Genomic DNA, 72,089 nt, shown 5'->3' with positions numbered 1-72,089 from the left:
CAGATAGGTCAAATTAGCAGTCAAACGTCAAAAATAGGAGATTCTTAAAAATTAGGGTTTTACTATTTAACCACTTAATTTTCTTAATAAAAAGACAGATTTGAATTACAATTTGAAATAGAAATCAGATCTGAAACAAGCAACCAAAATGCTATACTTCATAGGCTTAATTTCTTCAAAACAAAAAATAAGGGTTTTTATGGAATTAACCTCTACATTTCACAAAAAGATCAAACTTGAAAATGAAATTTTAAAATTCAAATTGCAATTATTCAGATCTAACAAATAAGAAATTAGAATTAAGATGTAGGACATCGGGTTGACCAAAATGTAAACTAGAAAATTGAACCCTAGTGATTCCACACCTAGGAGAGAAAGGAAATCAGTAGGATGATTTTCACTTGGAAGATAATTTATATTCAAAAGAGTAGTTTTATCCACTAGATCCAAAACCAAGAGAAATAAGGATGTGAATTCCAAGTGGATTGCAAGAGTTGGAATGTAATTTACCCTCTTTTATAAATAGAAGAGTTGATTTGTTGACTATGTAGAAAAGGGAGACAAAATGGATGAAATAAGGAGCTACCAGTTTAGGATCGTGCTGTAACTTTGGATCTAAGATATTTAGACTAATATGGATTTGCCCTATAAATTTAGAGAAAAATCACCTAGACTGGGTTGAAATTGTACTTGGTCCTTCGAAAAACTCGCGAATCGAAAAGGGTTTTTCCATCTCTGCAAATGAAGCCTAAATATGCAATTACAACTGGGCACCTACAACCTACATATAGGAAACAAGGAAAGAAGGGTTGTGGGTAGGTGTTTACCTTAGTCAAACCCAAGTTGAGGAATCAATCTTGAAAGAAGTAATTGCAAATGCTTAAATGTAAATAATGAAAATGTATACCTTATAGATCTGCAATTTGTTGATGGTGGTTGCTTTTCTCCTTGAATGTAATCACGAGTGTTGCATGAATTGACATGTAACATGAAAAAATCCTAACACACACATATTATTGCAAATGAATGTTTTAATGTTACTCCAATGGATGAATGAAGAAGACACATGAAGAAGGAGATGTTTGAAGACTTGAAGACTTGAATACTTGATGACAATAATGGAGACCTTCCGCTTGAATTTCGTTTCTTCTCCTTATTCTTGTATATTTTCATTTATGCAAATTAAATAGCTAGATCCCCTTTTATACTAGCGTAGGAGAATTATTTTTTATCTAACCGAAGACTGACATAGGAGGATTTAAGTTCCTAAGAAGAAAAATGGGTTCCAGGGTCGAATGAACCCATCTTAGGGCCACCCTAAGAGGGAGGACAGGGGTGCCACACCCCTCTCCAAGGGGAAAAAGGGTGCCACACCCCTATCCTAGGGTGACAGGGGCACCACACCCCTATTGTAGGGGGGACAGGGGCACAACATGCCTATCCTCCCTAATTTGGGGCCTAGAAGGTGTCTCAAGGTGATGGAGGGGCCGAAACAAGAGAATATTTGAAATGATGATGCAGAGAGGGGTCCCAATTAAGTAGGGGAATGCATTCGCAAAGGTGAAATCCTTAAATATGCTCAAAATTGTAAGGGTTGTAATTTTATGATGCTATATATATATGTGTGTATATATATATGTGTGTGTGTATATATATATATATATATATGTATACACACACACACACACACACACACACACACACACACACACACACATATCCCTCTCTATCTCCATCTCCCTCCTTACCCCCATCTCTCACTTCATTCCCTAGTCACTCTTATTCTCTCCCTCAATTTTCTATTTCCTCACCATTCCCTCCTACACTATCTAGGTGTCTTTCTCCCATGCTCCCTTCTTCTCCATCCTTGTCTCATTACCCACATCTCTTTATCCCCATCTATCTATGTCTTTGGGTTTACAATATATGGTTGAGTGTATAGGGTTTAGGGTATTGGTATAGGGTTATGAAAATGCACTCACATATTGCTAGCAATGTATTTTCTTTATATTGGATTTATTTTCTTTTTCTCTCTCTATCTCTCATTTATTAAGGGTTAGGTTTTAGGGTTTATTGTTAATGATCAATAGTTGAGGTTTTAGCTTTCATTACCCCCTTCCTCTTTTCCTGTCCACTGATATTGTCCTTTCTCCCCAATTCTCTCTCTTATCTCTCCCCCCTTTGTAGGTCCTTCCCACCCTCTCTCCCTCTCTAACTCACCTTTCCTCCTTACCCTCATCTCTATCAATATGTCCTACCTCTTCTTTTCTCTCCCTCTCTTATTTCTTCTCTACCCTATATGTCCATTTTATTCATCACTACCTCCCCCCAACCCTCTCTCTATTTTCCTTTTTTAGGTTTCTACCTCCATTTCTATTTACCTCTCTACCACTCCATCCTTATCTCATTACCTACCTCTCTATCCCCTATATCTCTCTCACATTTATACCTCACCCTCTAGGACTCTCATCTCTATATCTCTCCCCTCTCTAGTTAGTTTCCACTATTTCTTCTCTCCCTAACTCCTTAACCCCCTCTCTCTATGTGAAATTATCTCTCATTTCCTTCTCTCTCTCCCTCACCTCTATACCTATCCCCTATCTAGGTTTCTCACTTTATCCCTATCTACCTCTCCCTCCCTCCTTCCTTAGTCCTCTCTCTCTCTCATTCTCTCCCCTTTAGTTCTTTTGACTCTCTATTTGTCCCCTCTCTAGTTGTCTCTTGTAGTGTTGCTTCCTAATTTATCTTCCCTTTTTGTGCATCGATAGACCATATTGATATAGCTTAAACTACTTTGTCATTCTTTTGATATATGTTTGTAGATTTATTTATTATTTGGATGCATTATTATTGATGATAGACATATCATATTTTCAGTTGACATTCTGGTTTCATGCAGATGATGATATTTCTAGATTATCATGATTATGGGCTCTTACTTGGTGATCCATATGAACTCATTTTATATGCATGGTTTATGTTTATTTATGGTGACTTGATGGTATCTTATGATGCACTAACCCTATTTCATGATTATATTGGATACGATGATGATTATGATAGTGCTTGGTTGTAGTGATTGTCTTGTATTGAATTTGAGATAGGGACAATGTCATACCACTCATTTATCAGAACGATATGAAATTGTGATTCCCCTTCACTTGTCTGCCTATTTCATGATATATATTGTATATGTATTGGTGGTTATAGGTTTTCATGTACGAAACATAAACTCCACCTAGCCTCATAGGTCCGAGCATGTCTTTATCCCAATAGCAAGTTGATTGGAGATGGAATGAGTTCCTTCTACACACTCTAGGATTAAGTTATCAGCCTTGTCAGTTTATGTGTCTTGGCTTGAGCCAATGACTGGAGTCTTGTGTGGCGATGCTAACTCTATGTAGGATTACCTTGTGGTGTTGTGAGTATTTGGTTATTTAATTAATTGATAATTGTTTCATATAGTTTAAATAAATTAAATTAACTTAGTATAATTTGATATTTGATAAATTATTGGGTGATCTATTAATATTTACTATTTACTATTTTATTAATTGAGTCTTTTTGAATTATTATCCATTTATATAGTTGAGGCTAATATTAATTTGGAGCATTTATTTATATTAACCTTGGTTATTTTATTATTGGGATTTTATATTTAATTGTTCCCATGGTTTAATTTACTATTGGTTGTTTATATTATTATTTCCCTTTTATCTATTGGGTTAATTAAATATTATATTCCTTACCTACCCTATTTTACCATTGGTTGTATATATTGGGGGTAAGTTAATTAAATAATATTTTATATTATTACCTTGGTAATCGAGAGGGTTGGTATGGAATATATTTTTATGGAATTTTATGATTGGTTGACATATTTCTATAGTTTTTGAATAATTTTCTATTTATTGAGCTTCCTAAGATTTGATGGGGGTTGACCTTCTCGAGAATTTTCTATGATTTGGAGTTTCCTTGCTTGGAGCTTAGATTTGGCTTGACTGGTCTATGATTTGGATTTCTCTTCTTCAAATATTATTTTGCAAATCTTCGTTATTCCAGGTTGGAGATTTTGCCCATCTTCGCATTTAGTTTTTGGAAAGATTATCTGAGAAATATTTTTTCTGAGAGTGGGAAGATTTGATACTGTTGTTAAATTACTATATAGTTTTATAATCATTATGATATTGGAGGAAAATATTTTATTTCTATGGTTTTAATTTATTGGATATTGATGTGAATGGTCATGTATTGTTCTTTGTGTTTGTTGTAAATGTTCATGGATTCCTTGGTTGATTATATTGGGAGTGTTGTGGTTTGAATTTGATATTATTTGAAAACATTCCCTTATCATACCTATGTCTGTGAAGTTTTATATCAAATGGATTTTCATTAAAATTTGCTAGGAGTCCTCTCTATAGCTTTTCTAAGAAATGATCTTATGTTTTGGATTTACTTAATAATATTTTGATAAGCCTCTTGGGTTGCAATTGCCTTTGCATCTTTATTTGATTGATTTCAGGGCTGTTTAGTAACCTTAGTAATTTTCAAGACAATAGCAATCCTTTACTCCCATTTTTTTGAGTTTTTAGTCTTTATTTTGAATGTGCCACCATTTAGGTCATAAGTTCTATAATATGTGTTTAAATCACCAGTTATTAGGTTAAATTCGCCACTATATATGTTGCAAGAGCCATAGTCTATGACATATGCACTAGAATAGTTATTAAATGTGTCATTATGGGTATTAAAGGTGATAGAGAGAACTCATCGAATGCACCACATAATTTGTCAGATGCACCATTCTATTATGTTTTCATGTTTGTGGCAGTTTTAGCTTTTTGAGTCAGATTTTTGGATTTTGAGTTTGTCGAGAGGCTGGTTTTTGTTGTTATTTGAATCTTGAAGTTGTTTCGAGATTGATTTGGTGACTGTATTATTGAATAATATTTGGTGCTCATTGGGTTGGTGCTCCTTGGGTTGGTGCCATAAACTTTGTAATCAATATGTTTATTGTGAGGCTAGATTGGAGCAGTAGTCTCCAACAATATTTCTCATCAAGGTTTTCCTCGTATATCCCGTGTTATGTGTTGAGTATCTTTGTGTGTTTGCATTTGATCAATTTCTTTAGCTCATCGGTATATCCTCCTTGTGTTTGTTTTTATAACCGGTACCAAGAGTTAGGTTTAAAAGGATTTGAATATTGGGTACCACTGATTCACCCCCCTCTCAGTGGTACATTGTGTTCAACAGTAAGTTGCTATAAAATTTGGTGACAATTGATTCATCCCCCTCTGAGTTTTCTTCCCTATTATCATCAATTGGTATCAGAGAAGGTTCCTCTAGAGAAGTTTAACAACTTGAGTTGATCTAGGATGACAACTTATAAGAAGGAGAGTCTGAAATTCAACAGAACAAATTATTCTATTTGGAGGAACCAAATGGAGTGTTACTTGAGATGCATTAGATAAGATTAGAAGAAAGTTACTAAAGACAAATATATTGTTCCCACAAATGGTCCATCAACTCCAGATGAGATTAAGGAAGTTGAACACAATTGTTATTAGTTATCAAGTTGCCATTAGTTTTTATATTCAAAGTCATACTATATATTCTAGTCGGTTAGCACTATTGAACCATGCAGTCGGTATAAACAGAGAAGTCGGTATGCATAGTCTAGTCGGTTACAGAAAAAAGTAGTTATAGAGCACAATATACATCGAGACATCTACCAAGTATCTTTTTGAGTCTACCGAGCAGTAAAGATGATACACCGAGTTGATATTCACCAAGTGAAACGTGTTACTAGATACATTGAACTTGGACATGCATATGAAAATGTGTTACAAGATCGAGGCACATCTAACTGTTATTACATTGGAAATTGCACTAGAAGATTGTGTATGATTGCGAGGTGAATCTAACCACTGAAATATTTTGTTTAGTTATTCATTCGAGGAATCTTGTTTGTAAGATCGAAGCAATGAATTGGATCACCGTTTTAAGAGATCTATTTATATAGCATGAGTTAAGAGCAATGCGTGTGCATATATGTATGAAGGAAGACAATTACAGAGACACAGAGGTCACCGAGAAGGTTTTTAGAGAATAGTCAAAGAACAGAGTAAACAGAAGGGTTTACCGAGTTACCATATGGGTTACCGAGGTATGCTATAAGCAAGGTAATCTTATTCTGAGCACACTGAATTTTCTATAACATTTAAGATGTAAAGTTGCAGATATTTGTAATGATTTTATTGTAATATTGTGAAGTTGAAAGAGAAACCTTTAATAGGGTAAAAGACTCTAACCAAGTCTATAAATTGTAAAGCCTCTAACCAAGTGCAGCATTCAGAATAAATGTTGTGAAATCCTTTAGCAAGGTAGATCTAACAGATCTTGTTACTCCTAATAGGGTAAGCTATCAGAAATAGCTAAACATGTAGCTCTAACCGAGCATCTTTATTATTGCAGTAGTGAAGTTGTGGGTGCCATCCCCATCGTATTTTTTCTCTCTAACCAAGAGTTTCTACGTAACCAAAATATATGTGTTATGGAGTGAATCATGTATGATTGTTATTTGTTTGTTTTAACTTTATTTTATGTTACTGCACTATTCTGTTTATGCATAATAGTAAGGTTATTATTAAAGAAAAGTTTTGGAGTACTGATTCACCCCTCCCCTCTCAGTACATTAGCTTTCCATATTGGGCCTAACAATTGGTATCAGAGCTTGAATTCTTGAAAAGGGTTTAACTACCTAAAGAGAAAGATCTTATCAATGGAAGGCTATAAACAATCTCAAAGGATTGTGTATCTGCAAGAAGAGATGGATCATGCAAATCAAATGATTGTAGACATGCAAAGGCAAATGCAAAAATCTCTAAAAGTAAGAAGAAGATTATCTGATGACTTGCATGATTCTCAAGAGTTAGTGGAACAAATTGAGACATCATCTGAGAATAGTATATTTGAAGAGAATGAAGAAATGACTGGAGTATTGAAAGAAAAGAACAAAGCATTGGCTAATCAACTAAAAGCAATGAAAAGAGAACATGACCATTTCAGTACACAGATGACTGAAAATCTAGATGCATTGAGGACAACAGAGGATAAAGAAAGAGATATACAAAGAGAGAAACAACAACTTGAAGTCTTAGTATCTGATAAGATTAATGAAATCATAAGGTTAACTAGGATTCAACAAAATATGATAGATCAAATAGGTTATACACATCATGAAGAAATTCTAAAGAATGATGAAAATCAAGCATTAAAACTTGAAGTATCAAGGTTGACTGATGAACTTGAAACAGAGAAGAAATCCAAAGAAACATTGAAGAAGAGTTATGATGCATCAAAGATGTTGGATGAGCAGTTGAATACAAGAAGACCCAACAAAGATGTAGGACTCGGTTACAAAGGAAAAGACTCTACCGAGAAAGGAATTCATACTACCGAGAGAGGAGAATCATCAAAGCAAGCTGGAAATAGGAATAAAATAAAAAAGAAGCCTATTTGCTACTACTGTAGAAATCAAGGTCATACTGCCAAAATATGCCAGATTAGAAAAGGTAAGCAACCAAATATCACCAAGTCCAATGGATATTGTTACAATTGCAATAAATATGGTCACACATCTAATCAATGTAGGACAAAGTCTGCTAACAACTATCAGAAGGCAAAATTCAAAGGGTCCTATAGAAACTGCAATAGATATGGACATAGTACCAAGAAATGTTGGTTTAAGCAAAAGAATCACATGTGGTTTGCACACCAAGCAAACACTAGTGGTTACTGAACTCACACAAATCCTTACCGACAATATGCAATAGTACCATGGGATTACAATACAAGGATATGGTGCGAATGTTGTGGAAGATATGGACATATTAGTGCCAACTATTTTATAAGGTTTGGAATGAACAACCAAAGATCATGGAGAAATCCTGGTATGGCATGTTTTCATTGTCACAAAGCTAGAAATTTAGCTGGAGATTGCAAAGATCAACCTAGAAGAGACACTGAAGAGATAAAAGAAAAATTTAAGATGATTTGGAAAAAGAAGGAAATCATGTCAGATGAAGAAAGCACCTTACCTAGGAGTTAGGTGCACCTATTCCAAATTAAACAACAAAGGTATAAAGGGACTGCATTCTCTAAAGGTTAAATCATAACAGTTCCCATTTTATTACGTACAAAATTCAAAATCTGCATAGTTAAGATGCATTAGTAAGTTTGAAATTCTATCAAAAGTACTTTATAGGAAACCTGTCAAGACAGTGTATACAAAAAGCCTGTCAAGTTGGTAAATGAAGGAAATTTGGTTACTAAGTGCATTTAATGTTTTGACCTAACCAGCACGGAGCCTGATAAGGTATTTTTGTGGTCACTCTCATTCACCAAGTTTTCAAGAGAGTAGAGCAAAGAAAATCAAGGTGATCAAACTTCATTCAGAGCGAATTTCAAGGTATTTACGTCAAATCTCATCACACTATTAAGCTGGTTTCCGATCTTGTCAAATTGCTATTATCTACCAAGTGTGAAGCGTCAGTCATTTGTAAACCGTCAAACCCTAAGGATAGTTTGTTAAGTTTTTACCTAAAATATACAATGGCACCCAAGATCCAAGATCCCGTAGTTGGCAAGAATGTGGAGAAGCCCTCGCTAAAGTACTCTTTGACTCCTAAAGTCACCTCTGAACTAGATGACAAAACTGCATTTTCACTCATCCCTGATCGAGTCTTGTTAGTCGAAGATGTTAGATTCTTCACCAAGTGTCATGTTGAAGAATTCAGTCATGTTGAGATTAGTGACACATATGATGAACTTTATATCGATGGCAAAATGGATAGCAAGTACGAGCATATCAAAATCAAGGGATTAATTGAAGCCCTAGCCTATCCCCATGTGTTCAAACCCTAGTGGGTTAAGTTTGTTTTAAGTAGAGTTCATGATGATTTTATGTGGCTAGAGGAGTAACCATTCAAAATCACCAAGGAAATCATTCATGTGATCACCGAGTATCCTATCTATGATCATGCACAAGCATAGAAAATGATATCATAGAAGGAGTTAATCAGTCTAACTGTAGTAGAATCTGATTACTGAGGATTGAAATTGAACAATGTCACTGATGTAGAACTTAAGTTTGCAATTAGAGTAATTGGTTACTGTTTCTTCCAATCAGCAAGGGAAAATAGTGTACCATGTGCAGTAGTTGACTTAGCCTACAAAATAGTGAAAAAGGGAATGAAAGTAGACTTATGTGAAGTGCTACTGAAGAACTTGTTTGAGAACTTGAACACAATAAGGAAGCCGAAGAAGAACAACTCGGTAAACACACTGAAGTTTGGTTCACTTCTTGTATGCATGTTTTTCTACTTTGAGAATTTCTTTCCCTTAGTCAGTAAAGTAGTTTGGGAGCTACACCGACCTATCACCCATCAAATCAATGATTTTATCAAGAAATTGGGAGATAATTTTAATAATATCATGGATGACTATTTCAGAAAATTTCAAGAGAAGATGCACAACAGGTACCTGATTCCACCATAGCTGGTAGAGAAATATAAGGATGATATATGTTTTGAGGTAGACACCGATTACTATTATATGAATGCTATTGAACCAAGGACTCAATCTTTGCCACCAATGGGTTATGAGATTGACTATGATATTACACAATTGCAAATTGATGCCTATCTTTCATTACCAAGGCATGCTACCGAACTAAGATATGGAGCTTATGAAGAAGTGAAAGAAAAAGTAAAAATGAGCATTGTAGTACCCAAGGCTACAAGAAAGGCTACAGAGATGATAAAGGTTTTATCTGAGAAATTCGGAGAAGAATCCTCCTCTACACCTGTCAAAGGCACTCTTGCCATTACCAAAGAGGAATCAGAAGCTGAAGAGGCAGCAATAACATTAAGTACCGAGTTGCCTAAGGGTAAAGTTTTGAAAAGAAAGAAACGGGACATTACAAAGGCCCTACTGACTCCACCAACAAAGAGACCCAACACTAGAGCATCAGCTGCATCACCGAGTAAGAAACAAAAGAGTGTTACTGTTCCCAAGGTAAGCAAGACCTACAAGAAATCTACTTAGAGACTCATTTTGGCAAAAGAGTCTAGTGATACAGAATCCGATGATGCAAACAAATTTCAGATTGTAAAAAGCAAGAAGGTAAATATTCATAGTGTTGAAAACTTTTGTGCCAATCTTAAAGAATATGGTGGATTTCCAAGATTTAGATATGTCAAGTATGAGACTAGGAATAATGATGAGAAGTGACAAATTGAAGAAGCTATCATTTGCACACTTCTAAAGTTTCGGCTAGCTCCATTAGAACTAGTAAATTCACTTCCGAGTGAATTATACTTACATATTGATAAAAGATGGAAATATGCAATGGACTCAGAGAAATAAATAAGAGAAAGAAGTCTAGTCCATCTATTTCCTGATATGTCTGTAGCAGAAATTAAAGAACATTTGACAACATACAATTCTAAATTTCTTGTCAAATAGAGAGCCTTAAAATTGATGAATGGGCTATACATTGATGTAGAAAATGAGACAAAAGCCAAATGGCAGGAAATCTTCAAATGAAAGGATGTCGGTGAAAAATCTCAAGTTGAAATTGTTGATGTCATCGAGCATGATCCTGATGTCACCGAGCAAGGTCCTGATGCTACCAAGCAAGACCCGACTGACACTATTCAAATTGATGAAGATGTGATGGATGCAGAAGCACCAAAGTAGGAAATGATAGAATGCACTACCTATGCAAAACTTGTATCTAGTGAATCTATCTTAGAACAAGTTCAGCCTTATCTGCCGGTCAAGCCACCTGTCTCTACCAAAGCTCCTAAGGATACAGAACAAGGCACCGAAGGGCACAAGTCTGAAGCAACATAAGATACAACTAAAGATTAGACGTCTCAAGCACCATCAAGCACTGAAAATGTTACAGCTAAGACCCCTAGTACCGAGACACTCAAGGACACCACAACGGCTACAAGAACCGGCCAAAGTGTTGCATCTACCAAGCAACCTACCGAGGGTCAGCAAGCCTCACAAGCACTTGTCTTAGTACAACCGATCAAAGGTAAAGAGAAGAAGGTGAGAAAGCATAGTTTCAAAGTTAATTTAACTAAACCGATAGTTTTGCCCAATGTGGATATCTCAAAATTAAAAGGGCAAGCACTTATTGATTTCGGTGAACTATGCAAAGCAAAGGCCGAACAAGAAAAAAAATTGGCCATTCAAAAGAAGAATAAAGTACTACAGAAGGTGAAGACACTGCTAACAGATATGCTACCTTCAGCAATAGTGTCAACCGATGCAGCCATCCACATTCAACTGGATGAACTCCCTACTCAAATAGAAACATTTGGAGTTGATGCATCTAAGTACTTGAGCAAGCTAAAAGATAAAGAGCTTACTGCAAAGATGATAGAAGAGGTACAAAAAGCTCTCGCTATAGGAAAAGTAAAGCTTGTCAAATTAATTGCTAAGTTGTCCCCTCAACTCAAGCATATTCTTTATTTATTTTAGAAACTTTGTACATTTTCCTTATTCATTAAAGATATCAAGAATAAAACTGATGCAATTGAGAAAGAGATCACCGATCTCTCAACTAAGTTGACCACCGAGCCTGATTCAGTTCAAAAATTTTATACCAAGCTTCAACAGCTCATGGCTCAATAGTTAGAACTCAGAAATGAAGAGCATAAGATCAAGATGGATATAATGACCCTCCAGACATTATTCCTTCCTCATCTCTCATTTGTTCAAGAGCAGATTAACCAAGCTACATGCCTATCTACTACACAAGAGGGAAGCACTCTTGATGGCTTAATATCACTATTGGCTGATATTCAAGCACAAAATTCTTTAATGGAAAGTGTAAAGGATGCACTCTCAGTTGCACTCACCGACGCTCGGACCAAGTATAAATCTATTTTTGATCAGTTACTGCTCCTGGATGGAAATTAAGTTTTTGATGTTTGTCAAAAAAAGGGGAGTAATATACTATACTTGGAGAGATATAGTTCTGGTAATACAGTTTTGAGTATTATATACAGGGGAGTATACCGAGCAAAGCATGCAAAGCTAGCAGAGCACACAAGCATAGAACAGAACCGAGCATGCAAAATCTAAGTAATATGCAATATAATGATAAGGGGAGTATATCTGCATATACTATTTCATTGACTATTGTATATATTGTCAAGTGTAGTCATTTTACAAAATATATAGATTTTTGAGTTATGACTTTGAAAGTAGTTTTTGTCAAACATCTCAACTAATGTCAAAAGGGGAGATTGTTACTACTTATCAGCTCGCCATTAGTTTTTATATTCAAATTCATACTATATATTATAGTCAGTTAGCACTACCGAACCATGCAGTCAGTATAAATAGAGAAGTCAGTATGCACAGTCTAGTCAGTTACAGAAGAAAACAGTTACAGAACATAGTATACATCAAGCCATCTACCGAGTATCTTTTCGAGTCTATCGAGCAGTAAAGATGACACACCAAGTTGATATTCATCGAGTGAAACGTGTTACCAGATACACTGAGCCTGGACATACATATGAAAATGTGTTACAAGATCGAGGCACATCTAACCATTATTACATTGGAAATTGCACTAGAAGATTGTGTATGATTGTGAGGTCAATCCAACCAATGAAATATTTTGTTTAGTTATTCATTTGAGGAATCTTGTTTGTAAGATCATAGCAATGAATTGGATCACCATTTTAAGATATCTATTTATACAACATGAGTTAAGAGCAATGTGTGTGCATATATGTATGAAGGAAGACTGTTACAGAGACACAGAGGTCACCGAGAAGGTTTTCAAAGAACAGTTGAAGAACAGAGTAAACATAAGGGTTTACCGAGTTACTATATGGGTTACCGAGGTATGCTATAAGCAAGGTAATCTTATTCTGAGCACATAGAATCTGCTATAACATTTAAGATGTAAAGTTGCAGATATTTGTAATGATTTTATTATAATATTGTGAAGCTGAAAGAGAAACCTTTAACAAGGTAAAAGACTCTAACCAAGTCTATAAATTTTAAAGCCTCTAACTAGGTGCAGCATTCAGAATAAATGTTGTGAAATCCTTTAGCAAGGTAGATCTAACAGATCTTGTTACTCCTAACAGGGTAAGCTATTAGAAATAACTAAACATGTAGCTCTAACCGAGCATCTTTATTATTGCAGTAGTGAAGTTGTGGGTGCCATCCCCACCACAGGTTTTCTCTCTAACCAAGAGTTTCTGCGTAACCAAAATATATGTGTTATGGAGTGAATAATGTATGATTGTTATCTATTTGTTTTAACTTTATTTTATGTTATTGCACTATTTTGTTTATGCATAACAGTAAGGTTATTATTAAAGAAAAGTTTTGGAGTACTGATTCACTCCTCCCCTCTTAGTACATTGGCTTTCCATATTGGGCCTAACACACAATATCAAGGCTAAGGAAGTATTGTTGAGTGCTCTGACGGATTCAGAAATGAAAAATATTATGGAATTGTAGACTACTCATGAGATCTAGAAGAAGTTGGAAACCTATATGAAGGTGACATCTATGTGAAGATTGCTAAGTTGCAAAGCATAAAAGGAAAGTGCGAGATATTGAAGATGGATGAACATGAGAACATTTCTTCTTTAATGCAAAAGGTGAATGAACTTGTGTGCAACATCAGATGTGCCAGTGGAAAGTTGGAAGAATCAAAGATTGTTGGTAAAGTTCTTAGATCCTTTCCTGCATCCTACAAACATAAAGTTGCTACTATTGAGGAGATCCTGGCCATGATTGATGTGACTAGAGACCTGTTGATTGGTAAGCTATCAACTTTTGAATTAAGTGAATTTGGTGATTCTCTTCCTAAGGTAGAATCTACATTCAAATCCATTGTTTCTAGAAAGGACAAGCAAAGATTTGATTCGAGTGAAAGTTCTTCAAGGAGGATATCTAGATATGAGAAAGAAATGAGAGAAATTAAAGAAGAAGAGTGATATCTTGAGGATCTTGAAGCACTGATTTCCAAGATATTACCTAAAGGAGCCAGTAAGTATGAAGGAAAGTTGCCTCTTAAATCTTTTTCATGCAATAAGATAGGACATTTTGCTTTAAGGTGTTCAGAAATAGTTCCTAAGAAAACCTACTAGCCTAAATTTCAGAAAAGATGTTATTATGCAGCTGATGAAGGTGTGATAGATGATGAATTTGATAAATGAAATTCAAGTGATAATTAATGGGTGTTTATACATATCAAGGAAGATGATCCAATAACTACTAATTCTACTAGTTGCATTAATGAGGAAAGATCTTTGGTTGCACAAGCTAAAGAAAAATATGAATGAGTGATTCACAATGGATGCTCTCATTATATGAGAGGTGATAAGAAAAGTTTTGTGACCTTGAAAAGTATGATGGTGGCATTGTTAGGTTTGGTGATGACAAAGCAGGTATAATCCATGGTAGAGGTTCTATTTATCTTGATGGTAAGAACAATAATGATGATGTCTTGTACGTAGAAGGGTATAATAATGGAGATGTGTCACACTTTGGGCCAACTGAGGGTAGTCTGGCTAGACTACTCCCAGGCAGCATGGTGCCTACCTAGCCCTAAAATGGCTCTGGGAGTTTGACCGGTTTTAGCTCGGTCGGATTCCCTTAGTTTAAATGAGTCCATTAAAATTAAATTCAAATCTTTTTTTATAGTTTGAAATAAGGGTATTTCGACCAAACTGAGTTTGACCGAGCTAGCCTATGTGTCATGTGATGTGGCACAAAAAAGGTGAAAAACTGTATTTTTGAAACTTTTCACTTTTGCTCATTTTTTCTTCAAGCAGAATATTTTTTACAAAAATAAAAAAATACCCTTTTGTAGAGCTCGAAGTCACAAATCTAGACAAAGAATTTTTTTAGTATTTTGATTAATTTTAATATTTTTTATTAATTAAATGTTGTATTTTTTAACGTTAAAAAAGAGGCTGATTAGAAATTAAAAAAAAATATTAAATGATATTTTAAAAAAAAAAAAATTTCAGTAGATGAGAGAATTTTCTCTATTTTGGTTAATGATAAATTTAGTAGTCAAAAGGTTATGTCAAATGAAAACTATCAAATTTAGCTATGTTGGACTTCAAAATATTACAATGAGAAAAATATACTTCAAAATTAATTTTTTTTTAAACACTGCATATATATGTTCTCTATTTGGAAAAAAAAAACAGAAAAAAATAAGTCCGTTTTCTTTTCTTTTGGTGACATCGACTAGAACCCCTAACTTTTAGCATTTTTTAGCAATGATAAATCTATCTTTGAATTTATAAAATAAATATCAAAATTTTCCTATTTTTAAAAAAAATAACAGACATAAATTTCATTCATATTTCTACATTTGATCAGTTTACATCATTTCAAAATTCAATTTAGAAACGCCACTTTTATGCGATCGAAGTTAAATAGTTTTAGTTGTGTTGGCAGGTTCCATTATAAAAGTGTGACACAACATTACAGTGCTTTTAACTAGAAGACCTAAACCATAATTCTCAGAGTGTTGGATAGATGGTTGAGAAGGGATATGATCCTGAATTGAAGATTGGGAAGTGTAGAATCTTGAGTAGTTCCAAAAATGAGATTGCATCAGGTACAAAGACAAAAGGTTATATCTTTCACTTGAATGCTACTGGCAAAAGTTGTTTGATTGCTCAAATTGATGAAAGTTGGTTGTGGTATAGAAGGATGTGTCATGTAAATTTTGATAGCATGATTAAGATAAGTTCCACTCAGGTAGTAAGAGATCTTCCTAAATTCATGAACCCTACTAACTCTATATTCAAAGAATGTCAATATGGGAAGCAAACCAGAGTTTCTTTCAAAAGCAAAAAAACATTTTTCTAATGGATTGTTGGGTCTTATGCAAATTGATTTATGTGATCCCTCTAGATTTAGAAGTTTGCAAAGAGATAGATATTTCATGATGCTGATTTATGACTATTCAAGGATGATGTGGGTTACTTTCTTAAGGGAAAAGTCTAAAGCTTTAGAGAAATTCAAGATTTTCAAAGCTATGGTTGAGACAAAGACAAGATTGAAGCTAGAGTGTCTGAGATCTGACAGAGGTGGTGAATTTATCTCCAATGAGTTCAATACATTATATGAAGAGCATGGAATTAAGAGACAATTGTCTTCTCTGAGAACCCCTTAGAAAAATGGAGTTGTGGAAAGGAAGAACAAAACCATTTAGGAAGCTGCTAGGACAATGATGATTGAAGGGAATGTTCTGCATATCTATTAGAGAGAATCTATGAGTACTGATGTTTACATTGTTAACCAGGTGCATATCAAAGGTGATACCATTAAGACTCCTTATGAATTAGAGTTTGGTCATACTTCTACTATTAGATATTTCAGAATTTTTGGAAGTAAATGCTATATTAAAAGGGATGAATATTTAGGGAAGTTTGATGCTAGATGTGATGAAATAATATTTCTTGGTTATTCTACTAAAAGCAATGCCTACCGGTGCTATAATAAAAGATTGCGGAAGATAATTGAGAGTGCTAATGTCAAAGTTGATTAAGATACTGAGTATCATCCCAGATGCTTTGGATATGATTCCGATGATCAAAATGATAGTTTTGATAAAGGAAAGTAAGTTCAGATCCTGAACCAAGTTCAAATTACTCTGGTGAATCCAGTAACTCAAGGAGAAGGTAATAGTGCAAGTGCAGAAGAAAGAACACAAGAGTATGAAATTCAAGAAAATCCTAAGACTTCTAGATATATAAGATTGAATTATTCAGAAAATTAGATTATAGGAGATAAAAATAAAGGCGTTTAGACTAGGAGAAGAATTGCAGAAGATCAATTTGAGTTTTGTTTAATTTATAAGATTAAACCTATGGATATGAGTGAAGCATGTAAAGTTGAGCATTGTATAAAAGTGATGGCAAAAGAATTGAATTAGACTAAAAATAATAATTGATGGATTTTGGTACCTAGACTGAAAGACATAAATGCAATTGGAACTAAATGGGTTTTATGAAATAAATTGAATGAGGAAGGTGAATTTGTTAGGAATAAAGAAGACTTTTTTGTAAAGGATATTCACAGATTAAAGGAATTGATTTTGAGGACACTTTTTCTCTTGTGGCAAGAATTGAAGTTGTAAGATTATTTCTTTCTTATGTTGCTCACAGGTATTTCAATGTATATTAGATGGATATCAAGTCAACATTTCGAAATGGTGAGTTGGAAGATGAACTATACATTGAGAAACTTGATGGATTTTAGTTAACTAATGAAAAATATATGGTTTGTCAATTGAAGAAAGAATTGTATGGATTGAAGCAAGCCCCCATAGCTTGGTATGCCAGATTGGATAAGTATTTGCTGAAGCTTGGGTTCAATAGAGAATATTGTTGATAGTAATTTATATTTCAAGATTAATAATGTTAACATTTTGATTGTTGAAGTTTTTGTTGATGCCATTATTTTTGGAGGGAATAATATTCTATGCCACAAGTTTGTTGATGAAATGCATAATGAATTTGAGATGTCTATGATTGGTGAGATGAAATTCTTTTTGGGATTAAAAATTACTCAATCTAAATAAAGGTATCTTCATATCTTAATCAAAGCGTGTGGAGGAATTTTTGAAGAAGTTTGGATTAGATGATCCAAAGCCATTTGGTACCCCTATGGTGACTAGATATAAGTTGACTAAGGAAGATGATTCCCCTAAAATAAATCAGACCAAGTACATATCGATGATTGGTGGATTGTTATATTTGACTAAAACTAGACTAGATATCATGAATGATGTTTGTCTTGTTGATAGATTTAATTCTAATCCTAAGGAAACAAATGTTGTTGTTGTTAAAAGAGTCTTTAGATATCTAAAAGGAGCTATTGATTTTGGTTTATTGTATCCTAAAGATAATTATTTTACTTTGAGTGCCTTTACTAATGCTAATTAGGTAGGAGATGTTGATGATTGAAAGAGTACTAATGGTGGTGCATTTTTCTTGGGTAAGAGATTGGTTTCATGGTTGAGTAAAAAGCATAATCCATTTCTTTATCTCCTACAAAGAAAGAATATATTGTGGCTATTGAAAATTGTACTCAGGTTGTGTGGATGAAGCAGATAATGAAAGATATCATAGTAGTGTATGATGAGCCTATTGGAATTTATTGTGATAATTCAAATGCTATTAATATTTTTAAAAATATCATGCTGCATTCAAAGACTAACCATATAGCTATTAATATGAGGAGCTTGGGGTGATTTCCTCTCTTGATCAAAACTAAGGTGGTATGCATAAGGTTGGTGCATTTCACAGTCATATTTTGTGATCTGAATTGATGAGGTGGCTGCTACTTAGGGGGAGTAGTCAAATGTTTAGATTTATGAGATTCTATGTTTGTAAATATGTATTTGTCATTGATGTCAAAGGGTAAGAGATTCATGTGAAAAATTGTATAATGATTTCAGGGGGAGAGAATATTTATATAGTGGAAGAAAGCCATCTAAGAGAGTTGTTGATTTCTTTGACATTGATTGTTTTTCAAATCATATGTTGCCATCAATTCCAAAGGGGGAGATTGTTGGATATTGTTGTTGGTGTGATGCAAATATGTGATCTAATGATATCTGATAAATGAGTTGTCATTGATGTCAACATATTTTCTATGTCTAATGCAGTGATGCAGTGGAGTTTAGTTAGTTGGTTTATGTTGTATATTGATGATCAATATCTTTGGATTAAAGGGTTTGTAGAATGATATCTCTATTTAATTCACTACAAGTGTCAAATGTCTGCATGAAGATTTAAATGGGTTATGAGTATCTATATTGTGGCCATTTTTTCTGTTGTTCAATATTGGCAGTGTTTTGTATATTGATTTGTATTGCTCCACATTGTAATATCTTAGTTTGCAGATCTAGAAATATATTTGGGATAATGGTGTGTGTCCTTAACTCAAGTGGTTTGTGATTTGGAGCTCGGCATGTGATTTTTCCAGGTTGATAGTCAGTTCGATTATTTTTCATGAAGTTCGGTGTAACAATGATTCTAGTAATTTGAGTTGTTTTAGATGTTGTTGTGGTAATTCATGATGCTTGTGGATGTTTCTAGATCATTTTCTATTCATGTTGGTGGTCTGCATTGATCACTGAGCATGTTATTGATGATTTTTCTTGGTCCAGTGGTGTTCTTCATGTTCTTGGTCTACATGGTGATTGTACCATGTTGTGGATGTTCAATGCATAATTCTTCGAGGTGTTTCATATTTGAGGTGGTGATTTAGGTCCATTCTATGTCTTAGCTGACACTTTTTTGGTCCGCATGTGATATTGTAGCATGTATGGCTACATTTTTGTAATTAGTAGATATGTGTTGAGTCGATCTTGATGATATTGATCACAAGTTGAAGTCATGTATAAATAAATGTAATATCTATGTAATTATGGTATCGAGGATGTGTGTGGTGTGTGAATAATGTTTTAATAATTTGGAAGTAGAGCAGAAGTGTGGAGAAGTGTCAGAGATGTTATATGTGCTTAACCAGAGCTATAACTAGGCATTGAGGATGTTATTTCTCAGTTCATGATTTTCTGGAAGTGATCCAAATATGTTTGTAAGGAAGCGAGTTTTCCCTGGGTTGTTTCCCTTTTTTTTCTTTATGAGATGTGAGCTCTAGGAAGTGTTCTTGAATTCATGTGCATTCCCCATTGTAATATTTCATATACTTCTAATAGGGTATCATCATATTGTGGGTAGGTTCCCACCATGATTTTTCCCTTGATTGAGTTTTCCACATCAAAAAAATTGGTGTTATGTATTTTCATGTTGTGTTGTTGATTTATGCTTTCACTATTGATTATAAGACCTGAGGTTAAAGTAATTTGCTATAAAATTTGGTTACAACTAATTCACCCCCCGTCTCTTAGCTGTCTGCCCTATTTTCATCACCAATGCTATAAAGGATAAATTGATAGCATTATTGTGTCTCTTTTTAGGTATTTATCAAATAGTTTGAACTCCTCGTGTATGCTATTACTTATTGTATAAATTTTCCCAGGGAACTTGCAACCACAATTTAAAAAAGGTCAAAAACAAATTTATCAAATAGTTTGAACTCCTTGTGTATGCTATTACTTATTGTATATCAACAATAGTGACAAATAAGGCCAGGGCAACGGGACAACCTTTCTTGATAGACCTCTTAAGGGGAATAGGTTCTGAGAATTCACCATTAACATCAATGATTGTGCAAGAGTCCTTAAAGAGAATATCAATCCATCTTCAGAAATATGAAGGAAATCTAAAATTTGGCAACATCCCTCTAATGAAGGTCCACTCTATTCTTTCATATGCTTTCTAAAGGTCCAAAAGAATCATTGCAACATTCTACTTGTCAGCTTTGGCCCAATGCATGGCCTCCCAACCAGTAATCAAATTTTCCAGTATATATCTACCTTTAATGAACCCAATCTGAGTGACAGAAATGAAGTTGTTTAATAGCCCAACAACTCTCCTTGCTAATACTTTTACAACAATCTTGTAACAGATATTCGGTAAGGTAATAGGCCTCCAGTTTTTAACCAAAGTCTTATCCCCACCCTTAGGTAGAAGTCTAATGACACCTCTATTGATGTTTTCTCCAAGTGATCCCTGCTCAAACACATCTTCATACAGAGCAAGCAGTTCCAAGCATATCCAATCCAAGTGTAGCTTATAAAATTTGATAGGTAAGCCATCCATCCCTGGGGGACTTACCATTGGCTAGTGAGCTGATAGTAGATTTAATATCCTCAAGTGAGATCTTTTTTCCCAGAGCATTGGCCTCCTGACAAGAAAATTTCTTAGGGATTAACAATAAACATTTCTCAAGAGCCTTTTGGTTCATAACACCATGTTCAGATGAAAATAAGCCACTATTAAAATTGAAGAAGGCATCCTTAATGGACATCGGATCATTGGTCATTAGACTATATTTAGAAAAAAAAATTGCCCAATAAATTAAAATCACTATAGCATATATAGAAAATCATGTTTTCAAGGAGATTTTGATGTAAGGTAAATCTCCACAAACTTTGTTAGCATTATTCTAGGTTATGATAAAGATAAAGCTTTAGAATTGGCCATGGACATCCATCATACCATAATCAAAAGTAGATTTTAATTAGATATTATGGTTACAAGTGTCTTCATGGACATGCTTGTGAAATGTACACGCATGTGTCTTTAATTAAAATTTTTGATCTTTTTTGACAAACCTTTTTTGTGCATGTCATGTTATATTGAATTCTATGGGATTATATTTATTTGAGACATTTTATTAGAAAGTCTCATTTAGTACATTGTTTTATGCATGAGAATACATTTTTAAAATAATGTTAGGCCCCATAGACTCCATTGATTACAACACATGCAAAAAATTATGCTTTTGAAGATGTTTTCATGCATTTATAGTCAATCTCTATAACCTTTGTTAACATCCTCCTAAGGCATGAAAAAACTACAAATTTGGAATAGAGAATTAACATCCATCATAGAATAATTAAAACTAGATTTTTATTATACATGGTAGCCACAATTGCCTTAATGGGCATGTTTTAGAAATGTAAAAGCATGTTTAACATAAGAAAATTGTTTCATTAAACTATTCAAAGAAATGTAATCCAATTAACTACAATTATTATAGTATATGCACAAAATGGTTCATGCAAACATTAAAAGTACACATAGAGGTTGTTAGATTGAATTTACATAAGTTGATTGTATTTTCTTCAAAGTTATGAAAACTTTCTTCCATGAGACTACATCACTTACTTTAGGAGGGTAGCTTAAAGATTCCTAAGTTTTCTCAATAAATCTATTTTGTTCAAAACAAATTTCAACAAATATATTTCTTTCATGTTCAACAATCATTGCATTCTATGAAAGAGCATTACTTTCATGTACCATTATTAAATAGCTCAAATGTGTTATGTATGCTTTTACATTTTTCATAAATAATATAATGCATATGGTGTAATCATTATATTCTATATATGCCACCTATTTTTGGATGACAACTAATTAATTCTAATGAATTCTATCTTTTTCTCTATTATCACTTCAAAGAACTAATTCTAATGTAAAGTTGAAAGAAAAGTTTTATTCCATTCCCTTCCACTCACACATCTTTATGAACTAATATTCCTTTTCTTACCCTATATAAACACCATCAAACCTCAAACCACAAAGACAACACACACACTCATTTTCATTTTTGATTTCTTTCTGCATCTTATTTCCTAAGCTATAAGCAAGAATGACATACTAGTAATAGTATGAGAGCCAAAGATGTAGTGATAGGGAGAAAAAGTGTTGATTTCAATCTAAGTACAATTACAGTGAGAAACAAAGGCGCCACAACTTTCCACAGGGGTAGATTGTGAAGGTCTTCTCTAAGGCCAATCTTGATTATGCTCTAGGTATCAGGGATGGATGGGCAATGCTTGTTTACTATAATCCAAGTGACCCAACTTAGGTATATATGAATTTGTTGGTGTAATTATTTATTCTTATAGGATATAATTACACTTTGCTTAAGTTGGCTTAGGATAATGCATCTCATCATAGTTTGGATATGCAACACTTAGGGAACTGTGCACATAGGGATGATTCTTGTAGGAGAAATTCCACCTTTGGTGGTCTTATCTTGTTGTTACATTCCACATTCAGAGATTGATCCACCTCTTGTGGAATATTATATTATTTATCCTACCTACCCCTACTTTGTCTTACCTACCCTTGTTTCTCATTGAGCCACATATCATTATTGTGTGCTCACATATCCATTTGGCCTTGCCTATATATGTAGGCACATATTCATTGTATTGGTTAATCAAGTTGATCACTTTTTCATATTGATGATAGTACCATTTGTTCTTGTCAAACTATTGTCTCTCTTTTTGTGATTTTCATTGTGCCCTTGATCTTGGCAAAATCTCATATGGTATCAAAGCCATTGGGGCTTCATTGATTTGTTTTGGGAGACATCTTGGAAGGCTTTTAATTTTGGATTTGAGGTACTGCATATTTTGGAGGCATCCTAGAGCATTTTTGACCTCACCGTTGCATCCAGGAGGACATTTCCATACAAGATCAAGTATAAAGTTGACCTATTTTAGCGAAAGTCCAATTTTGGGTGTTGGAGAATTTTTTAACCCAATTCGAGTAGTACGGTGTACCACTATCCATAGCAGCTCCAACGTTCTTGCAACCCAATGACGGTCATACAGCTTCAACCCTTGTGCTGTTGACTACTGGCCCTGTCACGACCTCCTGTCGTCCCTGCAATGTTGTCGAACCTGGCCACCAACGGCTTCACTACCAGCCCCGACGACTTCACTACCGACCCCGACCATCGCTACCGGCGATAGCTACTGGCAGTGCTCATCGCTCTGTGCGACCAACCCCACTGAACCTTACTCCCTCTGATAGGACCCACATCTTCCATATGCTAAGTGGCCACTAGCTCATGGGCATGACACTCTATGACACATCATCTCCACTGTACAGTATGGTCTCACACAGTTAGTTGCCACGTCGTCTATTCGTACAACCAAGGAGAAGGGTGCGACGACCATTTTGATGGTCATATGACCATAAAATTTAACACAATGAATTGTTGACATCAGCTTACGGCAACACCTTTTTGAAACATTGAGACCCCTCTTCATTGGGCAGTTTGATTTTTTGTGTCAACTTTGGAGGCCCATAACTTGCTCAATTTTCCTCCTTTTTGGGTGCAATGTGTTTTGATTTGGGCTAATTTTTTATGCTCTCTGCAATGGTGTGGTTATTTTTTGATTTTGGTGAATAGGTTTTTCATAATTTTCAGAATCTCTCAGCTCTACCTATCCAATCCTCAAGTTTCCAACTTGAAAGGCTTCGTTTGGGTTGATATGACCTCTTTTTTAGGTGCCGTTTTTTTTGAAAGTGCATATTTTTTCATCTACTTTCATAATTTGTCATCAGTTTGTAGGCATTTTGATTGAATATTATACTTTCAGAAATTCATCCTTTGTGGCTTACTTGGTACTTGTAAATGGCTTGGATCTTAGTTTAGATCTCTTGTACTTTAAGTTTGAGTCTCCTTTGGCCACTTTGAGGTAGTTGTAAAGTTGAAATTAGAAGTCCACTTCACCATTTTTTGCAAGTGGACCATTGTACATGCACTAAGTATAAAGTACCAAATCATCATTTTTGGGAAGGTTCTTTGATTGAGTGAATTTGGGGGGGTGTCTTGTGTGGTTATGCCTCTCTTTCCTTTTGCTCTTTCATTTTTATTTCTATAGGTCCTCATAAATCTCTAGCTTTAACTCCACATAACTATGCATCTTGGAAAATAAAAGCATGGAGCAAACTAATGGAAAAAGGACTCACACAATTCATAGATGGAAAAATAGAAGCACTAGCAGATGCTAAAGATGATCCTAATGCTCAATTAGAATGAATCACTAAAAATTACATGGCTCTTGGAACTTTGCATAAGTATGTATCAAATGACCTCTTTTTTCACATTGAGAAGTATTCTATAATCAAAGAGGCTTGGGATGTATTTTAGAAATTGTATGGTCAATTTGATGAAATCAGAGGCTATAAGATTGATAATGAGCTCACCAACTTGTATCCCAAGAGTTTTGATAGAATCCAAGATTATGTCACCAAATAAAATGACCTAAGAGAAAAGCTTAAGGATTGTGGAATTGACAAAAAAGATGCTCAATTGATATTCAACTTGTTGGACAAGCGTTCACCTGAATATGCAACATTTATTTCTATCTTCCAAACTCATTGTTTGATAGTGGGGAGTTCCTACACTATGCCTTCATTTGATGCTTTCACATAAATGTTGATGTTGGAACAACCTAAGTTGTTGAACATGGGGATTCTCAAGTCTTAAAAGTTAAAGGCTTTGGTGGCTAATCAAGGGAGTCAAGGGAATCAAGGAAAAGATTCCAATAAGAAGAAGAAGCAAACTAAGTCAAAGCCACAATAGGAAAAAGGAAAATCATCCTCTCCATCACAAGGTGATTTTTCATCCTCTTCCAAGAAGCGGAATCCACCTAAGAAGGAAAACCCAACTTGTTCTTATTGCAAAAAGAATGGCCATGATGAGCATTGATGCCACACCAAGCAAGTTGATGAGTTGGCAAATCTCCTTAAGAAGAAAAACATCAATTTTCCATTCATCTACAACAAGAAGTAATCATCTCCTTCTAGTTCCTCATAGTCTAAGGGAAAAGGGCAAGCATTTGTAGCTACAGTAGATTCTTCATAGTAGTGGATACTTGACTTAGGTGCCTCTTATCACATGGGTTGTACAAAGGACAAGTTTTATTCATTGGAGCCATCAAAGGTATTTCACATTTACATAGTTGATGATACACAAGTTGAGGTAGAAGGGAAAGGTTTGGTTTCCATGGATGATGGAATATTTGAGAATGTTCTTTGTGGTCCTAACTTGTCTACCAATCTTCTCTCTGTCTACCAAATCACTCACTATGGGAATGGGAAAAAGGTTAAGTTTATACCTGATTCAGTTATGGTAAAAGAACTTGATAATGATGCCTTGATAGCAGTGGGACAAGTCAATGACAAATCAAGGATTTATTCATTATCCCACTTTGTGCCATGTTCTCCTTCTAGGGCCTTGCTTACTCATTCAAATTCTAAAAGTAAGCTATGGCATGAGTGGTTTGGTCATCTCAACTACTGCTATCTTCAGTATCTTAGCAGTAAAGACATGGTCACAAGTCTACCTCGAATCAATTTTTTAGAGGGTGTATGTTCAGGATGTTCCATGGGAAAGCATCCCGAGGAGAAGTTTGATAAGGGGAAAGCTTGGAGATATTTGGAAGTTCTTCAACTCATACACAACACTGTAGCAGGTCTATTTCCATCACCTTCATTTAATAGGGCCCACTATATCCTCACCCTCATTGATGACTACTCCTGCTTCACTTGGGTCTATTTTCTTATTCATAAGAGTGAAGTGTTTGACAAATTTCTAGACTTCAAGGCTCACGTGTTGAAGCAATTAGGGAAAGTGGTCAAGATCATTCACATAGATAATGGAAGGGAATATGTGAACAAAAGACTTGAGGATCTTTGTACATTTGAGGGGATTGATCTTCAACATTTTGTTGCCTACACTCCACAGCAAAATGGAGTTGCAAAATGTAAGAATAGAACTCTCAAGGAAATGGCTAGCTGTATGATACATTCACGTTCTCTTGATCCCACCGTTTGGGTAGAGGCTATCAGTTGTGCTAATCACATCCAAAATTAGGTTCCTCATAAAGATTTGATGAGTATTACTCCTTTTGTGGCTTGGGCTGGTAGGAAACTGATTGTGAGACATTTCAGAGTCTTTGGGTGTCTAGCATGGGCTCGCATTCCTCTGCAGAAACACAAGGCATTGGAACCTCAAAGTAGGCCTTGTATTTTTGTTGGATATCTTGAGGGTTTTAAGGCATATCGATTGATGGATCTAGAGACACATGAGAGGTTTATTGAGAGGAGTGTTCATTTTGAGGAAAGCTCTCCTAGCTTAGTGTCATTTCCTCCTCTACCTTCCTCCATTGTGGATAGTGATGAGAGTGATTTAGATGCTAACTCCTTCAATTACGATTCACAATGTTACACCTCTTCAGGGTCCACTGGCAGTTGAGGAGCCTTGTCCTCCACCTCCACCTAGACCTTGTTGGGCTCAACAGACACTTGAGTCAACACGTTCTCTTGTTGGGGATCCTTCAGATACATGGAGAAATTGATCATAGTATCAGGACCTCCTACATGCATACATTGCTATCACTTCCAATCCACAGACATTTTAGGAAGCATCAGGGTTTCCCGAGTGGGACCAAGCTATGGAGGAAGAGTATAGTTCCTTGATGAGGAACAACACTTGGGAGTTAGTCCCTCTCCCTAAGAGGAGAAATATGGTTTGATTTAATTTGATCTATCAGACCAAGTTTGTAATGGATATTAGTGTGGATAAGTATAAGGCTCAACTTGTTTCGAAAGGTTTCTCTCAGGTTCCAAGTGTTGACTACACTGAGACCTTTGCGTTTGTCACTAAGATGAAATCCATTCACTTGACACTTTCTATTGTTGCAACTCATGGTTGGGTTGTACATCAGATGGATGTTAAGAGTGCTTTTGTACATGAGGATCTTGATGAGGAGATATATATAGAGCATCCATAGGGTTTCATCCAAGATTCTTCATTGGTTTTCTGCTTGGGGAAATCTCTCTATGGCCTTAAGAAAGCCCCTAGGGCTTGGTACGCCAAGATGGATTCCTTCCTTTCATTAGCAGGGTTCACCAGGTGTCATTCCAATCTAAATGTCAAAATTTTGGGATAGGATGACTCACACTTGATACTTGTGCCCTATGTTGATGATTTGATCATTGCAGGGAACACCTCATCCATCTTTAGTAGTGTCAAATCTTCTTTTCATGACAAATTTTCTATGACTGGCTTGTGTGTTTTGCACTACTTTCTCAGGATAGAGATTTCACAGTCATATTCTAGGATTACACTTTCGCAGCCCAAGTATGCTCTTGATCTACTTGCATGGTTTCATATGACTGATTGTAAGCCTGCATTGACTCCCTTTCTTTCAAGAGTCAAGATTGAGGCTAAGTTCTCTTCTCCACTAGTTGATGCCACATTCTATCATCAACTTGTGGTTAGTCTCATCTACTTGACTCACACACACCCTAAAATTTTATTTGTGGTTGGCATGGTTTCCCACTTCATGAAGAACCACATGAGCTTCATTGGAAAGCCACCAAATGCATCCTACACTACATTTAGGGTACACATAATTATGGGACTCACCATGCAATAGGAACAGGACTCTGGTTGGTCAGATACATAGACTTTTATTGGGCTAGAAATATTGATGATCATAAGTATACTTCTGGTTACAGCTTCCACCTTGGTTTGGGCCCCATTTGTTGGTAGAGAAAGAAGAAGCATGCTATTTCTCTCTCTTTAACTAAGGCTGACTATCGAGGGGATGTTAATGCCAAAACTGCGACTATTTGGCTTCAGCATATTCTCACAGAGTTTGGGTTCTTCACTCCATGACTGATAGTTCTGCATTGTGACAATCAAAGTCCTATTACAATCTCAAAGAACTTGGTTTAGCATCAGTGGACCAAAGACATGGAGATTCATATGCACTACATTCGAGAGTTGATTCAGGACCAGGTCATTGATTTGTAGTATTGTCCTACAACGGAGTAGGTTGCAGACATATTCACCAAACCCTTCACTAAGAGTAAGTTCCAGTAGTTGCAAGCTCTCTTGGGGTGCTGGATGTTTCATTAGGGGGAGTCACCTAACCTCTCATTCCTCTCTTATGGGGGGAAATTTTTCCTCTTTGAGGTTTTGTCCCTCTTCTTTGAGAGTCTCTTTGTAAATTTATCTCTCTTTTGGGGGGAATTTTTTCCCACTCTGTTTTCTCCTTTTCTCTATTTCTGAGAGATTGCATTGCATAGGTTTTGCTTGCATTTTTTAATTGTACATGGGTAACTATCATGGCCTAGTATCCATCACCCATCTTGCATTGTTGACTTGGGTCTTCATTCCCCTAAGTTGCACTTAAGGGGGTGTTAGTGTAATTATTTATTTTTATAGGATAAAATTACACTTTACTTAAGTTGACTTAGGATAATGCATCTCATCATAGTTTGGATATGAGAAACTAAGAAAAGTGTGCACATAGTGATGATTCTTGTAGAAGAAATTCCACCTTTTGTGGTCTTATCTTGCTGTTACATTCCACATTCAATGGGTGTTCCACCTCTTGTGGAATATTATATTATTTCTCCTACCTACCCCTAATTTTTATTACCTACCCTTGTTTCTCATGGAGACACATGTCATGATTGTGTTCTCACATAGCCATTTAGCCTTGCCTATATATGTAGGCCCATGTTCATTGTATTGGTTAGTCGAGTTGATCACTTTTGTATATTGATGAGAATATAGTTTGTTCTTGTCAAGCTATTGTCTCTCTTTTGTGTGATTTTCATTGTGCCCTTGATCTTTACAAAATCTCATAGAATCTCCTATACTAGTATTTTCTATTGAATTTTCTTTCTATAAGTTGATATGCAGTTAGAAGTAAAGTCAGGTTGTTTTAATGATAGTTGCTTTCTCTGGTCACTTTTGATGCATATGTATTTTGTATATATATACAACAATGGGTAAAATATGAGACATGGAGAAACCGTGTGAGTGAGACAATGGGTCATCCATCGTTTTGTCTTGTGAACAAGGTTACTGGGCAGGCCCTTCGTCATGCCCCTATTGCATGCCAGGAAGTTGTTTTCAAGTGATTCTTTTCGAGTAGATTATAATTGTTTCATTGTAGAGGTTCTTTATTTCAGGATGTTTTTTACTTTGGCCTAGTGACTGTATATGGATTTTGATGATAAAGTATTGAATTGTTTCATGGTAGGTATTGTTGACCAAGTATGAGGATGGCTCCTATGATGAGAGTGTTCTGTGAAGTGAGAGTGAGGACATGGGATATGGGTACAAGACCATAAGGAAGGCAAATGATATTGGCCTCAACTTGGATGCATTCCAAGGTGATAGGAACCATGGAGGCATCAGAGAGGGTACTAAAGTTGTGTTGTGGAAGTGGAACAAACAGGAAAACCAAGTTTGGATTATCTCTCCCTCCTACTAGAAGGATTATTATGATATATGAACTATAGAGATATATATTTGCTACAAGTATGTTATCTTAAGGTTATGGATATTCTTAGTCTGTAACTTTGTTAGTATGGAGATGTGGAGTATATACGGTTGTCATCTATGTTTTTGATCTTATATATAAAGAAGTTCTCTAGTTTTTTAGTACATGGTTTCTATTCATATGTGGTATGCTATATTATTAGATAGAAAGTAAACATTTTCATTCATATTATGATTTCTCATTATCAATTAAAATCTTTGCATTAATGAATATCATATTAGGATAGAAGGGTTCCTTATGAACCATTCCTTCAAATTCTTAGAAAAGTTTTAAATAAAATAACAAATTTTATAACATGTGAAATAAAGTTTACAAATTAATTTTTGAAATACAAAACTTAAATCCTTTTTAGAGTGAAGTTATTAATTATCATTTTATATTAGAAGTTTTTTGAAAAAAATTATTGTTTAATATATTTTGTTATGTTAATAAAATGAACATACAATTAGCAAACTATTTATTATAAAAGAATAAGAAATTCTTTCAAGACTCATTTTCATATGGTCAAGGATAGTATTATGATTTTCTCACATCACTAAATATCTATGTATTCACAATGGACTTGCATAATTAAATTTATTAGATGTATTTAATCTAAATTCACAATCTTAAATTGGTTCATTTGGATCTTGATAACATGGTATCATTATTGATCCTATATTTGTATGTTTTTTATTCTTTTTATATTTCCCTCCAAAAATATTTAGTTTGTAGTATTTACTCTTAGAACCTTATTTTTTTCTAAACTTAAAACTCATATGTGCCTCCCCTTTAAAATCACCTCACAATATTCTAACCCATTTGGTGAATAAGACTTCTTTTTTTCATGAGTCATTTGTTATTATATCGAACAATGTTGGTGGTTTCTCTTTAGGATCATTGAGGTCATAAATAGTTCTACCCTCCCCTTTTTCTTTTTTTCCTTCAAAAGGTTTCTTCTAACTATTGTTATCTCAACATCATAAATTTCAAATTGAAGTGGATTATTTGTAAGCATTTATATTCCCCCTGGCCATAAATTCTTATTCATATAGGAGAGCTAGATATGCATATTTATGTGTTATAAACAAATTTAATTAGTCACACTTATTTCACACTAGTTTTCTCACCCTCTTTGTTCATTACTCTAACCCTATGCTTTTTTCTTAAATGTGTCCTTCTATCCCTATTCTTTCACAAGTTAACATAAGGTAGGCTAGTTGCCAAAGTAGTTTCTGCATTTTACTATCCCATAGAGTTACTATAGTCTTAGTTGGTTTAGTAATAATTATCTAGAAACTAGAAAAAAACTGACCTTTTGTAGTGGTTTTGTGTATATTTTTAAGAAAAAAATATTTATGGGTGGATTTTCATTATATTAGAACTTCTTGGTACTAGCAAGATCCACAAGAACAATTCATTGTTTAGCTAAAAGTGATAAGTAATAATTGAGACATTGATGCAGCCATAACTGGTGAAACCCTCAAAAGAAAATTAACTAGCTTATGCAACAAGAGTAACACAATGAAAGCAACAAGAAAACATAGAAAGATTACAAAAATAGATCATATTATTATCTTAGAACCCCCAGAAACCAATTGGTTATGTTCATACAATCATCATAGAACATCCGGTAGTTAATCAGTTACATGCAGGCTATAAGCCAGATACAATCCAATCAGGACTCTCAGAATCAACCGGATCACTAATCACCAATCTCAATCCTTATTATAGTTTCTACTTCCTTTTTTCTACAAATGATTACATAGTGCCATATATATACCCTTTGGAACATATCTAGGTTGGCCTCAAAATATTTCATTTACCAATGCAAGAAAATGAAACATGCAACTAGGTCGGCCCTAAGAATGAAAGAAACCCTTCCAAAAAATAACAACCAAGAAGATTAGAGAAGCAAGAAGGTCAACCACATGCCCAAGAACATCATACAAGACCCCAAAAATATCCACATGCTAAGAGCTTCTTCGGTAATGAAGGAAAGTTAACCGGTAAGCATAAGAACTATCCCAGAACCTAGAAACAGTCATCCAGGAGTGATAACTAGCCGGAAAATAATCCAAAAGGATTGAAAATATGGAATTAAGCATATGAACTACCCTAGAAACCGAAAATAGGATCTGCAATGAAAAGCAAGCAACTACCGATAGCTACTGGTAAGAACACAAAAAACTGCACACTAAACTAAACAAGAACTAAACTGAAAGGAAATATTTTTGGCTGATGCAAGATTGCTCATAGACTAGAGATTCTCCTGCATTAGACTTTAAGTTTCACACATATAGGAGATTTAGTGTCCATTCTTATCTATGAGAAAAAGGAACAATATAGTCTCTATGAGAACTATCCCCCAATTTTTATGACTAATAATTAGGTAACAATTGTATTTTGTTGGTATGCACAATATGAGATTCAACTCAATCTTCCCATTTCTTCTACATTTGATGTATTACTATTTTTGGTTTTGCAAGCATGCTTTCAGTAAATATTGTTTGATATTGGTGATGATTGAAAAAGTTTATCCTTTCATAGAAGTGCACATTCATCTGGTAAGTCTTTTTCTCGATTCACTTTTAAATCATATGCATGTGCATGAGAGATGTCTCTTTTTTTAACAAAAAGGAATGAGACATATCTTAAATATGTATCCTGAAGAGATTTAAAAAATATTGAAGTAGAAGAGCTTCTCCTCACTAGGAGATCATTTTTTTTTACCTCGAGATGTAGTTCATGAGGTTCTTTTACCACTAGTCATAGACTTTTAGAAGAATGAATCTTTTTTCCCTTGGGATAATGGGATCTCTTTTAGATGTTATAAGGAGAATGAGCTACCTATGACTACAACAAAGGCTTCTCCCTATTCAACTCCATAACCCTTCTCTCAAGGTTAGAGTACTAAATTGTTTTTCTACCTTAACTTCCTTTCAAAACTCAATGTATTAACCTAAGAAAATTTAATGAAAATCGTAAGAAAAATCTATGTCTAAGGGAAAATAAATACCCCACTAGGAAAATAAAAACCTACACCAATAATTATGAGGTTTTTTAAAATCTTGTTTGGCTATTATTAAACATAATAAAAACTCATGGTTATAAATAATAACCATTAGGTTGGTTAGAAACTAATAACACCGAGGTGTCAAAATAAAGTACATGAATAAAATTATTGAATCCTACATTATCATTTGCACTAAATTGTTGGATTTACCAAAATGGAGTGTTATAATTTGATAATCAACTTGGTTTAAACATTTAAAAATTTAAAGTCCTATATAAGTAGGCCAAAAGTAGTATGTGGGTGTAATTGGAAGGTGTGAAAAAACTCCACGTGTAGAATATTTAAGGATTAAAGATAGAGGAGAAAGGAAGGATTGTATATAATTTCTATCATGCAGATAATATAGATATTGGCCTCTCTCCTTGGTGCAATGTTTTTTTCCTAAAATGGTTTCCCCATGTAAACACTAAGTTATAAATTTAATTATTTTTGTTCTGTATTTCTTTGAGTTCTTGATTTTATTATCTTGCAATATATAGTTAGTTATTATTAGAACATAATGTTATTAGGGGTCGTACCCTCATAACATTTATATATTGTTATAATGTAAGGTTATAAAATCTTATATATTATATGTTTTATTAAGAATATCCCATTTGAAATAATTATAACCAAATAACTAATATATTATTAATTATTTATGAATTAGGGTTATTGAAACTATTCAAACTAGTAAAGCCATCATTTCTCTTATGTCTAAGGAGGTTCTCTCTTGTTTGAAAGGCATGGTAATTTGGAGATCAATCGTAAGTTGTATGATTATGCACAAGAGGTATTACTGGTCACGTGGAAGTAAGTCTAAGTGTCCATAGGTTCAAGTATATTTTGATATAGACTATATTTTGTAAGTGTTTTGATAAAATGATGCTTTATGTGGTCTTTTACGCAAAAGAGTTTTTCCCATGTATATCTTGTTTAATGTGTTGTTTGTATGATTCTTAATTTATTAATTTTGTATCTTGTTTATATTGATTAGTATCCTAAAGTCCTAATTTCTAACATGGTATGAGAGTGTGTTGGGCTATATTAATAATTTTAATAAGTAATATTCAAAGATACACAAAACTTGATGGGAACCTGTTTATACTCAATCAACAAATTTCAACATCATTTTTGTAATGCATCTTGTATGCCTATTCTATTATATTTAATAATTTCATCAATCTTAGTTGGGGTCGATTATGATCTACTATATGGATGGAAAATTACATTGGCCTTAACTTGGATTCATTCCAAGGTGATAGGAAGCATGGAGGCATTGAAGAGGGCACTAAAGTTATGTTGTGGAAATGGAACAAGCAGGACAACCAACTCTAGAAGATCTCTCCCTTCTACTTAAAGGATCATCATGATACATGAACTATAAAGATATATATTTGCTATAAATATGTTATATTAAGGTTATGGATATTCCTATTCTATAACTTTGAAAGTGTAGAGATCAGGAGTATATGCAGTTGGCATCTGTGTACCTGATCTTATATATAAACAAGTTCTCTAGTTTATAGTACATGGTTTCTATTCATATGTGGTATGGTATATTAGATAGAAGTTAAAAAATTTCATTCATATTATGATTTCTCATGTTAAATTAAAAATTTACATCAATGAATATCATATTAGGATATAATGCTTTCTTATCAAGCATTGCTAAAATTCTTGAAAATATTTTGAAAATTTAAAATAAAATAACAAATTTTATAACATGTGAAATAAAGTTTACAAATTAATATTTGAAATATAAAAAAAAAATCCATTTTAGAGTAAATTTGTTAATTAGATATTGGAAGGTTTGAGGAAAAATATATTGTAATGTATTTTGATATGTTAATAAAATGAACATACAACTAGAAAACTATTTATTGTTAAAGACTAAGAAATTTTTTCTAAGCCTCATTTTGATATGGTCAAGTACAAAATTATGATTTTCTAATGTGACTAAATATCTATGTATTCACAATGAACTTACATAATTCACTTTATTAGATATATAATCTGAATTTACAATCTCAAATTGGTTCATTTGGATCTTCACATGGTGCCATTATTGATCCTTTATTTGTGGTTTTGACTCTTTTTATCTTCCCCTCCAAAAATATTTAGTTTTATATAGTCATGTGTCATAAACAAATTTTACCAGTCGCCCTTCTTTCATAGTACTTTTATCACCCTCTTTGTTTGTCACTCTAACTCTATCTTTTTTTCTAAATGTATGCTCCTTCTATCCATTTTCCTTTCACAAGTGAACATAAGATAGGTTAGTTGCTAAAGTAGTTTCTACTTTTCACTATCCCATAGTGTTACTATAGTCTTTAGTTAGTTTAGTATTAGTTGTCTAGAAAATATTCAAAAATAAAATTTCGAGACGCTTTGTGTAGATTTATAAGAATATTTTATTTATGGGTTGATTGTCATTATATTAGAGCTTCTTGGTACTATCAAGATCCACAAGCACAATTCATGCTTTTGGTAAAAGTTAAAGTAATGATTGAGACCTTAAGGTTCACACACATAGGAGATTTAGTGTCAATTATTATTTATGAGAAAAAATGAACAATATACATTCTATGAGAAAATTATCCCAATTTTTATGACTAATATTCAACTAACAATACTATTTTATTGGTATGAACAATATGAGACTCAACTCAATCTTTCCATTTCTTCTACATTTGATATATTATTTTTGTAAGTTTTGCAAGTATATGTTCAATGAATACTCTTTTGGTTCTGGTGAATATTGAAAACTCTTTTAAATCATATACATGTGCATGAGACATATCTTTAATTTTTTGTTCAAAAGTGCATGAGGCATAGATCTTAACTATGTCTACTAAAACAGATGAATAGTACTCTGATGAACCTGGTGATGGAAGAGACAAGAAGCCGGGAGAACTGTTGGAAGTAGGTGGAGAGAGAAATTCATACCCTCAAAGTGGGGTTAAAGGAGATTATTGATATCTTCACAGCCTCACCTGAGCCTAGCAAATTTGAGAAGCTTGTGATTATGATCCAGAAGCTCTCCCAAGATGTCGAGGTGATGAAATGCAACCATGAACAAAGAATTGAAAAGATGGAACAATTTAGGGCGGAGATAAAGAAAAACCTCAAGAACCTGGTCGACATAAGAAAGGAAGCCATGAATAATAGTATAGAGGGGCTCGAAAAGATCAATGTCATGGTTACGAAATACGTATCCATCCACAGTGAACCTGATAAAGATCTTGGAGGTGAAGACATGGCTACTGGAGAAAACAAAACCATAGGTCCTAGTTCTAGGACCAGAAATAGGAGTAGCCATAAGGGCACCTCAAGATTCATTATGGAGGAGCTGGAGGAAATCAATAAGATTTGCATCCTGAAGAACAAGCAGCTGGTGAACTCTCTTAATTGAGTGCTTTTATTTTGTTTTGTTTTGTTGTCTATGTCTATTTTTCTTTCGTGATTGTCCTGGGGTGCTCTGCTATTTTCCTATTGGTTTATGTATGTTTGGCTGATGGTCGGCTTTTGTAAAACTTTTGGTTTCAGGTCCATGTAAAACCCATTTATCTTTATCAAAATCTATGTCTCCTAAAGAAAAATAGTTTTAAAATTTTTGAAGTAGAAGAGAGTCTTCTCATTAGGATATCCCAAAATAAATTCGCTTCAAGGTGTACTTCATGAGGCTCCTCTACCACTAGTAATAGAGCTTTTGAAGAATGAAATTTTTTGTCCCTTGAGATAATGGAGCTCTCTTAGAATTTATAATTAGAATGAGCTACCTTTTACTACAAGAAAGACTTCCCCTTATTCAACACAGAAATGTGTGTCCCTCCATAACCATTTTCTCAAGGTTAGAGTACTAAGTTTTTCTGCTACCTTAACTTCCTTTCAAAACTCAATTTATTAACCTAAAAAAAATTAATAAAAAGTATAGGAAAAGCCCATGTCTAAGGAAAAATAAATACCCAACTAGGAAAATAAAAACCTACACCAATAATTATGAGATTTTTTTTCATCTTGTTTGGCTATTATAAACATAAAAGAACTCATGGTTATAAATAATAACCATTTGGCTGCTTAGAAACTAATAACTAGGTATTCAAATTAAGTACATGAATAAAATTGTTGAAGCCTACCCTATCCTTTGCATTGAATTATTGGATTTAACAAAATGGTGTGTTGGGATATGATAATGAACTTGGTTGGCCCATTTAAAGGGCAAATGTGTGGGTAATTAGAAATAGTTAAAAAACTCGATCAGTAGATATTGCAAGATTAAAGATAGAGCAGGAAAAGGCAAGGATTGTATGTAATTTCTATATTGAAGATAATATATATCTTCATTGTCTCCTTGGCCAAGTTTTTTTTTGTTTTTTTCTCAAATGATTTCTCCATTTTAACATTGTGTTTTAAGTTTAATTATTTTGTTTCATATTTCTTTGAGTTTTTGATTTATAATCTTGTAATATATAGTTGGTTATTGTTAAAACATAATATTATTAGGGTTCATACCTTGATAGCATTTATATATTGTTCTCATATAAGGTTATAAAACTTTATATACTATATGTTTTATTAAGTATATCCCATTGTAAATAATTATAATAAGATACTATTGGATTATTAATTGTTTATGAATGGGGATTATTGAAAAGGTGTGACTACTGAAGCCAACTTTCCTCCTATATTCAAGGAGGTTTTCTCTCATTTGAGAGGTAAGGTAATTTGGAGATCGATGGTTGAGTTATATGACTATAAATAAGAGGTATTATTGGCCATGTAGAAGTAAGGAGAAGTGTCCCCAAGTTCACGTCTATTTTGTTATAGACTATATTTTGTAAGTGTTTTGATAAAATGATGCTTTCTGGGGTCTTTAACCCAAAAGGGTTTTTCCCACGTATATCTTGTGTAATCTGTTAACTTTTTGTGTGTATTATTCTTAATTTATTTATTTTATATCTTTTTTATAATGATTAGTGTCCTAAGATCCTAATTTCTAAGATGGCATCCTATTGTGTTAGGCTATACTAATCATTTTTTTAGGTTATATTCAAAGATATGTAGAACTTGATGGAAACCTCTTTATAATCAACACATTACACGACCATTTTTGTAATGCATATTGTATGCCTCTTATATTATTTTAAATGAATTCATCAAGCTAAGATAGGGTTGATTACGATCTGTTATAGGTAATATCTAAGAGAATGTTCATACTTATTTTTCTTAGCTTATTTATATAAAATAAGATTGTGATTTCTATTATTGGATTGTTAAATGATGTAAGATTTTAATATTGAATATTATACATCAAAATTAAATAAAAATTATTCCGTAATCCCCATAAATAAGAAACATCTTTCAATCTCTTCAAACTCTCTAGTTTTGAGTTCCCCTTAAATATCAAAATTTCCCTTTTTTTTTACCTACAATTATTAGATTGCTTGAAAGCATATTTATCATATCAAGAATTATAACTAATTTAATCATTTATCTTCCTTCTTATAACTTAATTTAGAAATTATTAACAATTTTATGAAATTATGAAAATGAAAAGATAATTTTTTTTAAAATACATAGATTTTATTAAAATTCAAATCAATTTTTATGATTTACAACTATTATCACTTCAAATATGCTGAAATTTTTTTTCCTATATATTTTATAATATTCAATCTCCTTTAAACTTCATGTACTTCTTATCCTTAAGTTATTTTCCTTCTTATTTGTACCATTTCATAAATGCATGCCTATTCATCTTGAAATGTTGTGCTTCTGTCTGAAACAGACTTAAAAGAGATTTGTTGGCTTAATCTAATATTAATGAAAACTTATTCTAATGAAAGAATTTTTAAAACAGTCAATTTTAGAAAAAAAAAAGTCCCATTGTTAATAAAAAACGTTCTTAGTACCTTCTTATGATACTAAATAAGAGGGGGAGGTGAAAATGGCAAGAGCGGGAAGAGTAGGAGGCGGATGTGAGGGAACTAGGGTTTTGGTTGCTACTACGGATGGGAGGTGGATGAAGATGCAGATGATGATTGGGCTTGGTCTTCTGATCTTTGTTTCTTGATTTATTTTATTCGAAGGTTTGAGGAAAATTCTATTGTAATGTATTTTTATATGTTAATAAAATAAATATATAACTAATAAACTCTTTATTGTAAAAAAAATAGAGATTCTTTCTAAGGCTCATTTTCATATGGTCAAGGATAATATTATGAGTTGCTTATGTGACTATATATCTATGTATTCACAATTAACTTACATAATTAACTTTATTAGATTTATAATCTAAATTTACAATCTTAAATTGGTTCATTTGAATCTTGATAACATGGTGTCATTATTGATCATTTTGGAACCTTTTTTTTTTTTTAATCTTAAACTACGATTTTTTTTTTTTTATCATGAATCATTTGTTATTATATCCACAACATTATTGGTTTCTCCTTAAGATCATTAAGGTCATTAATAGTCCCGCCTTCCCCTTTCTATTTATCTCCTTTGAAAGGTTTATTCTAATTATTGTCATATGATCATCATCTTCCAAAATTCTTCCCAGTTTGATATTGTGAATGTGTATGTGCTTGTATACTTATGGATTTTGAATTGAATTGGATTATTTGTATGTATTTATATCCCCTTGACCATAAATGCTTATTCATATAAGAGAGTTAGTTATGTATGGTTTATATGTTATAAATAAATTTTATTAGTCACTCCTCTTTCACACTACTTTTCTCACCCTCTTTGTTTGTTACTCTAACCCAATTTTTTTTCCCAAAGAAAAAGAAAAAAATTGATTTTTGCAGAGGTTTTGTGTAGATTTCTAATGAAATTTTATTTATGTGTGGATTGTCATTATATTAGAGCTTTTTGGTACTAGCAAGGTCTATATGGAATACAACAATTTCAACACTTACACACACGATTGCCATTTTTGTCGTGAGACTAGTTTTTTCAATGTTTCCCCATGGAATACACCAATTACAACATTTGCACAAATTCATGTTTTTGAGGAGGTTTTGATGCATCTAAAGTCAACCTCCATATCCTTTGTTAACATCCTCCTAAGGTATGGAAAAGTTGGAAATTTGGAATAGGGCATGAACATCCATCATACAATAATCAAAACTATTTTCATTGAATATGGTGGTTACAAGTGCCTTAGTTGGCATGTTTAAGAAATGTAAAAGCATGTACAACACATTTTTATTTGTTTTCTTTTTGGGTAAAACATGTCATGAAAATGTAACCCCCAAAACACAATGATTGTAGTATATACACAAAATGATCAATGCAATTTATTAAAGTACATAAAGATTACTGAGATTAAAATTAAATTTGTCAATTGCATTTTTTTCAAATTTTAAAATCTTTTCTCTATGAGACTGTGCCTTTACTTCAGATGAGTAGCTTAAAGATTCCAAGGTTTTTCAAACAAATCCATTTTTCTTATTGCTAAACAAATCCATTTTTCTTATGTTCAATAACCATTTCATTTTGTGAGAGTGTATTTCTTTCAATCCATTTTAAAACTATTCAAATGTGTTATATGTTTTGTTATGTTTTGTATAGATTTAATTTTATGTTTATGTTATAGTCATTATAATCCTTGCGATCACATTTGAGTTGATTCATTTACAAAAGATATCAACAAGAATTTTTTTAACGCATAAGTTTCACCAACTACCCATAGAAATTAAAAAATAATAAAATAGTATTCCTTACAAATAGATTCCAGCCTAGATTCCTTACAAATTGACTAAGATCAATTTAGTTTAAACAATTCAATCCAAACCATAATTTTTGAAACCATTGATATATTTATTCATTTCAAATTCTTTTTTAAACTCAAATAAAAAATTATGATTTTATAAAAAAAATTTGAAGAAAAAATAGTTACTATTGTACAAAAGCCAAGCATAATCTCACCTTTCACATTTTGACAACTGCATAATATAACAGTAAAGCAAAACAAACCATAGGCATTTGCCACCTAAATCCATACACACCCTATAATTAAACTTCAAAAGAGAACTACAACATGATTTAATATGAATTATAAACTCAGATTTGAATATAGTTTTTGATCTTTATTCATAGATTTAAATCAAATGCTTATCCCAGATCTGAAAATACACTTCTTCTACAAGTTGGTTCAACACTTAACATGTAGCAGTGAATAATGAAAAATATATCTCTTTCTATTTCTTTGTCTTTTCTCTTTTCATATCTTCCTCCCATTCTCTATTTCCATCTCTATCGATATATATCTCTACTTCCCCTCTAACTATTGGCATGGGGTATTGCGTCTCTTATTTTAAATACAACTATAATATTCTGTCTTTATACCAAGATATATTTTAAAAACCTATATTATATATATTTACCTTATACTCGCTTTCTAAAATCGCAATAATGCATTAGATTGAGGTTTTGGTTTTATGAAAGATCAAGATTAAATTTTAAGTTGAATTTAATTCAATCTCTTCTCATACCAGGTACGAGCCGAAACTTATTTATGATTTTTTCTAGCACATTCATGAGAAAAATTGACACTAAAGATCAAGGAATAAATGATCTGTATATGACAAAGTGACAACAAAGATCAGGGAATAAATGATCTGTATATCACACCTTTTTCTGGACGGCCGCCCTTCTCCGCATGCTTACACCGAACTTATTGATTCGCAGAAGCGTGTAACAACTTATTCTATTTGTTCTCTATCACTGTAAAGAATTAATTCCAATTTATCCATAAGAAAAAGAGAGAATAAAGACCAGAGTATGAATAGTGTGGATGCTACACCTGTTTAATTCCATTCCTTTCCACTGATACACCTGTAAGAACTAATATTCCTTTTCTTGCCCTATATAAACACCATCAAACCTCAAACCACAAAGACAACGCACTCGCTAGTTTGTGTTGTTCATTGCTTTCTGAATCATTTTTCGTACGCTATAAGCAAGTATGGCACACTACCAGCAGTATGAGAGCCCAAGATACCCAAATGACTGTGATGGTGGGTGTGGCCAACAGCAGAACTATGGCTACAATCAGTCTGAGTACAACTACAGTGAGCAACAGAGGTACCACAGCCTTCCACAGGGGCAGATTGTGAGGGTCTGTTCTAAAGCCAATCCTGACTATGCTCTGGGTATCAGAGATGGAAGGGCAACTCTTGTTTACTATAATCCCAGTGATCCAACTCAGGTATATAGGCATTTCCTATACTATATGTATCTTGTATTGGAATTTGTGTCCTTAAGTTCCTCTGTATTTAAATGTTTTACTTTGACTTTGATTGTTTTAGTGATAGCCGTTTTCTTTGGTAACTTTTGATATATATGTATTGTGTGTATTATATGCAGCAATGGGTGAAAGATGAGTCATGGAGCAACCGTGTTAGGGACACTGTGGGTCATCCAGCCTTTGGCCTTGTGAACAAAGCCACTGGGCAGGCCCTTCGTCATGCCCCAGCTGCATGCCAGGAGGTATATATACATTTTGTTTTTGAGTGATTCTTTTCTAGTAGACTAATTGTTTCACTACAGAGGTTCTTTATGTCAGGATGTTTTTGAGCTTGGCCTAGTAACTGTATATATGGCTTTTGATGATAATTGTTGTTTCATGGAAGGTATTGCTGACCAAGTATGAGGCTGGCTCCTATGATGAGAGTGTGCTGTGGAGTGAGAGTGAGGACATGGGATATGGCTACAGGACCATAAGGATGGCGAATGACATTGGCCTTAACTTGGATGCATTCCAGGGTGATAGGAAGCATGGGGGCATCGAAGAGGGCACTAGAGTTGTGCTCTGGAAGTGGAACAAACAGGACAACCAGCTCTGGAAGATTTCCCCCTGCTATTAGAATGATCATCATGATATATACAGTATAGAAACATCTATTTGGTTTAAGTATGTTATGTGTATTCTTAGTCTGTAACTTCTTAAAGCGCGGAGCTCACTAGTATATGCGGTTTGCATGGGTCTACCTGATCATATAAATAAAGAAGTTCTATAGTTTATAGTACAAAATTTCTATTGATATGTTCTAATTTCTGACTGGCATGGTATGTTAGATTTTGATTCATGTTTTGATTTTCTCTGATCAGTTAAAAGCTTGCATAGAAAAGAATGCTAGCTTATCTAAGTACACGTCAAATTTGAGTGATTTGCTTTTAGAAGTGATAAAAAGGAATATTTTGAAAAGCTGACAACAAAGTTTATAACATGTATGAAATAATGTTGATGAATCAATACTCAAAGATTAAAAATTAATTATTTTAAAGAGAAGTTCTAGGAATTTTATATTGGAGGCTTGTGTATATCTATATATATATATAAAAAGAAAGATATTAAATTCTTCATTGTAAAGATATAATTTTTTTTTAAAAATTCATCTTAATGTGATGAAGGATAGTATTTTGAATTGTTCAAGTAATTAATTATTTGTTCAGATTTACTTTGAACAAGGAATTATACAATTAAACTCCTTAAATTTATAAACTAAGTTCACAAAATCAAATTAATTCATTGTATTCCATCTTTTGTATATTCATATCTTAGACATTTCATTTTATATTCTCATATCATGCCACGTTTCATATATACGTTGAAGAATCTTTATTGATTTTTCTTTTTAAAAAATACACATGAATAAAATAAAAGTTGTAGACCTTTCTCCTTTTTTAAATGACTATTTTCTAGTAATCAAAGTCCATTTACACATCCATTAATATTTCTCTAGATGTAGCTTGTAATCATGCATGAATTTGACAAATTTGATACAAATGTATGCTTTTATATTTATTTATATATATATAGAGAGAGTGTATGACATGAAACTTAATTTATTTAAATATATATTGTTCAATAGTTCTACACCAAACAAATATTCATGTCAAATTTAACAAGTGATTGTGAAAAAAAGAAGCAAAGGATACTAGAACCTATAATGGAATTTAGGAAAACATAGAAAATCTAGTAACATAGTCTTCTTTAGTATCAATTATAAAAAGTTTTACAATATATGCAAAAAAAAAAGTTGTGGCATATATATTCTTAAAACAAGTTTGCTAAAATAGAAATAGAAAAACCAACCAATATTAAAATTGTACATTTTAAGTCCTATTTTAAATCTAATTATCCAACCACCTTTAGGATTTTTCTAAAAGACTCTTTAATGATCATCAACTGCTCATATATAGCATGAACTTCATCAATTTACTATAGTTAATAATCCATGGAATTTTTTTAAAAAAAAATTGTTTAGATGTCTCTTAGAAAGATTTTAATATTATTTTAATATTTTGCCAATAACTAAGTGTTGGTCAGAATAGTCATGTGTCTCACATCAAACTCAAATTATGTCCCAAGTTTCAAGGATGTCAAACTTGGGAAGCGAATCAAATACCTATGATCAGGTTGGGCAGCTATTGATTGAATCAAATATCTACTTAACCAAGGGATGCTTTTCTAAGGTGATACAATAGATGCCATTATAAAAATTAATATTTACCTTAACACAAACCATACCCAATGCATAGTGTAGCCTTACTTTGGTTGTCATCTTTGTACCTATATGCTAGTTTGCACTATTCAAGTTCAAGCACCATAATAAGAAAGATAGCTTACCATACTAATTATCTAATAATTAATAATTATTAATGGTCCCTAATATTGTTTTACACATTTAGTCATGGCAAGGGAATACACTAAATCATGTTAAATTAAAAACGTCATTTAAAAAATTATTTATGGGTGCTTTGGGATGAAAGGAAGGTGGAGCCTGTGGTAGAGTGGTGCCTTTATCAAATTGGCTAATAGATTCATAGATTTATATTAAATGAATATAATGAAGGAAAAAGATACCTTGATAAAGATATCACAAAGGACTAAATCCTTCAAAATGTAAAAGGAAACTAGATTCTACACATATATTAAAAAAAACATATATTCATAGAATATTAAATGATTCTAGTGAGTAATCCATGAGCATGGTGATACATTTCCTTTGTTGTCTTGAAAATATACCTTGCAAAATCTTTTCAAAGATTTTACAGTTGTCTAGCTAGCCAACTAATTAGCAACACATTTAGAAATGCACACCATAGATAGAGAGAAATAAATCAAAGTCAATTCTACCTTTAAGAATTCAATCTTTAGAGGCTATAATGAGATATTATAATTTTTGGATAAACCTAGATAATTAAATTGCAAAATTTCTAAAACCAAAGCTAGAAGATGGAATATTAGGGCTTTGATATAAATTATTTTATTTTCTTGCTTTGATAATTCTCTTTTTAAATTTTAAATCATATATTATATTAAAAATTTTGAGGTTTGAAATACTTATTAATAATCACATTGAAAGGAGGAATTCAAGCATGAATGAGATCCTAAAATTTTATGAGTTTTGAGGAGTTGAAAGGGATGTTCATTCCTTCATGTCATATTTTTCTTTGATATGATTGTTGTCACATAGGATTGCACCTGTGATGCTAAGTGTGAAACCAAGCAATCCTGTGAAACATGGAAACACCTTCAAGCCAATGGGTTGCTCAAAGTGAAGGTGAATCTTCGGACATCAGGCAGGCTTCTTGTCTGGTGAATCTTCTGCAAATTTTTTTGATATGAAAAAGGGGTAGAATAATTTCATGTAACTAAAAATACCTCCTAATGTGGTGATGCACCAAATAATTTTCTATCTGAAATCTGTAACCACGAAACTCACAAAAAACCTTCCAACAAATAATCCTGAATCTCACAACTCAATTGAACATGCAGATGCATAAACATTTCCTAGAAAGGGATGAATTTAATGCATGCATGAAGGAAAACAACATGTTTTCACAACTTCAAGCAATTAAAATCAACTAACACAAACTAGAACCTGCAACTACCATGTATCTCCTTGTACCACACATTGACTGAATGAGATAAATTAGAGGATAAAAATCACAAGAAATCATCAAATCATTCATTCACCAGATATTACAAGAAGTACCAAGAAGGAAATTTGCTACTATAATATTGAAAAATAATGAATCTACTGTTACAAAACTCAAAAAATGTTGAGCTACAATGCCATCCTTTAGCATGAAAGGGCCTAAAATCAATCCATAATCATGTTGGAGAAAGGAAAAGTGTGAGATTTTTCCAAGCTCAAGAGATCAATGAAAAGTACAAAATAGAGAGACAAAATATTGATAGGAATAAACTGTATCCTATCAAGATGAAAATATTGATCAATTGGATCATGAACCTATGCTATTACATCCAATGAATGCGAGCCTGCTTATATAGGAAAGGCTATATGGATATGTGAGAACACAAACATGACATGTGGCTCAATAAGAAACAAGGGTAGGTAGGAAATAGGTGTGCTAGGTAGGAGAAACAATATAATATTCCACATGAGTTGGATCACCCACCGAATGTGGAATGTAACAACAAGACAAGATCACAGTAGGTGGAAATTCTCCTACACAGACTGTCCCAATGTGGCACAAACACCCAAGTATCTCATACCCAAACTACTATGATATGCATGTACCTAAGTAAACTTAAGTAAGGTGTAATAATATCCAACATTAATAAATAATTACACCAAGACCCCACCCTTAAGTACAACTTAGAGGAATGCACTTAAGTCTACAATGCAACTAAGCAATGCAAGATGGGTCTCGGCTACTAGGCCATGTTAGGTACCCGTGTACAAATACAAATGCGTGCAAACCAATGCAATGAAATCTCTCACAAAGTGGGGAAAGAGAGAAAAAACCAATGGGAAAAAACCCCCCCAAAAAGAGAGATGAAAACTATATACAAAGAACTCTCATAGAAGCATGTGAAGGAAAAAACCCCATGTGAGGAAAAGGTCCCCCCCATATGAGAGAAGAAGAGAGACTAGGTGTCCCCCTCTCAATGTAGAATCAACACCAATGGTATAATCTCGAAGATGAATGAAGAAAATACTCTACAAACATCAAACAACGTTCCTCCCCTTGGGAAGAAACAAAACCAAACGTGTATCCATGAAGTCTCCCCAATCATGAAGGGGAGATGTAGGAAAAAAACTCATGATGAATGAGATCTCTAAAAACTGCTCAAGTGTCCCCATGTCAATGATGAAAGATACCGCTTCCAAAGGTGGTGAACTGCTCCAAACCACTGAAAAAGGCACTCCAAGATCTAGTGGAGAAGAATGCAAAACAATATCCAAAGACTCACAAGTCTCATCTAAGGATAAAGAGACCTCCTCCAACTGTTGTAGAAAAGTATCCACAATGATGTCAACCTTGAAAGAAGGATCATGTAGAGAATGCACAAGAGTGTCTGAGTGTTCCCTCACAACAATCAAAGAAGGATCATCTTCATCAAAGAGAAGATGAATATCATCAATGATGTATCCCAAATATGCAATGTAGGACTCCACAAAAAAAGCTACAATGTCTGTCAAGTAGGCATCCCAATCAACTGAAGTTGGAAGACAAGAAATATCCTACTACACTAAATCACAAGAAGGCAAATTTGTTGCACTAGCTGCATCATCAAGTGCAATAGGTGATGTTATATCAATAGGAGAAGATGAAATGCAAGGCTCAAGAATGGGGTCACATGTGAGAATCCCCAAGTTCAATTACCCAAAGTTCTCCTCAAAATCTAAATCATCAACATAGGAATAATCACCCTCATCAATAGGACAAAAATGTGAAAAAGAAGTATAACCGAGATGCATGATCAATCACCTGAGTCTCAATAATATCTATAGTCTCCAAGTCTCTAATGATAACTGAATCAAGTGTGAACTCCATAGTTTTCCTAGTTGCTCCATGTGTGATTTGATAGAGGGAAAGAAGATTGATTGTCAAGTGGGGTACACACAACACATCATTGAAGGAGTTATCCCCAATGGCAATAGAAAGGTGGAAATTATCATACACACACTATCTGAATGTTGCACAAATACCCAAGTGTCTCATACCCAAACTACTATGATATGCATGTACCTAAGTAAACTTAAGTAAGGTGTACTAATATCCAATATGAATAAATAATTACTCCAACAAAAAGAACAAGATGGAAAAAATATATAGAATACATCTCTACCAAAACCCTAAAAATGAAAAAATGCATGAGAAAAATCCTTGGGTAAATTTGCCCAAGATATCCTAAAAAGCTCATGCGAAACTTTACCAAAAATATCTTCCCATTCTCAAAATAGGACCCCAACTAATGTTGCATGAAAAAGACTCCCTATGCTAAAAATATAACTGTCAATCTACTACAAAAAATAGGTCCACTGAAGGAGCAAGGCTCACTATCCTTAATGATAGGTTGTTTTTTCTTAACTGTCAGCAACTATGTGTAGTTACTCTATATGCAATCTTCAAGTCTGAAATGACCTTAATGGCTATGTAATATATAACTCAAAAATGAGTACTTTTCATGTGTCTTCTAGTGATTAACCAAAATGAATCTTTGCATCTTTAATACTACTATCAGAATTTTGGGCGCAAACTCTGTTTCTTACTATTATAAGCTCCATGGCTTGATGTCTTATGGGCTGTGACTTTCTTCATAAATGCACTGTCCTATGGCTCTTTTTCCATATAATGACCTTATTTATAACATTATTGTTCTAAACGATAATTTTCATCGTTCCTTGGCTCTATTATGATTTCATATATTGCCCCTACTCATATGATGATATCAGTCATCTATTAACTATTGAATGTATTGAGTACATGTTTTTTCATTCTGCCATTGGATGACAGTCTCTTTCTATAATTTAGTGACAACATGTGAGATCATGGCATGGTGTACTTAGTATTTTGATAATTGGCTAATGTCACCCTCTGAATAGTGACATGTATGCTGAGCTCGACCTCTTCGAGAGACCATTTTAACCCACATACATGATGGATATGAATTGAAAACCTGTATCTACACATGAAGCAAATAAGTTAGATAAAACAAGATACTTGTTGTTTTCTCATGGCACCTTCTTTCTGCACTGGTTCTCTTCTCTCCCGTATTTGATATCTTCATAGTTGTAGACATATATTTTGGTATCTCTATGTAGATACACTGTATATTCTATTGAGTTTGAGCATGACAGTATGGTTATCTTTATTTCTCTAATCATCATTTTTTAAAATCTCTTGTAGGTATGGATGGACTACGAGCGGAAGGAGTTGAAAATGGATGAGTGGATGAAGATCAACCACTTCTTAAATCTCGGGCTCATCATTCCAGGCATTGACGGGCCACCCTTCTATCATCTCATTCTTTCTTTTATTTATATAGGTTGTCTATATAGATGTATGAGAATGTATGCCTATAGATTACTTGGTTATTCCCATGGCTTTCGTGGGAAACTTTACACACTCTTTTAAATAAAAGAGTTATTTTTATGCAATCCTTTCATTGGTATTTCTTGAAAATTACTTTGCATAATGAAATAACTTCAACTTTGAAATCATAATGTGCAAAATTCAAGAATTTGTAAAAAACATTTGTGTGTACCTTTCTTCAATTGCAATGTGTAAGGCCTATGTAGGCCACCAAAATTTAGTTGGTGCAAAATTTTGGTAACAATGATACCTAAAACTTACCGAAACATATCTATTTATATCTATATATGGATGTTGATCTATCTCAATTTGATACATGATCATTTAAAGCATAATAATTGGCATCTACCAATGACAAGGGTGTAGTTTTGTTGAGTTTTGAGGTTAAGCTATGGCCTTGGAACTTGATGAAGTTTTAGGAGGTTGGATGGACTTGACATCTTGAGGTTTTGGTATTTCGAGATGAATTGGGATCTTGGGGATTGATGTGATTTTTTAGAGTTTGGGAGACTTGGGATCTTCTAGCTTGATAAGGTTTTAGGAATTATGGGGTATGTTTGAACTTGAAACCTAATGGGCCATTGGATGTTTCAGGGACTTGGGATCTTCGAACTTGATAAATTTTCAGGAGTTGGGAGGGACGAGGGATCTTTGATATTGATTGAGTTTGATTTTTCTTAAGTATTTTATTATTTGGACCTAGTTTCAAGGCTCCAATTCATCCCAAGGTTCTAGATTCTAGGAAGAAAATAAGGAAAATGGGTTAAGGAGATTGGATGGAATGAGGACTTGAGGACCAAGTACTTAGTTGAATGAGACCTTATAGGCAACGAAAAGCCACAAAGAAAAGATAACTCTAGAAATACATTATTTTTCAAAGATGGCCGATTTTGAAAGATTAAATATATTATGATCTCCCTATTGGAGTAATTAGGATAATCACCTAATTAATCATATTTAATCAATTATTTCTGTAATTTAATTTATTACACTTAAACTAAACTTATGATTTCTTTTCTATATGAGATCAAACTAATTATAGGTCATTTTCTTAATTCATAAGATAAGGATACTTCACATGCTCTAATTTAATCCTCACTTAGAGTTAATATATAAGGTATTATCTTTATTCTCTTTTAAGAATTAATTATAATCTATCCAAGTTTTTCTAGGTTTATTATATTAGTTTAGTATAGGCATATCTTTCATGCTTTCTTAGATAAATATTTTTATCTATTGGAGAAATGTCACATAAAATTCCACAATAGAGAGTAATAATATTCATTAGGAAATGATATCTATATGAGATGATAAACTATGTACAAAAGTCTTTCTTAAATAGGAAAGAGTTAGAAAGAGAAAACCAATGAGGTGCGAGGGTAGTTACAACGACCTAAAACAATTTACTAAATGCACACTTAGGAAATATCTAATAATGACAAATAATATCTACCTAAGTGAAACTTAAGAAAGAATAAATAATATTTACTCAAACACCCCTTGTTAAGTGCAAGTTAGGGAGAAAAAATGCAAGATGATATGATGATGGGTTCCAGAAACTATGCAATGCTAGGTACCCATGTAAAACTAATTATACAACTAATCTCTTAAAAATAGAGAAAGGGAGAAAACCTCATGGGACAAAACTCCTCTCCAGAAAAGAGATGATGAAAATGAATAGGTGACCAATAATATTGTTGCACACATCCTAATCGACAAGATGAGAAAGTCTTACAAATAGAAGAAATATCATCTGATAATATAATCCTAGACTCTATATTTAAATCTAAATCAGCAATAATAATAACAAAGAAATTTCTCTACAAAAGTAATTACATAGCTATAAAGAGATAGGATCTCAATAGAGGCTGGCGAAGATCTCAACTAGGAAGGGTTGTCGATCAACATGCTCTAATACCATGTTAAAAAAATTCTCCCAAGTCAAGATCAATGAATACAAAAACATCCATAGCATAGAGAATAATAATATTCACTTGGATATGATATTGATATGAGATGGTAAAATATGTACAAAAGCCTCACTTAATATGCAAGAATTAAAAGGAGAGCACTAATGAGGTGCGAGGGTAGCTACAACTACCTAACACAATTTACTAAAGGAACATTTAGGAAATACTAAATAATTATGTAACTAATATCTAGCTATGTGAATATTAAGAAAGAGTAGAGATTATAGTTACTCTAATACTATGAAGATTGCATAACATAATCATGGAACTTTTTATTAATATATGATATGAATTTTTCGTTGTAGGTGATTTTTTGGATTTGTGAGATTAACTATTAACACCAAAATGGTATCAGAGCATCTAATTTGTGACTCCCTATCCAAATTCTAAGAGATATAGCCTTGAAATAAAAATTATCTCATCTTAAAAAAAAAATAGGTGAAGGTAAGAAAATGTATTGGAGAAATAGATAAAACAACAAGAATTATAGCATAAAATCTATTATACATTCTCCTCTTACTTAATCTAGAGTGATGCACCCAAACTCACTTAATTTTCTTCTTTTGTTGATTGGAATATGGATTTTTCTCTATTTCAACATAATGACATGGATTATGATGAAACTTTTTGCATTTTAATAGCATGAATTAAGTGATGGATTTGTGAAGAGAGGCTTCAATTTATAGATTTTTTGTGGGTGAATGGAGGGTCAAGATGTAAAAAGACACAAAGGGATAATATTGCATGAGAGGGAGTGACATGGGTTAAAGGCTTAGCCTTGTGATAAGAGTCACAAGGTGGTGTCATATGAGAGAGATACTTTTAATGGGGAATAGAGAAAGGTGTTCTAAAACATGTATGAGAATTTATTAGGAACAAAATGATGATGACAAGTGGAAGAGATGTATTTATACATGTTGGAGTATTTATAGGTCACAAAATAATTTATTTTTTTAAGTTATGATGACATTTCAATGAGGTTTATTTAAGCTCTTGCATAGAAAGGCACTCATATGGTATGAATTTTTTCCAAAGAATTCCTTTTCTTTTTGGAATTAACTTGTGACTATATTTAAAGAACAATTATTATTGCATTTAGACCCTGTTATTCATATAAAATATTCTAAACAAATCAAATGGAAAGAAGGAGAGTCTAGCAAGGACTTTAATCATAAGCTCATTGCTGGTCCATTTTCAACATACCATAAATTTATAGACCTAACATAATTTATATTGATATGCTCCCTGAGGCATATGAAGCTATTCAAAGTTGAATATATTTTTTGCAATTCTTATATGTGGAAGTTTAAGTGCGCAACTAGTTTGATTTGGGTGGCACCAATAACATAATGAGTTATCATCAAGAAGTTAACAGTAAATGACATTTAGGATTTAGTTCTTCACCTATAGTATTTCATGATTCTAATATTTGTTCGAATATAATGTGAAATAGTACATGTAATAGTGATGTATGCCAATTTTATGTTGTGCCTAAAATGAAAAAGAATTCAATATAAAAAAAATTCATGGTGAAGGTGCCACTTTTAATGTTGGTGATGATGGCGTGAGCAAGGTTGAGTATCTATTTGATCCCAACATCTAGTTGGAAATGGATATGAGTGGGAAAAAATATATTGGATTGATGATCAACCAACTACTTGAGCTTTTATATGCCATAGCTTAAAAATTTTCAATTTGAGTTGTTAGAGGATGTTCTTCCTTGTCCAAATCAACTCAATGTTGATGCATACTTTTTGTTACAATATGAAATTGAGGTACTTTCATTTTTCATCAATTCAATTGTGGAGTTAGTATTTGTCCTTTAATAATTAGTAATGAGTTAAGAGAGAAAAAAGGACCCATTTCTTGTAGCCGTGTGAATAAAATAGCTTCATATTGAGGAATCAAGTTACTATAGCAACATTTCATTTCACAAAGGAAAGAGGATGTTACAACTTGTTCATGGATATGTGTCATGGGTATTCTTCTAGGGTTCAACTTACAAAATAACATGACTATGTATTCATGAGTATTCATGGTAAGTTCTATGTGTCACCATGTCTTGAATGTATATATGTACCCATATAATTTGTTGTAGGTTGTTATTTTCCTTGTATATATTGTTTTTTTTTTCTCTTCGTCTCTTTTTTCGTTCGCATTTTTAATCTACTCTTGGAGATCTATATTCTTGCTACGTTTGAAAGATAGATCCATCCCAAACAGGATCTAGTATTTTCATTCCTATTTAATATGATTTTTCTATTCCAAAAGTTATATTTTAAGCCTATCTCACCCACCATTGAATTTATTTGAGAGGCATCCATTTGGGTCGCCTATGTTAAAATCTTATTTTAGGGTGCTTATTAAAAAATGGTATTATCTTGAATCCCTTAGTAAAATGTGATAATAGAGTGACTTACTTTTATGGTCCAATTACCGAGCTTCTTGCTTGGATATTTTGAGGTTTTTTAAGTTCTTTGATTTTTCATGGATCTTGGAGCTTATCAATTATTCCTTGGTTCTCATTCTTAATTTTTATTTATCCTTTATTCCTCACATGTATTTGCCTTTCATCTCCTTGTGCACTTTGATCCTGAGGACATAATGAGGACTTGGAACCTAACAATTCAATTTCATATCTCTTTTTGCACCCCACATCCCCTTCTAAATTATTCTTACATTTGTTCTAGGTAACAAACCCAAGGTCCCAAAAACAACCAAGAATTCTATGTTCTTGGTCCATGTTTCCTCGCAAAAAATCTCACACAAGTGTTTATTTTTCCTTGTGGATTTTGGACTCTAGTTTGAATTTGGAATTTTACATTGTAAGCTTTTCTTTCTTTTCTATTCTCAACCCCATCAAAGGGTGAGTGAAAGATCATGGGCCCAAAATAGGCCCTAAGGTGGAAATACAAATTATGAAAAAAAGAGTTAGGAAACTTCAAATAAAAAATTGGATAGGTTATTAACATATTTTGACAAATATATAAGGAAAAAAATTATATAAAATTGAATGTATTTTCTAAGCTAATAGTTATCTTTTTGGAAAAAGTAAATCTATTTAATGATAGTTTGAAATTTCAAGTCAGTAGTTCTATTTTTTTTTAAAAGTAAAAAGTGGGTGTTTGTCTGGAGTCAACCTAAGAAAAAGTAAAAAATAACATTACTCTTTGAAACTTACAATATTAGTAGAGGAAACATGCTCAGATGTGATGCATATTTCTACAGAACTTTACCTAGTCTTGGCTTTATTCTACTTTTTTTGTTGTCTTGTCTTTAGTTCATGTGTGTTGTGTCTTTCCATTGATGGCTTTTTGTTATTTCTTTTCTATGTCAGTTGTCTCTATCTTTTTTCGGTGTTCTCTAATGGCTATCTTTTGATCGAATGTTGTAAATGGTTTTAGGGGCCCTTCAAAACTCATTTTCCCCTAATAAAAAACATGCTCAGATGTGATGCATATTTTCATTTTAATTTTTTTTTAACTAAATTATTAGTTATTGATTTTTTATTAGGACATTTGAAAATATTGAGAATTGTTTGTTTGACCACCCTAACTTGATAAAAAATTTACGAAACTCAATTTTTTTAACCTCTAGTCTGTGAAGCATAGAGAATGACACATCTTTCGGATTTGAAAAATGTGAAACGATTTGAAAGTTATAAAAGTTTTTCAATCAACTTATTAATTAGAAATTTAGACATAATGCATGTAGAAAATTAGTAATAATTATTAAATTCAAAACAAGGTATATCTTATATTGATGAAATATTGACAATTTCATGAATAAACAATTTTCATTCCATAAAATTTAGATTAAGAAAACTTCATCAACACATAGGACAAAGTTTGAAAAAATATGGAGAACTTGTAAACACATTGGGGCAATTGCCTTTTTGGGTTTGATACCCCCAAGCCAAACACAAAGCAATCTCAAGGAAAATCCTTTTGTAGCAACATTTATTAGAAAAAAATAGTTATTTGTTTTGAATGGATATCTATTTTTTGCACTTAAAACTAGATAGTTATTTGAAATGAATATCCATTTTATTTTATTTTTCCTACTTATATTTTGTATTCAATACGTGTCTTAAAAATTAATGTTATATATATATATGATATTAATACCCCTTTCTATCTCCATATCCTTCCTACACTCTCTAGGTTTCTAGCACCCTCCCTCCCTCCCTTCTTCTCCATCCATGTCTCATTGCCCACCTCTCTCTATCCCCATCTATCTATGTCTCTAGGTTTTCAGTATAGGGTTGAGCCTATATGGTTTAGGGTATTCATATAGGGTTATGAAAATGCACTCACATAACGCTAGTACTAAATAATGATATCATTCTTTTTGTTGAATTGGATCTATTCTCTTTCTCTTTCTATCGATCTCTCTCTCTCACATTGATTAGGACTTAGATTTTAGAGTTTATGATTAAAGATAAATAGTTGAGGTTTTACCTTTCATTACCTCCCTTCATCTTTTCCTCTCCATTGATATTGTCATTTTTGTCTCACTTCTCCCCCCCTCTGTAGGTCCCTCCCACCCTCTCTTCCTCTCTAACTCACCTTTCCTCCTTAACCCCCATGTTTATCCCTACATCCTATCTCTTATTCTCTCTCCCTCTCTTCTTGTTTATCTCCCCTATATTTCAAGAAAGTCAAGTAGCACAACAACTTCCTACACTAACCTTGAGAGGAAGGTAATGCAAAAATTTTTACAGATCATTACAATAGTTACATAAATAAAAAATAGACATAATAACATTCAAACCATAACATAGTGATTTATAGGAGAAAAACCCCACACTCCAAAAGCTTCCCAATATATTATTCATTAATCAAAATAGATTACAATGTAATTGCAGAGAAAGATCTTTGTAGGAATACCACCAATCAGAGATTCAGAGGGAACTCAACAACAATACTTGACTCTTACACACAACCTCTATCTCACTCACCTCGTATATAGGAGATTCAATACAATAAGCCTTCAATTGGTATTACAAAATCATGGTATAAAACCACCCAATAAGGTGTAGCCAACCTTATCTCCCTTCTAGATACCCTATTACGTGTCTCTCCCTTTTCACAACTCATTTATATGTCTAATGTATTTAATATTTCCTATTTTACAACTTGAGAATTGTGTGTCCTAATGATGAACCATTTGGAATGCTGAAAATATCATGGAGTTCTCTATTGCCTCATTGTGATCTCATGACATAACTTCACTAGAATGTTTATCTAGCCAATCAGAAGCTTCGGGGAGAATTTTGCATCATTTCATGCTCAAATGAAAACTTACCATAAATAGTAACCTTATGTAAATGCAAGGTTGAGACAACATTTTCCAAAAAAATGTCCCACTTGTTGAACACCTTGCAATAGCAAAGGGAGTATCAACACAATGAATCAATTGCTAGGGGCCATGAGGCCATAGACTTCGAGCACCATCTGAAATTCTTTATGGTCACAACCTTAGTTAAATAATCTTTAACATTCATCAAAGTTTATAGCTTAACCAACTTCACCCTACCATCTTTGAACATATCTTTGACAAAATGATACTGAACATCAATATGTTTGGTCTGGGCATGAAATGTCAGGTTCTTAGCTAGGCAGATTGCACTCTAGCTGTCACAATAAACTATCACGACTCCTTGTTTTATTCCAATGTCTAAATATAGTCTCTTAATCACAATGGCCTGTTTACAAGCATGAGTAGCTACCATATACTATGATTCATTAGCTGACAAAGTAACTAGAGAATATCGCTTACTCATCCAACTAATTGCCCCACCAAATAAATTAAACACATAAGCACTGGTCGATCTTCTTCGATCAATATCACTTGCCCAATCTAAATCCACATTTTCATGAATGTCAAGGGAAATCATGTCTCCAACTAAATTACCATGATAACACAAAGAATACTCTGAGGTACCCTACAAATATCTGAAGACTCTTTTGACTGCATCCCCATGAACTTTACCAGGATTAGACATATATTTCGATAGGACTCCCACTACTTGGGAAATGTTAGGTCTAGTATAGAACATAACATATATCAAACTTCCAATTTCACTTTGGTAAGGAACTCTTTTTATGTCTTCCATTTCCAATGGAGATGTATGACAATATACAGTAGATAATTTTGTTCCAACTGTAGAAGGAACACATAATGGTCTACAATCCTGCATGTTGAACCTCTGTAACATTGAATTCACATACTTACTCTAGCCTAGCCATAGCTTTCTATTCATTATATCTCTTCTAATTTCCATCTCCAAAATGTGTTTCATTGCACCAAGATCTTTCATTCTAATTTTAGCAGCGAGCTGAGACTTAGTTTGGAAATCATACCTTTCCCTTTACTAATAAATAACATATCACTCACATACAATGCAATGTATAGGAAATTATAACTATCAGATTTATAATAAACACAGTGATTTGATTTAGAATGATCAAGTCTTGAACTTAACACATGTACCAAATTTTGGTTACCACATCCTAGAACTTTGTTTGGGGCCATACAAGGATTTCTTTAATTTACAGATAAAATTAATTTTACCTTTCACCACATAGTGCTTCGGCTATGCCATATAAATATCCTCCTCCAAATCACAATAGTCAACACCTTCAACCTAAGAGTATGGTGTCATATAAAATCTAATGGATGTCATTTTGGAAACAGGAGAAAATATCTCACCATACTCAACACCCTCAACCTAAGAGTAGCCTTTTACAAACAACCTTCCTTTATAATTCTCCTCAATGCTTCCATTTCAACCAATATTTTTCTTGAATAACCATTTGCAACCAACAAGATTTCATCTTTTAGGAAATGGTAGAAGATCCCATGTATCATTATTTTTCAAATCTTCCATTTCTTCTTCCCTAACAATCTTTGAGGACTCTGCATCATTCATATCTAATGCCTCTTCTACAGATTTCAGTTCATCCATATTATTATTATTCAAAGAAAAAGTACATCTCCAATCATCAAGTAATTACCTTTCAGTTGTTTGTATATGTCTTGTAAAGCTTTGAACATGCTGAGCTAGAGGTTCTTCCTCCTCATCTAAATATTTAGAGCTAGATGACATCTCCTCAACTTTTTGCCTATCTAGGGGTCTCGATTCAACTCTTTTAGGTGTAGAAGGAATTGAATCACTTCTTCCTTTTTAGTCTATTCTGGCTACAACGTAACAAAAGAAGACTTAATTTCTATAAAAATAATACTTCTACTATGAATTACCTTTTGTACAATAAGGTCCCAAAGATTGTATGCTTTCACACCATAACTATACCCGATGAAGATACATTTCACAACCTTGTTCTCCAACTTTGTTTGCTTCTCCTTTGGCACATGTGCATATGCCTCACAACCAAAAACTCTAAGATGTCTCAATGAAGGCTTGTGACCTAACCATTCTTCCATAGGCATTTTATCAACAAGGGCTAGTGTAGCAGACCTGTTAATAAGGTAGCAAGAAGTGGCAATAGCTTCAGCCCAAAACATTTGTTCTAGACCAACACAACTCAGCATACTCATATCCTTCTCCATCAGTGTCTTGATCTTTCTTTCTGTAACTCCATTTTTTTGTGGAGAATACAAAGTTTTCTTCTATTTGTTAATGTCATAGTCTTTATATAATCTATCAAAATCATTAAAGAAAAATTCACCACAATTATTAGTCCTCAAAAAATTTTTTTTTTCCAATCTCCAACTCAACCATTGCTTTAAATTCTTTAAATTGACTAAAAACTTCAAATTTACTGTTTACAAAATAAACCCATGTCCTTCTACTAAAATCATCAATAAATTAAATATAATATGTGGATTTTCCAATTGAAGCAACATCTATCTGACAAAACACATCATAATGAATAAGATCCAAAATACCACAAGTTTTCTAAAAACTCAAGTAAAACTGAACACGTTTTTGTTTTCCATAAATGCAATGCTCACAGAAATCAAATTTAGGATTAGAATCATTCAAACCTTTAACAAGGTTTTTATTTTTCAAGGCCCTTACACCATTTTCTTCAATGTGAACAAGTCTTTTATGCCATAACATAGTCTTCTCTACAAGTAACTTTGCTTCAAGAGAGAGAGAACCCTTAGGTACCCAAAAACCATTTACACCTGCTAAAGGTGAAACCCTTAAATCTTCCACAGATTTACATTTTACATAAGTGCTATTACACTCAAAAGTGTTTGTGCCTAGCTTATACAAAGTGTCAAACTTGATACCTCTTGCAATTAACATCGCAACCTTAATCATCTTACATCCTTCTTTAGAAAAGATTACCTTCACACCCACATCTATTAGTTTGTTCACAGATAATATATTTTGTTTTAAACATGGGACATGTAGCACACCATTAACCCTTTTTATTGTACCATCATAAAACCTGATTCTAACTTTATCTCGAGAAACAATGTATAAATGTACATCATCACCCAAGTACACCTTACCTCTATTGGCAGTCATATGAAAATATGTGTGAGTTAATTCACCAGGCAAAATTACCTGCATGAGTCACCAAAGCTGCAATAAATGCATCACCATCTTCCTTCTTGGACTCAAAATCAAAATCAATCTTCTTCTTTTCTTCTTTTTAGTCCTTATGAATGTGACCTGGTTTACCGCAATTATAGCAAATGACTTTGGAGTTTATAGGATATTTCGATCTCTCTCTCAATTTAGACTTATCACACTTCTCATTCTTCTTGGCTTTCTCCTTAGGTCTTCCACTGATAGTTAGGGCTTCCTTCGAATTTTGGGATACCTTCCTTGACATCTCTTCACCAAGTAGGGCACCCACCACATGTTTAGACTTCAAAAAAACATAAGTACTACCGATATTCATAACAAGAGAATCCCACGAATTAGGCAAAGAACAAAGCAAGATATAAAATTTTGCCTCTTCATTCATCCTAACACTAATAGATACTAATTGAGCCACCAACATATTGAATGCTTTTAGATGGTTTACAACTCATCCACTCTCTTTGATATTCAAGGAATATAATTTCTTCCTCAAGAAAATATGATTTAATAAAGATTTCATTTGATATAGTTCACCAAGCATAGTCCATAGCTTCTTTGTAGTGTTTTCTTCATGGACATTGATCGGAACAGAGTCTGCCAGGAACAGTCTGATTAGACCCTTGGCTTTTTGGACCATAACATTATACAGGTCCCCTGCAGTAGGATCTAAGGGCCTTTGAAAATTTGCATAAACAACATCCCATAGATCTCGATCTATTAGGAGATCTTCCGTCTTTAGCTTCCAGATGTCAAAAAAATTTCCATTAAATTTTTCCACAACTATTTTTCATGAGGAACTTGCCATCTGAAAACTCTTGAAACAAGATCAAAAAGTGTCCTCTGCAAAAGCTCCCACTCAAATATATATTAGTTTAAAAACCCCAACAATCAAGAACTGAAACCAAAGGTGATCAAGCTTTGATACCACTTTTAAGGAAGTCAAGTAGTGGAACAACTTCCTAAACTAATCTTGAGAGGAGGGTAATGCAATGTTTTTTACAAATCCTTAAAATAGATATAAAAAATAGAAATAGACTTAATAAGATTTAATCCATAACACAGTGATTTACATGGGGAAAAGCCTTATGGGAGAGAAACCACTCCCTCCAAAATAGATTACAATAGATTACGATAGATTACGATGGTGCCCGGAGTGCACACGGTCCTCCGAAAAATCCATGAAATGAAGGGGGATCTGTTCGTCTCTGCACAAGGATTCCAGATCTTCAATTTGGGACCCTCCTCCTTCATCATCTTCAGATCTTTTCCTCAAGTGGTTAAGCTTCAACACAAAGAGGACCTAATGTTCTGATACAGTCTTACATACCTGGGTTTATTCACATGTTTTTGTTCTTCTGTCACTGTGGAATTCTCTGATGATGTTGGTGTGACTGGATCCACATTATGTACCGGTGCACTCTATATAGGTTCATTTATGATCATCTCAACTACTGGTTCAGAATCTAGAGACCTTGAATTTCTTCTAAAGTGTTCATCTATCTTCAAATTAGTACTCTCAATGATTTTCTACAATATTTTATTAAAACAATATGCCTTACTCTTGGATGAATAACCAAGAAATATTCCTTTATCACTTCTAGGATCAAATATACCAACATAGTCATCTTTCCTAATATAGCATTTGCTTCCAAAAATTATAAAGTATTTAAAAGTAGGAGCATTACCAAACCATAGTTCATAAGGGGTCTTACCAGTTTCACCTTTGATGTGAACTCAGTTGAAAGTTTAAACCAATGTATTCACCTTCTCTCCAATATACATGAGGTAGATTTTATTCCAATATCATGCTTCTAGCTGCTTCCAAAATAGTTTTGTTCTTTCTTTCCACAATTCCATTTTGCTTAGGTGTTCTGGGTGCTGATAGTTGTCTTCTGATTCCATTTACTTCACATAATGTATTAAATTCCTTAGATGTAAATTCACCTCCTTGATCAGATCTCAAACATTTTATTTTCTTACCGGTTTCATTCTCTACCATTGCCTTGAATAGTTTGAATTTTCCAAAAGTTTATGATTTCTCTCTGAGAAAAGTAACCCAACACATTCTAGAATAATCATCAATAATTAGCATAAAGTATCTATCTCCCTATAGACTTCTTGTTCTTGTTGGACCACACAAGTCAGTATGAATTAAATCAAGAACATTATTGGATTTCTCAGAAATACTCTAAAAGGTTGTTCTAACTTGCTTTCCCATTTTACATTTCTTACATATTGGATTATGAGGTTTCACAGTCTTAGGTAAATCCCTTACTGCCTTAGTTGAACTGATCTTTAAAATACAATCAAAATTTACAAGACAAAGTCTCTTATGCCATAACTAACTTTTATCAATATGTGCAATCAAGCATGTCTTATCATTGTTGTTCAAATGAAGGATATTACCTTTAGTTTGATTACCGGTTGTAATCTCCAATCTAGTTCTATTTTTAATTTTGCATTTACCATTCTTGAATTGTAACTAAAATCCTTTTTCAACTAATTCACCAACACTCAAAATATTATGCTTGAAACCTTCAACATAATAAATATTGTCAATATTGTGCTTACTATCCAAAGATGTAGTTCTGAAAGGGAGGCTACCTAGTTCACCATCAATTAGATTTCTTTGGTGGTTTGCTTCTATCTCTTCCTAGTTCGAAGTCTACCCTTCTAGACTTCTAAGTGCTTCCCTACTTGTATTTTCTCACCACACTTGATACAAGATCATAAAGAAGATTTCTCTCTATAATCTTGTAGGGCTGTAGGACACACACATTCAATCTATCTTTGTTAAACCACCCATATTGTTTGGTTTAGTAAATTTTCTCCTTTTGGTTTCACAATGTCTCGGTTTTAGGCTTGTAGCCTTCTCGATCTTATTCCAGTTCTCAGCAGATTCCTTCCCCTGCAAGTTATCTCCTTCATGGTCACTGAATCCTAGCTGGACTATGTCGAAGCTCACCTAGGCTTAGCATGCAGAAATGATGATTACCATTTCCTAGTTACCTCCTACTACTACTCTACTCATACTGTACATTTTTCAGCTCTTCCTGAAGTGCTCCAATGGCCATGCGGATCCCACGATGGAGGTTCAAGACAGAGCCATATTCACACAGTGAATTCAAAAAAAAGAAACAAAAAACAAAAAGGAAACTTTAATTATAGAACTATAATGAAATACTTTACAAAATGAGACAGAACAACACTTAGTGATAGAAAAACCATAAAATAGACTTGTATGTATTTCTTTTCCAACCAGTCCCATTGAACCTCTTACAATTCACCTTTGCGGTGTTTTATAGTTCATCCATCCATCATGAAAACACATACAGTTACAAACTGGATAAATCAGTTTCATAATGGGTCCTGGAGAAAACTGTTTCATATCGGGTCATCGGTGTAACCTCAGAAGCTGGCTTTTGAAGTCTATTGGTGACTTGTAAAGCTCACATGTTTCTATCAGGCTTTGGGGTAGCAACATCAAATCCTAGTTCCTGCTGGCCAATGGCAACTTTCTGTGCTCCGCACTTTCTATCGGGTCATTGGGATAGCAAGAAATTAGGGTTTTCAATGGCCAATGACGATTTGCTGTGCTTCTCACTTCCTTTCAGGTGATCAAGAAGGCTTCAAAACATGTTAACCCAATGGTCAATGCTCCACTTATGATGTTCCATCAGGTGTTGGGATAACAAGAAATCCCTTCGTCCGATGGCCGATGCCACTAGAGTCTGCCTCCTCCGCTTGTGCTTTTTCATTAGGTCATTGGCGTAACACTAAAGCATCCCTCCTGATGGTCGAGGACTTGCTCCTATCCATCCACTTTTTTATGGGGTTGTCGGCGTAGGTGAGAACCTTGCCCACCAATAACTTGATACAACCTCTCCACGCCAATGCTTTCTTGGGTCATTGGGGTAGCTTGAAATAGCTCCTCCCGATACCTGATACAATACTCTGAAGAGCTATGCTCCCAATGCTTACTCATCGGGTCATCAGGGTAACGTGAAATTGCTCCTTTTGATACCTGATACAATGCTCCATACTCTAATGACCTCATCGAGGTAAGTGTTGCCCATCAGGGTAGGTCTTGTTGTTAAGACAAAATTTCAAAAACTGAAATAAACAACCAAACAAATGGACTAGAGCCATTCCTTATGTATTTACATGACCACTGGAAGGTCTCACAAGCCAAAATTGGTTAAGGGAATTTCAACCCTTAGGTGCTCCTACACCATACTCCCCCAAAACCAAATAAGTCAAGTGACTACGTGTTGCAGCAAGGAGAGATCAATTCCCGACTTGACAAAGTCTGATTTACAAATCCAGGTCGCTTCAGAATCAGTTTTATGCATCCATTTGACCAAATGTTCCATGTAGACCTGTTGTCTAGTCTTCTTCAGAACATGGGAATCCAATACTGTCTCAGCTTGAGGTATGGAAGAAGAAAGTAAGGGCAAGTTGGCAATTGACTGTTGAACATCAAAAACTCATGCATTTTCCTTGGGAAGTTATCTCTTGTAGATAACCAAATCCACAACATTTAAAATGGGAGACAAAGTAATATCAGATGGCAAATCAATCTTATATGCATTAGAGCCATACTTGGCTAAAAATTTACATGGGCCTATTCTCCTCATTTGTAGCTTGCTGGGAACTACTTTCTAAAGTTGAGCCTTGTTCAAATGTACCATCACCAAATCTCCAACTGAAAATTGGACACCTCTCTGTGTGGCATCAACTCTGGCTTTAACTTTTTGTGAAGAATCTTGGAGAGCTCGTCTGAATTGGTCATGAACCTCCTTCATAGATTGAGTGACATCATCTACTTGACCACTTTTGTGTGAAAGATTACCAAGATCTCGTAATTCTATAACACCTCGTGGGTGCATACCATATACTATCTCAAAAGGACTCTTCCTAGTAGACCTATTGACACTATCATTGTATGCAACTCTTCCTAATGAAGAATCTAATCCCAACTCTATCCATATTCTTTTGTCAAACACCTTACAAGGTTACCAAGTTTCATATTGATGACCTCTATTTGACTATCCATTTGGGGATGATAGGCTACACCAAAAGACAAATTAGTTCCCAATCTTTTCCAAAAATGTCCAAGGAATTTGATATCTCTATCTGAAACAATACTAACCAAAAATCAATGGATTCTAATAACCTCTTTGAAAAAAAAGTGTGCAATGTGACTAGCATCATGAGTAGTTTTACAAGGAACAAAATGTGCCATCTTACTGAATCTGTCAACAACAACAAAAATGCTATCACAGCCAAGATTTGTTCTGGGTAATCCAACCACAAAATCCATACTTACACATTCCCTTGGCCTTGTAGGAATAGGTAATGGGTGATACAGACTAGGATTAGTAGTTGTATCTTTAGCTTTTTGATAAATCATACATTGCTCAACATACCTTCTAGTATCCCTCTGCATTTTGGGCCAATAGTATAACCTTTAAATAAGTTTCAATGTCTTATTAAGGCCAAAATGACCACTAAAACATCCATTGTGCTTTTCTTGGATCATATTTTCCCTCATCGATCCTTTGGGAAAACACAACTATCCACCTTGAAACAACAAACCATTCTACAAAGTAAAGTCGACATATTCACTATGAAAGTGACTTTGAAATTCTTGACAAACCTTGTAAATGGCTGCAAAATCATCATTAGGGTACAAATCCTTCAAGTAATTGTTGGCCTTCTACACTCTTATGAGAATAATTGATGTTGTCATTGATGGCAACCACCTGGTAACCAACTAGTATTCATCTAGTAAGCCACTAGCAGTTACCGACATCGACGGACACTTCACTGACAACGGAAACAATGCGTACCGACACCCCAACTAACAGGGAATAAGCTTTTGTTTATTTTATTTAAATGTAATAATATTTTGTAAAATACGACATGGCATATTGTAAAAGACTCAAATATATGTATGAGATCTTATAGGTCATTTTACAATAGAAAATGAATGTATGGAAGTATGAAAATTGTGTACGTGGTGATATAATTGATAGCAAAGGTTTTGGTAATGGAATGAGCTTAAATCGGTACTGAACCTGGCATAGTTGATGCTATTTTGAAGCAGTACATTGTATTAGATTTCATAATCCACTTTTGTAGTTAGTGTGACTCTTATTGAGCAATGTGCTCTAGGCAGTTGGTCTTCCTACATGTGCAAACCCCTCATTGTAAGTAATATTTATTCATTGATCAGTGAGTGAATATTGTGGGTCACAAATCCCACTGATATTTTTCCCACACCATGTTTCCTTGTTAAATATCTTCTGTTATGGTGTGTTCTCTATGCTATCTCTGTTATTCTTATTTGTTGCATTAATTCTTGTTTACTAGTACACTATTTTGAGATGCAAAATTCTTAATAAGTTTAAATATTCTGCTAACTGGTTAGATACTGATTCACCCCCCCTCTCAGTATCTTTTGAACTATCATTAATCCTAACAATTGGTATTAGAGCCTGGTCCTCTATTTTCAAAAGACTAATAGCTTGAGAAAGATTCTGACACTGGTATAGATCGAGAACTTAAGAAAACAATTGGAAGGAGCTCTTGTAGATTATGATGCAGAGAAGTTGAAGGATATCAAACTTGAAGATGATCTGAGGACTGCACCAGAATTCATTCAAGGACTTTAGGAGAATCTTACTATAGCTTGAAATAAAAGAAAAGAACTTCATGAAAAGATGTAGAATGATACTGATGAAAAGCAAACTCTCAATGAACTTGTGAACAAGTTGAGACAAGAAAACAATACTATAAAAAATGAAATGTAAGATATGACTATGAGGTTTTGTAAAGACATTGAAGACATACACAAGAATGAAGATGACTTGACTAGAACACTCAATGATGCTGGAAATGAAAATCTAAGACTCAGTCATGAAAATGATATGTTGAAGACAGATCTGATTCACATGCAACATGTTAAAACTGAACTTATGACAAAAAAGGGAATTTGATAAAATGTGTTTGCTACTACAAATCAACACAAAGAGAAATTCAAGAAAAGTTCAAAGGAACTTGATGATATGCTGAAAAGTCAGAAACCAAATGGAGATACAAATGGACTTGAATTTGAAGTTGGAGAAAGTTCTAGTACTGCAAACAATCATGATCATAGTAAACCGGTAAGACAAACTAATGCTTACAATTTTAACAAAAAATGTTTCAATTGCAACAAATATGGTCATAAAGAAAATCAATGTAGATTTAGAAAAAAATAGAACATTAATGCACCCACCGACCAATGTTCCAAATGCAACAAAGTTGGTCATAATTCAGAAAACTACAAAATGAATGTGAAATGTTATGTTTGTAGAAGATATGGACACTTATCTAATCAATGCAGAACACAAACCGACATAGGATATGGAAAAGCTATTCAGTGGAATAATGTGACCTGTTATGCTTGTAAAAAGATTGAACATATTGCAAAATTATGTAGAAGTAAGACTTCATCGGTAAATAATAAAGGATCGAGTTTCAAAGGCAAAGAAAAGGTAGATGAGGTAAACCAAGAATTTTCAAAACAATGGATTAGGAAGATAGATCATGATGTTGATGAGACTATTTCTTCATTGGTAGAATAGAGTAACCCTCGACTGGTAGGAGATTCTTCATCCAACTAAGAAGTAACCCTTTAGGGGTATTGCAGCAAATTGAATATCATATAGATTACCCTCAGTCGATGGTGATAAGATATATTTCTTCTTTACTAGTAGATGTGTTAATTTTTCACTTAATTGGTGAGCATTTAATGCGGTTGTTGAGAGAAAAGTCATTTTTTATTCATTGAGCATTCAAATTAGTAGAGGGTGTTAAAACTAAGCAAAGACATTCAATGTGAAGGTCTGAAGCGATTTCTTTCAAGCATTCAGATATTATCAGGTAACTAAAGGTATTTTTCAAATTGCTTCTTCTTTTGCTCCTGAATTTACTACGAACCCTACTATCATGGAAAATGTAAAACACCATAGGCCCATGTTTAAGATAATTCTTGAAGTAGCTAAGAAAGATGATTCCATAGGTGCTTTTACAAAAATTCCTAAAGGTGTAGCTTACACTGAAGACCTGAGGATTTATATTCATTGCAACATTGAAGAATTAGGTTTCGAGGAATTATTGAAAATGTTTAGAATGGTAATTTGCGATGAAAATGCACTGTTAAACTTGAACACAAAATTGCAGAGACTTTAGGTTTTTTTGAGATATTGAATATCCCTAAATTTCTAGAAGTAGTGAGAATTTTCCTAAGTAGGGAACATGGAGAATTTCTATGGTTCGATTCTATCTACAAATTCACTCGGCAAGCAATTAGGGCAGTAACTGGTTTACCCTCAACCGACAAAAGACTAGACAAAACAAAGAAAGTTCCTAACAAAAAGGTAATGATCCTAACTAGAAGAACATCAGACAGTAGATCACTAAGAGTGAATGACATCAAAGACATCAATGAGAGATTCATAAGTATGATTCTTGGTTACAAGACTACACATACAAATAGACTTAATTCAGTTTCTAGTCTTTGCATTAATAGTGCTTATGAAATGGTCAACAACAATGCAATCATTAATGTGTGTGAAGGGCTGAAAGATGAGCTCATTGATAATTTGAAAAAGATTAAAGGAGATAAGAAAGGGACATTTCACTTTACTAATCTTCTAGTATGGTTAATGTTGTATTTCACTAAGGAAATTCCCGATATAGGACCAAAAGACTTTGGATATGACATACCAGTAGGAAAAGAATTAGAGGAATCCTTTATCGGCATGGGAACTACAAAAAACAACAATATAACTGAATAATTTAAAGCTTTTCAAGCTCAAATGAAAACTAGAGAAAGACTACTGCAAAGTGTAGTGGACAAATATGACAAAGAAATCTATTTTGTCATCAAAAAGGATGAGACATGGATGGATTATTTACTTCCTAGGACTATATAGGTAACTAAAATGGGCTATGAGATAGATCTCAACATTATTGAGACATATGCAAAAGCTTTGTTAAATGCACCAAGAGAACCAACAGAACAAGTATTTGGTAATGTTAAAACTATTGAGAGTGGTGTGAAAACAATGAAGCAAAACAAGAAAAGAGAAAATTACATTAGGAATGCATCAAAGAAGGTACAGGAATTCAAAGAAAATGTTATGAACTTTACTAGGATAACGGCTAGTGAGCTGGAAGGACTACAACTAGAGGCACACATTTCATCGGTTGGCACATCTTCTGATAGTGAGATACCAACTGAATTCAAAAGAGTTGAGAGGAAGAGAAAACCTTCATCGGTACCCTCTCCTTCACCCAAAAGAACAAGGACCTTGAGGAAGAAACAATAGGCAGTAAGGTAACCAGCTAGGAAACTAACTCCCAAGAAGAAATAGAAACCAGACATACCTTCATTAGATAATTTATTAAATGAAATAATTGATGATGGTAATTTGGCTAATGTGAGTAAATTGTATAGCACATTCAAAGATTCAGATAGGGAAATTCAAATATTCAGACAAGGAAAGAATTGAGAATAGTATAATTTTAGATCTGGATATATACAAAAAGGTTTTAATTGAAGTAGTGAATGATTTACCTAATGAACTATATAGAAGATTAGATGCAAAAAGGATTGTAGTGATGGAATTGGATAAGAAACTAAAAGTTGAAAAACTTCTAGCTGTACATCCAGTTAACTCAAAAGAGGAAATTGATGATCTAATTTGTCAGGCTAACATACCCATTTTTTCTAGTGATCACCAAAAAGAAAGTTTGATGGAAGGTAGAGTGAATGAGATTACAGAGGAGACTGCTGGTAAATGGGATATCTTTTTTGTGGAAAAACAAAAACAAGAGGAAATGAACCGGTGGAAGAAAACATTCAAGGTGTATCAAAAGGATAACAACAAGGGGAAAGGTAAAATTGGTGGTATTCCAAACATCAAGATCACTGAGTATTTACCGCCACCTTTGGATACTGCACCGGTACATACTGTTGATCCACTGGTTACTAACAATGAAGGTATCACACATGATGACACTAATCCTGAATCTGAAATACTATTCACAATGAATGTGGGTACTCAAGAAGTGAATATTGTTGTGGATAAGGACACTACAAAGGTTAAGGATGATAATGTTGACAGTGGAAACATTGTTGAAAAACTGGTAGAGATTGTTGAGGTTGAGATCCCAATAAAGAAATCATTACAATTAGAGCAATCATTACAAATAGAGTAACCATTGGATACTGGGAACAATACTAAAGGTATAGATGCTGGCACAAAGAAACCTATTAGGACTGAGATACCAATAGTTGAGCATACAAAGAAACCTACTGAGATAGAGGTACATATTGAAGTAGAGAAACTGGCAATCACTGAGACACCTAAACAATCAAACAAACTTTACTAGCTGAAATGAAAACTCAAACTGATCCATTGAAGGATAACACAAGCAAAATGGTTACTAATGTTTGAAGCATAGAGGTAATTAAGGTAATAGGTTAGACATCTAGAACTTCATCAAGTGAATTTAGACCTACTAATGTAACAGAGGTACTCCTAGATTCAATCAAGAAGATAACAGACTGTAATGCATTGGCCTACAAGGCAATTGATGACACCATACCAATTCTTAAATTGATTGCACCAAAATGTAACATAGATCATGTAAACGATTCTTTAGGTAAATTGGACACATTGTCCAAATTCATTACTGACAATGTAATAATGGTTGATAAGGTGAATAAGGACACCTTCAAAGAGAAAGTTGAAAAGGAGAAGGATAAATTCTTTGAGGACATAATAAAGAAGTGCACAAAACACATGAATACACTATTACCGGCACTGAACACTATAATTTTGGACTATAAAGAGTTGTACAAAGAAACATGTAAACCACATCTTTTGACAAAGGACATAGAAAAGGAGATCAGAAGAGTACAAAAAGAAATAGATGACATAGCTAATAATATAATTGGTTCATCTAAACCTATATCAGTTATTGAACAGGAAATCACAGGTTTTGAGGAGAAATTGGAGAAATTTGAGAAAGAAAAGGCAAGGATTAAGTCAAATGCCAAAGAACTTAAATACAAACTTGGTCCTAAGTTGGACAATCTAATCTCTCTGAGAAATGAAATCTCTAAGGCATTACTTCAAGGACAACGATCACCGGAAAAGCACATGCATCATCTCACTGATACGATCCAACAAACTGAGGCAGCCCTGAATGACAACAACAGATTCATGCAGAGTCTTAATTTGGTTTTGGCAGATATATTCTAGATTGTAACCAACCAGTTACAAACTTTGAGGTGACATTTTTACACTCATTTGACTATTTTTGACAACCTTTGTCATTGATGTCAAAGGGGGAGTAGTGGAGAGAGAAAAATGATTATTCAAAAAAGATCATTTGTTCAAGGGAATCACATCTTTTTGGTAACTTTTTGGAATTCAGTTTTTGGAACAGATTTTGGATTTTTCTCATGAGTGTTGCCATCAATGCTAAAGGGGGAAATTGTTGGCATTCTACACCCTTATGAGAATAATTGATGTTGTCATTGATGGCAACCAACTGGCAACCAAATGGCAACCAACTGGTATTCATCTAGCAAGCCACCGACAGTTACCGACACCAACAATTGATATCTAAAAACATTGGCAGATACTTCACCGACAATGATAATAATGCATACTGGTACCCCAACTGATAGGGAATAAAATATTTTTTATTGTATTTAAATGTAATTATATTTTGTAAAATCTGACATATCATATTGTAAAAGACTCATTTATATGTATGAGATCTTATAGGTCATTTTACAATAGAAAAAGAATGTATGGAAGTATGAAAATTGTGTATAAGGTGATATAGTTGACAACGAAGGTTTTGGTAATGGAATGAGCTTAAACCGATACTGAACCTAGAATAGTTGATGCTATTTTGAAGCAGTACATTGTATTGGATTTCATAATCCACTTTTGTAGTCAGTGTGACTCTTATTGAGCAGTGTGCTCTAGGCAATTGGCCTTCCTGCATGTGTAGGCCCCTCATTGGAAGTAATATTTATTCATTGGCCAGTGAGTGAATATTGTGGGTCACAAATCCCACTGAGGTTTTTCCCACACCGGGTTTCGTCATTAAATATATTTTGTTATGGTGTGTTCTCTATGCTATCTTTGTTATTCTTATTTGTTGCATTAATTCTTGTTTACCGGTACAATGTTTTGA

General features: G+C 33.6%; 1 protein-coding gene and 1 pseudogene across 1 annotated transcript; both read left to right on the top strand.

Moving 5' to 3' along the window:
* The first annotated feature begins 14,462 nt into the window (after window positions 1-14,462).
* LOC131036981 (ricin B-like lectin EULS3) lies at window positions 14,463-29,812 on the top strand (annotated as a pseudogene).
* A 12,011-nt stretch (window positions 29,813-41,823) lies between these two features.
* Window positions 41,824-42,963, top strand: LOC131036942 (ricin B-like lectin R40G3). Its single transcript, XM_057968966.2, has 3 exons — window positions 41,824-42,138; window positions 42,297-42,419; window positions 42,563-42,963. The coding sequence occupies exons 1-3, from the start codon at window positions 41,896-41,898 to the stop codon at window positions 42,794-42,796; spliced, it is 600 nt and encodes a 199-aa protein (XP_057824949.1). The 5' UTR covers window positions 41,824-41,895; the 3' UTR covers window positions 42,797-42,963.
* The last annotated feature ends 29,126 nt before the right edge of the window (window positions 42,964-72,089 follow it).

This window comes from Cryptomeria japonica, chromosome 11 (genome assembly GCF_030272615.1).
Source record: "Cryptomeria japonica chromosome 11, Sugi_1.0, whole genome shotgun sequence".
NCBI classification, from domain to species: domain Eukaryota; kingdom Viridiplantae; phylum Streptophyta; class Pinopsida; order Cupressales; family Cupressaceae; genus Cryptomeria; species Cryptomeria japonica.
Note: the sequence above shows the minus strand (reverse complement) of the source record. Positions and strands in the feature narration are given on the sequence as shown.

Coding starts and splice junctions, on each gene's coding strand:
- LOC131036942 (XM_057968966.2), top strand. CDS start 41,896: ATGGCACACTACCAGCAGTATGAGAGCCCAAGATACCCAAATGACTGT. Junction 42,139..42,296: donor ATCCCAGTGATCCAACTCAG/GTATATAGGCAT, acceptor TATTATATGCAG/CAATGGGTGAAAGATGAGTC. Junction 42,420..42,562: donor CCCCAGCTGCATGCCAGGAG/GTATATATACAT, acceptor GTTTCATGGAAG/GTATTGCTGACCAAGTATGA.